This window comes from Cnephaeus nilssonii, assembly GCF_951640355.1.
Source record: "Cnephaeus nilssonii genome assembly, chromosome: 7".
Classification (NCBI taxonomy): domain Eukaryota; kingdom Metazoa; phylum Chordata; class Mammalia; order Chiroptera; family Vespertilionidae; genus Cnephaeus; species Cnephaeus nilssonii.
In genome coordinates this window covers 46,999,481-47,071,569 of record NC_137078.1, presented here as the reverse complement: position 1 = coordinate 47,071,569, position 72,089 = coordinate 46,999,481, and the positions used below count along the sequence as shown (strand labels likewise).

At 39.4% G+C, this 72,089-nt stretch overlaps 1 protein-coding gene across 1 annotated transcript; it reads left to right on the top strand.

Moving 5' to 3' along the window:
- Positions 1-42,498: 42,498 nt before the first annotated feature.
- Positions 42,499-68,934, top strand: PTGFR (prostaglandin F receptor; the record flags this gene model as incomplete). Its single annotated transcript, XM_079777792.1, is given in 4 exon segments — positions 42,499-43,296; positions 49,713-49,751; positions 49,754-49,786; positions 68,605-68,934. Coding segments are annotated over 4 exon segments (1,200 nt in total).
- Positions 68,935-72,089: the final 3,155 nt, after the last annotated feature.

Genomic DNA, 72,089 nt, shown 5'->3' with positions numbered 1-72,089 from the left:
AAATACATATCTATCAACAATTAAATCTACAAACAAAATGAACAAGCATAACAGAAACAGATTTATTGATTCAGGGAACTTTTTGTTGGTTTCCAGATGGGAGAGGAATTGTGGGGAAGAGGGGTGGCAAAAAAGGTGAAGCGATTAAGAAGTACAAATTGGTTGTTACAGAATAGTTAAGGGGATGTAAAGTACAGCATAGGGAACATAGTCAATAATATTCTAATAACTAGGCATGGTGCTGGATGGGTACAGGATTTATTGGGATGATCACATATTATGTAATGTCTTGTCACTGGGGTGTGCAAAAAATTAAAATCCTCTCTAATAAAATGGTAATATGCAAATTAACCATCACTCCGCTACATAAGCCACGCCCACCAGTCAAGTCACGCCCACCAGCCAATCAGGGCGAGTATGCAAATTAACCCCAATCCAAGATGGCTACAGCCACAGAGAGCAAGGTTTCCCAGGTAACAGAGCAAGCCAAGCTTTCCATAGCCGTTGCAGGCCTAAGCCTCCACTCAAGCTACAAAGTTTCAATTATAGAAGGTAAACAAATTCAAACAAATGGCGGCAGAATGGAGCTTGAGAGAGCAGGCCAGGGTTGCCGGCGGCAATAGGGGAAGCAAAGCTTTCCGCACACCCTGGCCAGGCCCACCCGCTTAAGGCAACAAAGTTTCAATTGTAGAAGGTGAATTAACTGCCACAGAAATGGCTGCCGCCCCAGGCTACAAAGTTTCAGTTGTAGAAGAAAAATAAATTCCAGATACCAGGGCCTCCCCTTGGGTTGCCAGGGGGCGTGGCCGGCCTGAAAACCACCACAGGCCCCTCGCTCAGGCCGCCCCACACCCCAAGGGAACCCCCACCCCTTATCTGTGACACCCTTCAGAGCAAACCAGCTGGCCCCCACCTGTGTACCAGGCCTCTATCCTATCTAATAAAAGAGTAATATACAGATTGATCATCACTGCAACACACAATATAGCTGCCCCCATGTGGTCAAAGATCCTGCCCCCATGTAGACACAAGATGGCCACTACAAGATGGCCACTACAAGATGGCCAGCAGGAGAGGGCAGTTGGGAGGCACCCGGCCTACAAGGGAGGGCAGTTGAGAGGGACCAGGCTTGCAAGGGAGGGCAGTTGGAGGTGATCAACCCTGCAGGAGAGGGCAGTTAGGGGTGACCAGGCCAGCGGAGGAGGGCAGTTGGAGGTGATAAACCCTGCAGGAGAGGGCAGTTAGGGGTGACCAGGCTGGCAGAGGAGGGAAGTTGGGGGCAAACAGGCTGGCAGAGGAGCAGTTAAGCATCAACCAGGCTGGCAGTGGAGTGGTTAGGGGGTGATCAGGCTGGCAGGCAGAAGCGGTTAGGGGCAATCAGGAAGGCAGGCAGGCAAGCAGTTGGGAGCCAGCAGTCCTGGATTGTGAGAGGGATGTCCGACTGCCCGTTTAGGCCCGATCCTGGGATCGGGCCTAAACGGGCAGTCGGACATCCCTCCAGGAGTCCCAGATTGGAGAGGGTACAGGCTGGGCTGAGGGACAACCCCCCACTGTGCACGAATTTCGTGCACTGGGCTTCTAGTAATATATAATAAAAAATAAATACCAGATTATCTGAGAAGTATTAACCTCCTGGAGCAGGAAAACAAAGGTTATAATTCAGTTTCACAGATAGCAAAGGTGACATTGAACTTCTTGCTAAAAAGGAAAAGGATTACTTGAATTTTTGTCCAGACTGCCTTCTGGATTGTGATTCATTTCATAGGCAGCTTGATCTTGGACTTCTCAAGCTCCAGAGAAATAAATGTCTGTTGTTTAAGCCACCCAGTCTCAGGTATTTGTTATAGTAGCCTGAGCAGACTAAGACCTGTTGGCTAGGGTCCTTCCTGCTTTTCTTTTGTTCCATGAGACTTGTGTGCTGTTTGTCTGCTCTTATTTTCTCATATTTACTATGTCTCTTCTTCATTATTAGAAACACTTCCCGTAACCAACCAAAGTCCTCTTTCCTTGGCATTGTGTTTATATTTTTCTACTGGTGAGTTGTTCTTTGTTCAAGCAGCAACTCTTGGACTGCTAAGCTCTATTTGTTTATAAATTATCTAATTTGTTTGCCAAGTCTATTGCACTTTGGGGAAAGCCATTTTAGGATGCAATAAGTCTTAATATCATTTGCAAGTCTTTCTCACAATGTGGTTGTATCCACACATGCAAATGAATTTGACCGAATTCTGCAAAAACAAACAAACATTGTTTTGTTATTCTATGTAATGATGAATAATTGGTTTAATGGCATTTTCAAATTTGGCTGTTGGATTTATTCCTATGTAGATATGACCTACAAGAATTGTTAGCTTATATAAAAATTTTATTGAAAGTTTTCAAAATCTTTTCTACAAAGTAAATAAAATTTGGCTCAACACCTTAATTTACCTAACATTGCTAATAAATTTTAGAATTTAATCTGTAATAAGCTTTCTGAAATAGTCAATTTTATTTTACACATACAGCAAGAAAGAGTAGTGTCTATTTTTTTTTCTTTGAATTCATTTGGACACATTGTAATGAAGAATTTTCAAAAGCATAGCAGACTTATATTGACTAAACATTAGCTTGATTTATGTGAAATTGCTATTAGGCCAAAAATGGCAACTAATATTACTCATATTTATTTTCAAACTCACTGATTTCCCCCCCTCCTAAATGTAATGTTTTCATCACAACTTGGAAATTAAAACATTGTGCTCATTTACTTCTAGAAAGAAGTCCATTGGGTCAATAATGGACTTGTGCTATTGTCTGGCTAACTGAGTTGTCACAATTTTGTACCTCATAGTGCATATACCAGTGGAAACACAGATTTAGGAGGGTAGTTATTTTACTTTCAGGAGTAGACCTACCTGTTTTGCAAATTCAGATCAAGATGAAATGTGTCAGCAATAATTTGGACACTTTTATTTTGATGAAGGTCAATAATAGCACCACATTCCTGTGTCCATTTGGGCAGGTCTTATGAATGCTTCTGTGTTCAGTCCGGTTCATAAGAATTTATTGGATTCCTATTATTTATTGGAGAGGGAGCCAGGTATTGGGAATATTAAAATTACTAGGATATAAATACGTGAGAATAGTGTCACATATTGTAGCATTAAGGGTTAAGTAAGGTTAAGGTACATCTGAAAATATTTTCCACAGCCATTCCAATATCAATGAATGAACTCAATAAGAATTTGTGAAGCCCTGACATAAACAAGATACTGTGTTAGGCACTGGGTCCCCAGTGAGATACAGCAGTGGACAAAACACACTCTCTTCCTGGCCTCCTGGAGCAAAGCACTTAAGTGACACATATTTGGCAATAAATGTAAAGCCCTTTGCAATGGTCTTCAATTTGTTTTGCTCACTGCTGCTGGGGCGAGCTCTCTGAAACAGGAATTTGTTTTTGTCACTTTCCTTGCTTAATAACCTTGAGTGATGTGCTTGTTGCCTAATGAAAACAGGTCACATTCCTTTGTATGGCTTTAAACTCTGATCCAAGATGAATTTTCCAGTCTCTACCTACTCCTTCTCATGTATCTTAGGCTGTGGCCAAACAAGAATACTTGCTGATCCCCAAACATCTTGTGTGTTTTCATGCCTCTATGCCTTTGCTCACATGGTCCCTTTTACCCCTCCTACTTGCACACAGACATCTTCCACATTCATTCTTTTGGCAAACTCCTACATCCTCATATGTCACCTCTTCAATTATCTCTCAAACGTAATTCAGTGTGTTTCTGTAGCATTTTGTTTATCATTTACTGCATAATTTATGATAGTTTTTTTTTATGTTAGTCCCTTGAACTAGAAAAAAAGGTCTCTGGGTGTTCTAAATTGGATGCATTTAAGCTTAAATATCTCTAGAGCTGAAGCTTCCTCGATACTATTTTCTCAGAGATTGCTTTTCTTTCCCCAAATAAGAACAAAACTGGGTCCCACCTTTCGGAGAATTTCTAAGTACACAATCTCTTTACACTTTAGAACTACCTTGTGGGACATTCAGGGAAAGTAGAATTGTATCCAATTCACAGTCAAGGAATCTGATTCTCAGATCTGTGAAGTGTTTGTTTCAAAATAAGAAAGTGTTGGGATTATGATTGCTTTATATTCTTGCCTCTGTTCATTCACATTTGGCTGTCTACACCAAAATTCCATATAATCACACCTCTTTCCATAAAACTCATAGTCATATCAGAAATGAAACCCGAGCCATGGCTTTTACCCTGGACTGAATAATTGGCTGAATAGAATAGATTCCTCTCTGTAGTCCTTGTTACCAAGTTAACCAAGAGCATAGGTCGTCATGGTGACAGTTTGTGCTCTGACTTCACCAGGTGGTATTACTGGTCTCTCTCTGGCTCTAGCTTTTGGGTCCTGAGGACTCCTAGCTGTGAGCTGTGGTTTCAACTATTGCTGCCTTGACCCCAGGGCTGCCTTCTGTTAGTGTCTAGACTTTTGCCACTGCTCTTTAAGCAGTGTTGGTAGACCAGTTCTTAGAAATGGGGAATATTCTTTCACAGGGAATGAAATTTTGTGTCCGCAAAAAGGAACCCAAGGACATTGGATAGGCCTCACCCTGAGAACTCAGTCTTCACTCTCCAGCAGTGAACAAGTTAGGGCTGCACCTGAGTCTTTTCACATCCTATGTTAGTGTGAGTTTCTTATAGTATTTTAGTGGGTATTTTATGCTCTGTTTGGGGCAACTCTTTGTTATGTTTAGTGTACCAATCTTGAACATTATTCCTTAGTACTCTTCATTGCTTTTTTACAAGGGACTTTATGAGCCCAATACAGGTAGATTTTTCATTCAATTTTCTTTCAACCAACACTTATTGAGTACCTAGTATATCTTAGGGAATATGCTAGAATGTGTGTAGCATGTTCCATTTAATAGTCTCAAAATTGCAACATTATCCCAAATTATCCCTCTGTTACAAATGAGAGAACCTTGGATCTGAGACTTCACAACAATTTGCCCAAGGTAACAAAACCAGTAAGTGGCAGTGCTAGGATTGAAATAGGCCTGTCTGTCGGACACTGGGACAGTGGGGGCTTGTTCTGGGGGGTGGGAGTGGCCGGGGAGGGGTTGATGGGGGAAAAAGGAGACATGCAATACTTTAAAAAAGAAAAAGAAAAAAGAAATAGGCCTATCTGAACCTAAAGTCTTTGTTCTTTCTGCTGCCTCATGCTGCTTCCTAATATGGACACTACCATGATCTATAGTCACTTAAGATTCAGAGGATTTAACAAGGAAGAATGAGATTGCCCTGAAGTTAGCATTTAAGAATTTACTGGGAGAATAATCCTGCTAAGGCTGCAAGTGCCAGTAGAACATATAAGATTTGTAAGACATCGTAAATGCCAATAAAAGGCAGCTCCCTGTACATATTTAATTTTTGCTCTCCCTCTTTAACTACAAATGTAGGGGAAAGAAAGACTACTTTTTTTTTTTTTTTTTACCACTTAACTGTCTAAGTGACTTAGACATCCTGGAGGGATTCTTATTTTCTCTAGTCTCATGAGCCCTCTAAGGACCAACAGGCTAAAAATTATGATTATTCTTTCCAGATGTTGGAGTTTTGATTGCAAGTAGAATTGGAGTAGCTAAGTGGTGGTGGAGCTGGCGTTGCTTAGTGGAAAATGCTCAGACAACACATGAAGACCTGCCAAGTCTCTTGCAATTTTATTTGTATTGATAAGTGTTTGGCTCAATCAGTTGTACTTGAGGTTGTGGGGCTGACCAGAATGCACAGGCAAAAGAACTCTTGGGGTATTTCTCACCATCCCACTAAAATTCCTGAGCATTAAGCAGATTAAAGATATCAATTCTGCATTTAGGTAAGACATTGAACAAAATATATACCATCAATGCATATGTTAAGTACCTTTTTAAAAATTGCTTAAGTCAGAAAGAAAATGATAAATCACACTGAAGGGAAATTCAGAGTATTTAAATGAATATTGCCCTCTAAAATTACCTCTATGTGATTTAAGAAAGTATTAATTCACTATTTAATTATATTAATTTGATTTCACCTTCTGCCTTAAAAACAAGTACCTTAAGTCTTTTCATTTTTGTACTTCGTGGAGATTCCTTGCCTGTGCTAAGAATATGCTTTTATTTATTTCCAGGGTAACCACTCAGCTTGCCTTTCCATCTCTCTTGGATTTCCTAACGGGAATCAACACTTGATCCATCAAAGTTTCCCATGCAGAATTATCTTGTCAGTCTAGAAGCTGACATGTATCAGTAAATCTGGTGGCAATTTTGACCATGACTATATCCCCATTTTGAAGTAAAAGACATTTCATACTCTCCACGTGCCATGGGAACATGTTTTTTTGCCCACTTTTGGCCTGATGTGTCAATTTGCCAGCGTCTTCTCAACCCTGAGAAAGGACAGCAGGTATCACACGGTCCTGTGGTTGTGTTCACCTCAGTGAGAAAACCTCCACCTGAGATTCCTGCATGTTGTCTGTTGGTTTCTGTTGTATAAGAGACAAGTGGGAGGTGGAAAGGAGCTGGGTATGACCAGGCCAAACCTTCAGCTGTCCAGGTGATGCTTTTGTCACTCTAAAATCACCTTTTGTTTTTCTGATATTGGGAAATTATTGTGTAACAAAATCAAACTGTAGAAACATTTTCTTTGTGTATAGTTTTGTTGAAATAGTGGTTAGCCAATTCCAGACATCTCTTTGGAGTTAGGAATTCTGGGCTCAAGAAGAAAGAAAAGTTTGGAAAACAATCTTATAAATTCAATTTTATTAACAAAAGTTTTCCAATAGAGGCAGCATGACAAATGGAAAGACTCTGGGGACAGACAAGTCTAGGTTTGAATCCTGGTTCTGCCACTTAATAACTATGTCAATTTGGCAAGATTATTGAACTCTGAAAACCTCAGTTTTTTCCTTTGTAAAATGGTGAATATATAGGAATTATTATGAAAAATTGATGTATGAAAATTTAGACTAGAAAAGTCCTCTTAATAATTGGAAAATATTTAAAACTAGAGGCCCAATGCATGATATTCATGCAAGAGTAGGCCTTCCTTCCCCTGGCTGCCAGCACCGGCTTCCCTTGGGCACCCAGGACCCGGGCTTCCCTCGCAGAGGGATGCCCCGCCCACCCACAGTAGCCTGCTGGTCGGTGGCTTGGGCCTCCCTCTTTGGGGTGATCATGGAGCCCCCTCCCCTCCCGATTGATCACCCCGCTGGCAGTGGCCTGGGCCTCCCTCTGCAAAGAGATCATGGGGCAATGGCCAGGCCCCTGACCAATCGCATCGCACCTGCCTTGGCTGGCCTGGCACCAGTGGGTGTCATAGCATGGTCCCGGATAGTCATCTGGATGGTTGTCTGGATGGTCATTCCGCTGGTTGGCCATTCGGTCGATTGGCATATTATGCTTTTATTATATAGGATTATAATGGGAAAGCTATTACATGGGTTAAATTTGCACTGGGAACCATATTAGCCACACAACACAAAAGATTAATGCTATGTAGCCTAAAATGTGGATATGAATCTTCCTATTGCCATGGCTCTAAATAATAATAACTAGTAGCTGTCATTTATTGTGTTTTTACACTGTACTAGGTGTTGTATAAATGTTGTCATTTAATTTTCAAAACTGCCCTATAAGGTAGTTTATGTGATTTTAAGCAGTGAGCTTACTGAAATTGAAAATTTAAAAATAATGTACTTGTCATCATGTAGACAGAAAAATTGGATTTTTATGAAAATAAGGTAGGCTAAATCAGTGGTCGGCAAACTCATTAGTCAACAGAGCCAAATATCCACATACAACGATTGAAATTTCTTTTGAGAGCCAAATTTTTTAAACTTAAACTTCTTCTAACGCCACTTCTTCAAAACAGACTCGCCCAGGCCGTGGTATTTTGTGGAAGAGCCACACTCAAGGGGCCAAAGAGCCGCATGTGGCTCGCGAGCCACAGTTTGCCAACCACGGGGCTAAACAACTCTCCTCACAGACCTTAGACATCGGGGTTCTAGTCATGTGGGGAAAGCTCCAAAATAAAGATGTGAATTTTTAAGTAGGTATAAAAAATCTCACATTTAAATATTATAAATAAGTATATAAATACTGTAATTTTAAAAGTTTTATATCTTGAATAGCCAAAGAAGAGAAATGATAAAATTTGAAACAGTCCAGTGAACTTAAATTTTGAAAACAGTCCAGTTCCTCTGCTTTCTGTGAATGTTTTCTGGATTACAGAGAGTACATTAAAAGGATAATAAACATAGCTAATATGTTACAGTGCATATAATGTTCTAAACCCTGCATCATGTGCATTATGTTTCCTAATCCTCACAACACCCCGTCAGGCAAGTATTACTTTTCTTTTCATTTTACATCTGAAAAGACTGAGGCATGAAGTTCAAATAACTTGTGAAGGTCACACAGCCAGCAAGTGGCCTAAAGAGTTTGGAGCACAGGTCTCTCTGACTCCACACTTCACAGTTCTGCTCGTCTGTTATGCCCAGAGCTCAGCAAGAGCTTGGTGGGTACAACTCCTTCAGGAACTAGTTCCCACAGTGTGCAGAGATGGGGTCATCGATCAAAATATTGAGCCCAACTAGCAAATAACTTGTTCTCCCTAACGTATCCAAAATTACTTGCTCTGGCAAAAGAAATATCCGCGTTCCTTCTAAAATAATCTGGTGAGGGAACTCCAGGTTAAAAAAAGAATGGATGTGCACAAGACTGAAAGGTCCATTTTGAAACTAAAATGATTTTTTTTTTGAGTTATTACAGAGTCAAGCTGAATAGTGAGGAGCCTTATAAACTGGAAAGTGTGTTTCCTGATTTAATATTATTGCTCAGGCTAGGAGTTCTGAAGAAATGCAACTGTTTGATTATTCCCGCTCCCCCCCACCCCCGGTGTTACTAGATCAAACTCATTTGCAGACCTAGTTTGGAATGTAGAATAGCAGCTGAAAACCATTCACGAGGCATCATTCTTCCAGGCCAGTGGTCGGCAAACTCATTAGTCAACAGAGCCAAATATCAACAGTACAATGATTGAAATTTCTTTTGAGAACCAAATTTTTTAAACTTAAACTTCTTCTAACACCACTTCTTCAAAATAGATTCGCCCAGGCCGTGGTATTTTGTGGAAGAGCCACACTGAAGGGGCCAAAGAGCCGCATGTGGCTCGCAAGCCGCAGTTTGCCGATCACGGCTCTAGGCTAATTAATGAAAAATTATGATTCTTTGTGCTTTATTCCAAGTGGATATTCTGTAGGAGTAAAGAAACTTAAATGCAAAAATGATTTTTATGCAACATTATGTTGATATTCTCATTATACTAAAATAAATATTAAAAGGACTGGATAGTAATCCTACCTAATAAAAAAGTAATATGCAAATTAACCATCACTCCACCACACCCACAAGCCACGCCAACCAGCCAATCAGAGCGAGTATGCAAATAAACCCAACCAATATGGCTACAGCCACAGAGAGCAGGAGGGAGGCTTGGGTTTCCCAGGCAACGGAGGAAGCCAAGCTTTCCGCCTACCCTTGCCAGCCTAGGCCTCCACTCAAGGCTACAAAGTTTCAATTATAGAAGGTAAACAAATCTGAACAGAAATGGCGGCAGCCATGGAGCTGGAAAGAGCGGGAGGCTAGGGTTGCCCTGGCAATGGAGGAAGCAAAGCTTTCCTCACACCCTGGCTGGCCCAGGCCTCTGCTTAAGGCTACAAAGTTTCAATTATAGAAGGTACATAAACCCCAACAGAAATGGCTGCCGGCCATGGAGTGAGCAGAAGGCTTGGCTCCGCTCCAGGATACAAAGTTTCAATTGTAGAAGGTAAATAAATTCCAGATACCAGGGCCTCCGCAACACACAAGATGGCTGCCCCCATGTGGTCAAAGATCCTGCCCCTATGTGGACCCAAGATGGCCACCACAAGATGGCCAGCAGGGGAGGGCAGTTGGGAGGCACCAGGCCTGCAAGGGAGGGCAGTTGAGAGGGACCAGGCCTGAAAGGGAGGGCAGTTGAAGGTGATCAACCTTGCATGGGAGGGCAGTTAGGGGTGACCAGGCTGGCAGAGGAGGGAAGTTGGGGGCAAGCAGGCTGGCAGGGGAGCAGTTAGACATCAATCAGGCTGGCATGGGAGTGGTTAGGGGGTGATCAGGCTGGCAGGCAGAAGCAGTTAGGGGCAATCAGGAAGGCAGGCAAGCGAGCAGTTGGGAGCCAGCAGTCCTGGATTGTGAGAGGGATGTCTGACTGCCTGTTTAGTGGGATCGGGCCTAAACGGGCAGTCGGACATCCCTCTCGTGGTCCCAGATTGGAGAGGGTGCAGGCTGGGCTGAGGGATAACCCCCCTGCCCCCGTGCATGAATTTCATGCACTGGGCCTCTAGTCCTATACAATAAAAGGATAATATGCAAATCGACCAAACAGAATGATGGGTCGCTATGACATGCACTGACCACCAGGGGCAGATGCTCAATGCAGGAGCTGTCCCCTGGTGGTCAGTGTGCTCCCACGGGGGAGCACTGCTCATCCAGAAGCTGGGCTCATGGCTGGCTAGCGCAGCAGTGGTGGTGGGAGTCTCTCCCACCTCCGCAGCAGCGATAAGGATGTCCGACTGTGAGAGGGTGAGTCCGGGCTGAGGGACCACCCCCCCCCCCCCCGCCCGAGTGCATGAATTTCATGCACCGGGCCTCTAATAGGAATATAAGAATTCCCCCCTCCCACCCCACTGAATTTACAATGTCTTTATACTACATTACCTTCTATACTATAATATATTTCAAATAAAAATAGTAATTGGATAGTAAAGAGAGGAATTTTTACTTTTTGGCAACATGAAAAAGATTAATTTTGAAAAGCCCAAATAAATGTTAGATATCAGCTCACATACATTTAAATACACTTTTCTCTAAATATATTTAATTAGCTAAACCCAATTGTCTTGTATCTTATGTGTTTCCTATAGTAGTGTTTCAGAAGGCCAAAACTAAGTAGAATAATCAGAAGAATGTACAGTATTTTAGTAACTATGCTGTCAATAGTGGCACCTATATTTATTTGGCTATCCACTCCTCAGAAAAAAATAAATGGATTTACAAATTTTCTAAAACAAGCTCAAACCAAAAAAAGAAAAAGAAAATGTAAAATAAAAAATCTCTACCTCCAGGCTTAGCAAAAAGCATGAGACTTCCAGCCTAATAGGTAATTGGTAATTGTTTTGGAAAGTTGTTTCTAAAAAGGGGAGGGGGAGCAGTAAATGCAAACACCATCTCAACCGTAGCTAATTAAAAACAGTTGGTGAATGAGCTGATTTTGGCAAAAAGAAGTGAGTTGTAATACTTGAGGTGACTGGTGTAGAACTCAGAAAGAAATCCAAGAAAAGTATTTCTTTGCCTTGTGGGCAGTTGACTTCAGTCAACCGTCTCTGGGAACTACAGTAGTGTCCAGGAGGTACTACTGAGAAAAGTAGATAACCAGCCTTTCAAGGCAAAAGTGTTCTAATAAACAAAAACTCCCTGGTGCTCAAAATATGTTGACTCCCTAAGCAATATATATTTTTTCAAGGAGTAGCCTACCTAATTAGGCATAATTATTTAATTATTTAATAATTCAATTCATTTCACTGAAATATGACAATATTCAGTGCTGGCAATGGGGAGGGGAAATGCTCATGGGAGAACAAACTGTTAAAACCTTTCTGGAGAGCAATGTGTTAATACTATCAGAAGTCATGATGTGTGTACACATTTTGCCTCGGTCTTCCAATTTTTAGGGAATTATTCAAAGGAAATAATCAGAGATTTAGATGAAAAGAGTCGACTGTCAATTAACAAGGAAATAGTTAAAGAAAATAGGTACATCTATTCAAGGGAATTCTATGCATCCAGGTTCTGAAAATGTTTCTTGACATAAGAAATAATTATCCTATATAATAAAAGCCTAATATGCTAAGTGTCCAGTTGTCTGGTCGGCCGTTCAACCAATCAAAGTGTAATATGCTAATGATATGCTAAGGCCGCTCAACTGCTCGCTATGAAATGCACTGACCACCAGGGGGCAGATGCTCTGACCAGTAGGTTAGCTTGCTGCTGGGGTCTGGCCGATCAGGACTGAGCGAGATGGCCCAGACATGCCCTGGAGCCCTCTCACGGTCCCTCCCCAGCTGGCCAACCTCCTGTGTCCCTCCCTGGCCCCAATCATGCACCAGTGGGGTCCCTTGGCCTGGCCTGTGTCCTTGCAATCTGGGACCCCTCGGGGGATGTCAGAGAGCCAGTTTCGGCCCAATGGCAGAACAACCGGTCGCTATGATGCACACCAACCATCAGGGGGCAGATGCTCAATGCAGGAACTGTCCCCTGGTGGTCAGTGCGCTCCCACAGGGGGAGCACTGCTCACCCAGAAGCTGGGCTCATGGCTGGCGAGTGCAGCAGTGGTGGCAGGAGCCTCTCCTGCCTCAGCGGCAGTTGGACATCCCCCGAGGGCTCCCAGACTGCGAGAGGGCGCAGGCCAGGCTGAGGGAACCCCCCAAGTGTACGAATTTTGTGCACCAGGCCTCTAGTATTTTAATATGTTGGTAAGGGAAGAAAAAGACAGATTAAAATAAATAGAATATATATACCATTTAACTAAAAATAAAATGAATATATTTCCTGGCTTGGGGGAACTTGATAAGATGCAAACCACAATAAGAAAAAAAAATTAATTTTGAAAATGACTGAGATTGCATGACCTATGATGTGTCAACTCCCTGCTGGAGGTGGGAGCTGTGCTGGAGCAGCAGAACCTTCTGAGATGCCTTAAAGATATGAACACATCTGTGTGGTTATTAGCTATAGTTTCATATCTGCAGTGGCCCAGACCTAGATAATGTTTGAGAAATACATTTTGTATAAGATCATGAATTGATTTAGAACACTTACATATTTGAAAATTCTCAAATGATTGTTAATCACCAGAGACATTAAGACCAAGGTTGTTGTTTATTTTCTTACATTGTCGGATTTTGCACTCTATAAATCATGTCACCAGTGCTGTCCATTACATACCTCCTTAGGCTGTGTATTTACTGCTGCTGGCCATTAACCTGGAAGCCACTTTGGTTTAGGGTACTTGCCACCTCTTTAAGGACACATTCTTATAACCACACATGTCACAAGCTGTCTGTCTGGTACTGAAATAGACCCATCAGGTGCCAATTTTGGTTTTAAAAAATTAGCTTGAATATGAAATCATGATGGTAAGAAAGGTTTCCTATGCCAGTAGGTAAACAAAGATGTGGGTTGCCCTGATGGATCTTGGGATTCAAAGTTGTCATGTTCTCCTTGAAAAGCATTGGTGGCGGCAACCAGACAACCAGAATGAAATGGCCATGCTACAAACAATAAAAGCCCATTTTATTCTACAAACCTTTACATAAAACTTGCCTGGTAGCTTGTAGCAACTACTGACTTGTTTCAAGAGTTCTGTTTCTATCTTTTCCTGATGTACTAAAAGTTCTTGTACTTCAGTGAATTTATATCAGTGTGTTTATTTATCAAAAGGTGTTTTATATGGAAGCAAACTCAAAAACTCAAATTTACAAAAATATTGAGAGTACGAACCGCCCCCCCCCCCCCCCCCCCCCCGCAAATATTTGAGAGAAGTTGCCATCACCCTTGGGTAACTTTAGTGCATTTTCTAATACTGCCAACAGTTTGCCCATTAAATGAACCACAATAAAACCATACAATTAGGAAATTAACACTGACACTTTATTGCCATCTGTTTCTCAAACACCATGCAGGTTTCATGAATTATCTTGGAAATGTCCTTTTTAGCAAAGGATCCAAGTTATAATCTCACATTACTTTCAGTTCTCATGTGTGCCTCTTTAGTCGACTTCAACCTTTCCTCACTTTTTTTTTTTTTTACTTTCATGACCTTGTACATCATAGAGCAGTTATTTTGTAGTGTTTCTTCAATATATACTTTCCTTGTTCTCTAGTGATTAGACTCAGTTATGTGTCTTTGGCAGGAATATCATGAAAGTGGTTCAGGGTTTTTCTCATTGTATCCCATCATAATTTCTATTTGTCCCATTATTGATATACTAGAGGCCTGATGCACGAATTTTGTGCAAGGGACTTGGCCCCCGCTGCCATGGTGACTGCCTCTGCCTCAGTTCCCACCACCGCAGCTTCGTGGGGAAGGTCATCCGGTCTAATTAGCATATTATGCTTTTATTATTATAGATTCACTTTGATCATTTGATTAAGGTGGTTTCTGTGAGCTTATCTTTGTAATTAGTTACTCTTTGCAATTAATAAATGTTCTGTAAAGATATATTTTGAGACTAGTAGATATCCCATTCCTTATCAAATTTACTATCTATCAATTTCTCTCTATCTCAGTATGGACTTATGAATTTTATGTTTAGAGCCATGAATCAATCAATCTGTATGTGGAAAATATTCATGTCCAACATGAAAGCTGTAGAAAGAAAGACCTAATAAATATATTTGTATTATTGCCTTGTTTTGTTTGATTCCAAAGGTCCTTCCTCCCTTTTAACTTCTTTTGAGCAGGAGCCAAATGAGATCATGACAATTTCAACAAATATTTATGTCTCAAGTTAGGTGACAGCTCCAGTGGCATTGAGAATCTCTCCTTTTGTCAGTATTCTTTCTATATCTGCATTGAACCAGAGTAGTATAAAATCATGCTAGTGACCGGCCAGTGTAGCTTAGTGGTTGAGCATCGACCTATGAACCAGGAAGTCACAGTTTGATTCCTGGTCAGGGCATATGCCCGGGTTGTGGGCTAGATCCCCAGTGGAGGGCATGCGGGAATCAGCTGATCAATGTTTCTCATCATTGATGTTTCTGTCTCTCTCTCCCTTCTTCTCTGAAATCAATAAAAATATTTTTTTATATTGCATAAGATTGCAGACTCCCTGCCAGTTGTTTAGACACCAGAATCACAATGGGAAAACATACTTCAATTTCCAGGATCTTTCTTTAGTCTGGTGTTGGCACCTGTTGTAAATATTCAATTGGTATGTTTCAATCCTTCTGTAATAAATAGAGTATAGTTTTGGTTTTATAGTTTCCTTCTGCTGAACAAAAGTAAAAACAAAAAGATGATATATGCAAAAAAGAAGTTTATAGCTCTCTTTCCTCCAATAATTAAGAATGAAGACTTAGCAGATTTGGCTCAGTGGGCTCAGTGGGTAGAACATCAGCCTATAGACTGCAGGGTCCTGGGTTTGATTCTGTTGCAGGCTCGATCCCTGGCCCTGGTCAGGGCTTGTGTGGGAGGCAACCAATCAATGTGTCTCTCTTACATTGGTGTTTCTCTCTCTCTGATTCTCTCCCTCCCTTCTACTCTCTCTAAAAAACAACAACAAAAAACCCAATTCAATGGAAAATATCCTCGGGTGAGGATTAACAAAAAATGAAGACTTTGTAATATGAGCCTGACCCAGAGTTACAAAATGAATTCCACCAGACAGCCTAGCCCGTAAAATTATGAAGCTTTGTAGGGTCTTACAAAATGCTTGGATCAAGAAGCATAGTAGGGGAGGGCCAGCATGAATTTGGCTCAAGGGGGAGGGAGTAAAATCTACTGGAAGGCTCTCAAGGTCTCTTTTCATTTGTTGTGTTCACTCAAGCAACCATTATTCTGATGATATAATGTTAGTTGGTATTTACATTATCTTTCTATATGAGTCACTCATTGCTTTTAACACCAACTCATAAATTTTCACTCTATGCTTGGGTAGGTGAGCAACAAATAGCACATATTGTGCAGATGGAGAATTGGTCCTTGTCTCTATGAAATGATGTGGAAAATTGAACAATTAAAAGGTCTTTCAAGTTAGAAAGTTAAAATACTCATCTCATAAAACAAGCTAGGGCTATGTATTTGGAGAACTATTTTAAGTTTTCTATAAATCATAAAGTTTTAATATGGTTATTGCTTTTGCCAGAGAGCTAGACCCTGCTATGAAGATAATTTAAATTTTATGATTAAACTTCATATTGGTAATAAACTGTTAGACCATTTAATGTTAAACATAAAAACAAGTTACTCTTGAAGAAAATAGGATGACTGAACGTTGAAAGCAGATACTTATTAGGTAATTACAATATATTCTACAGAAGTGGGAGGTAGGGCCACAACTTTAAAAGAAATAAGGTTATATTCACATTTTGCTGTTTAGTTTAGCAAACTAATTTGTATCCTAGATACAGGGATAGAATTTTAAAGAGTTAAACTAAAATATTGCAGGGGTAGAGAGGATTTTAGAATATTAAGGTTTTAAAAAGTATTAATGTAAGAGAGAAATAATTAATATATTACTAGTGGCCTGGTGCATGAAATTTGTGCATGGGGGCAGGGGGTGTCCCTCAGCCCGGTCTGCACCCTCTCCAATCTGGGACCCCTCAGTGGATGTCAGACATCCCTCTCACAATCGAGGACCGCTGGCTCCTAACCACTCACCTGCCTGCCTGCCTGATCGCCCCCTAACCACCCCCCTGCCAGCTTGATTGATGCCTAACTGCTCCCCTGCCGGCCTGATTGCCCCCAACTGCCCTCCCCTGCTGGCCTGATCACCCCCAAGGCTTTTATTAGTATAGACTAGTAGCCCTGCACACGAATCCGTGTGCCAGTAGCTCTCTGCGGGGCCTGGCCGCTCCGTGCCCGCTGCCCAGAAGCTCTCTGTGGTCCAGAGGCCCTCCACGGCCAGGGAAGGACACGTGCCTTGTCTCTGGTGATGACGCAAGCATCCTGCTCCAGCTGCTCCATGCGTGTGCGCGCTACCCTCGCACACGCATGGGTAGCGGGGCCTGGCCGCTCCATGCCCGCTGCCCAGAGGCTCTCTGTGGTCCAGAGGCCCTCCTCGGCTGGGGTGGAATGCTTGCCTCATTGCCACGGCAATGAGGCAAGCATTCCGCCAGGCCGCTCAGACTGCCCGCTCTCAGTGGCCACCCCCCCCAGGACTGAGGAACTCTGGCAGGGCTGAGGGGACAGGATGCCACCATCTTGTGGCTATGGGCACCGCCATCTTTGTGATGGAGTGACAGTTAATTTGCATATTACCCTTTTATTAGATAGGATAGGCAATTATATTCTTAAGTGATCATAGAGAGTCTATCTTTGCTGCTATTTATAATACATGGTCATTGCTGCAATTACTTTCGTTTAAATCTCAAACATATTATTATATTTTAGAACCTAACATAGTGCTGTGTACAGATAGAAGTTTAACGTTTCTTAAGTTTTAATAAATATATATCAGCAATTCAGCAACTCTTTACACAACTTAAGGCTAAAATTTGAAAACATATGCCAACAGCTTGCTCACTGTCAGTCAGTAGTTCACTTTTAAATTATTATTAACAAGTTTGAAATCTCAAGTATGAAGTAAGTATAAAGGTAGAGGACACACCTTATGTTAATGAATTAGAAGTTCATATGGATCTTAAGAAATAAAAATATTTATAAATATGAAGACAACTCTTTACAGAAAAGGCGAGTTTTCCAGACAAATAAGTTGCCAAACGAAGAGTTTGAACTTAGAATACAAGTATGATAGTATAACCAGTGAAACCATCTAACCTAAAATAAGAGTATTGTAATTATGGCAGGAAAGACCTGCAGAAAAGGGAAACCATTAGGTGGTCCTCAAGCATCAGGAAGCTCAGAGTGAAAACAGTACCCGAGACTTAACTTCAGAGCACCAATGAGCTAGGTGCAGAGAGTTGTTGCCTGGCTGTTTGTCTTAACATTCTGATTCTTCAGGGATGCTCAGTGGGCACACTTGTTTATGTTGTGAGTCAATGACTAAGAATTCAGTGTTGTATGGAGATGAAAACAATAAGAAGAGCAACAATTAAATAACACAGACATTTTCATTAGTGTCCTCCCAGGTCCTTTCAGGAAAGCTCTAGTCTGCTGGCCAGGGGAGGATTCTTTTGTTTCCTCTCTGGGTATTTTTCTTCCATCCTAACCACCTAAAAACTATTGCGTACATTTCCTCTCTCCAAAAAAAAAAAAAAAAAAGTAGACAGTCACTCATCCTTTTTAAAGCTTTTACCACAACGAACAATAAAAATTATTGAAAGGGGAGAAGGAAAGGGGAATGTGGGGGAAAACAAGCCCACCCACCTTTCTTTATGAAAGATGGTCCTTCACCTCCGCCCCTCCTGGAGACAGTAAAAGGAATCTACTGGAATGTGAGATGACTAAGCTGATGAGTCTTTAATCTTTACAATAAGCCTTGTTGTTTTTGACTTGTGAAAGGACAGAAGAAGCTACTTTGAAGTAGGAGAAGATTAGGGACTTCACAACCATCTTTTTGTGATGCAAACTGATTGAAAAAGGATAAACAGTGTTTATTAAGCCCATGACAAGTATTAAGTAACTGGACAGCTGCATATACATTTACTCTCCTTATGCATACAAGGCACTCACACATTCAAATAACTTATGAATGTGTATTATGTGCCAGGTAGTACTATGGTGGACATTTTATTTAAATCATTTTTTCAACTCTAAAATACCTATTAAATTATTGCAGGATGTTACTCATTGAATTATTACAGAATTGGTATGAGGATTAAATGAGATAAAATAGGTAGTATCTGGTACACTAAATTCTCACAACAACCCTATAAATCTTAATAAGGTTAAGGTGACCCAGCCAATATCAAACAGCTAGAAAGTGGTCAAGATGGTGTTCTAATCTGGACTGACCCCACAGCCCTCACTCCTGCTGCTGCACTGAATGACTACAAAACAGATAAATGCCTACAACATGTGTGATAAGAGGGATGTCAGGCCAGAAATTCCAAGCAAAAAACATACTATTGTTCAATTCTACTTCGAGTAATAATTTGTAGTTACTGGGAGGAGTGTACTTTTATGCCTCTTCTTCTTTTGAAGTACAATGTTTTGCAAATTTCTCAATTTCCTTCTTATAAACAGAGTACTACAGGCAAGCTATGTTTTTTAATGGCAAAGTATTTCTAAACCCATATATGAAGAATAAATTTGAGGAAATTTGATATCCCAAACTTTGTATAATAAAATAAATGTGATATGTAGTTGAGAATTTTGTGTGCTTGTGATGATAATTTATTTTCTCTAAGCCTCCATAGGTGGCATCCTTTAAATAGTTTCTTGATCTGATATAATGGTATGAAATACAGGAAGATATTTAATACTCATAGAGATGTCAGTGATATGTTTTTTTGTCCTAATAATTACTCATGATATTCTTTGGATGCAAACATTAAGAAGGTGCACAAATATCATGTGAAATTATAAAGAGCTTAAGCATGAAATACGTTTGAGTATAAAAGTGATAGTTAATCCACTTAAATATATCCTTAAATATAACATTTAGTTTTAAGTGATTTACTATTACTTATCCTTTCTGTCTAGTTAATTTTATAATAACATTTTGGAACATAAGCTCCAAAAAGACAGAAAAAAATTTGTGGCCAATTTTGGTTACTTCTGTATCCTTAGAACCACTAAATTTATTTTTAAAAAAGAATGAAACAACTTAAGCAAAGGAATAGAAGGTTAAGGAATTAAACTCTAGTAATGTAGGAATAGAAAGAATTCTCACCTGAGGAATAGAATATTGAAGGATAAATTAAAGTAGACATATAAATAATTGTACAGAATTAAATTTTTAAATAAATTATATACTTTTTATTATTGTTGATATTTTTATTACAGAGAGACAAAGAGCCTATTGAAGAGAGTTTGTATAATTCTTCCAGGTTTTTCAGAAGAGAAGATTAAAAGGATCATACTATGATGTCAAATGTTAAATTCTGAGGTCTCACATGGACAACAGTGAGGTGATTATGGGGGTAGAGGCGGTGGGTGAAGGTGGAAAAAAGCATAGAGGGGATAAAAAGTGATGGAAAAAAAGAAAATAAAAATTAAAACAAATTCTGAGATTTCATTTTTAAATTGTGTGTGTGTGTGTGTGTGTGTGTGTGTGTGTGTGTGTGTGAGAGAGAGAGAGGTGAAAGAGAAAATGAAGTGGTAAAGTTTGCATAAAAATATTTTAATTAAGTCTTGATTACATCTTATTTTAGAGAACCAGCAAACAACAATGGCTTTTCATCAATTTTGCCTGTTGTCTTTTTGGTTTTAGCATTAGCAGTGATAATATGGTGCTGTAGTGTTACTTCTTTATTTAATTATTAGAGGCCTGATGCACAGATTCATGCACCAGTGGGGTCCTTCGGCCTGGCCTGCGCCCTCTCACAATCCAGGACCCCTCGGGGGATGTTGGATAGCCAGTTTTGGCCTGATCTCCACAGGCCCGATCCAGACAGGAGGGAGCCTGATCCTGTGCGTTGAGCATCTGTCCCCTGGTGATCAGTGCACATCATAGTGACCTGTGACCGGTTGTTCAGTAGTTCGGTTGTTCAGTTGCTTAGGCTTTTATATATATAGATTGTTTATCTTTGCCTTTGCTACACAGACTTTACCAAAGTTGCCATTTCTTTTTCTAGGAGATTAAATCCCTTGCATTAATTTTTTCTATTAAACACACATAATATTTATTTTCACTATTGATATGTAGAAAAAAGGAAATAAAAAAATAGCAGAAAAGAAGTAAGAAAATTTCAGTTTTCTTTATTCATATTACTAGAAAAAAACAATGTTTTTCATTTGTAATTAAAAATATGCTAGCTTTTATATTATAGTTACTTTGGGGGTCTAAATTGGGAGGGAAAGGAAAAGCTTTAACTGAATTCAAGAAAAAAAAGCTGTCTATTTCTAGGGAAAAACAGCTTTAAAAGATTATTAATGTATTTTCACAGTCTATAATATGTGTCTGTTGACATCAAATAGTTCTTAGAAAACAAAGTTTTGATTATTTGTTTATAAGTAAATCAGAAACATATGAATTAAATTTCACATAAAATACACATAACTTAAAAAATTAAATGTAAAAAAGTACTTGTCAAAATCTTATTTGAGATTTAGTAAAGCACAAAACGTGTTTTGGGTTTGGAAAAGCCACAGACATTTGTAAAATATCTTGAAATAATCCCTAAACCCAAAGTGTTCCGAAGTTAGCCCATTCCTTAGAAACTTTTTATTGTGATGGTGTCTGATGATTAATCATTTATTTCTTTTACTAAAGAAAAAAATCCAATTATGGAAAATTCAAGGAAAAGAACATTTCTTTTTTCATCAAATTGTTAGAGTTTGAAAACCCAATAATTTAACAGGCATGTTGTTTTTAAAAATCTGCAGTAACACTCTTTTTTTTTTATTTTTCTCTTTTTACAGTTGAGCTATCATATATCATATGAATATAGAGAGAACTGGCCTCTCTATATTCACAGCTCATGTTTCCTCTTGCAGTTTGAAGAGAACTTGGGAGTGTATCTCATTTATCTCTTGATCATTCTTCTCCTGTTCCTCCTCCTCCTGTTCCTCCTCCTTCTCAATTTTTTCCTCCTCTTCTTGCTTCTCCTTTTGTGTTTCATTGTTTTTCTTGAGTATATCTCAATAATAGTATCCTTGGTTTGATGTTGGTAATTGCAAAGTAGACAAGTACAGAATTAACTTTAGTCCCCTTCCATTCCTCCATTATAATTCTTAGCATCTCTTGAGGTGCCTGGTGTCCCTACTCTTTTTAGTCTCAGCCACACACTGACCTATTTACACCCAACACTGTGGAATCCCCAAACTATCATCTCATCAAAGTTAATCTCATGGCTAGCCAGCACCACAATGGGGAGAAAAGTGTTGGAAATGGGTTGTATTATTTAATTACTAGAGGCCTGGTGCATGAATTCGTGCATGGGTGGGGTCTGGCCGGCCCACTCTGATGGGAGGGCCCATCGGGCCAGGCCAGTGGGGAGGAGGGGCTGAGGGTGGTTGGCCGGCTAGCCCTGCCCCCGATCAGGGTGTTGGGGGCTGATCGGGGGTAAGGCTGGCTGGGGGGATGGGCCAATCGGGGTCCGAATCAGGCCAGTTGGCTGCCGCAGTGCGCATCATAGCCACCAGTCGTTCTGGTCATTCTGGCTGTTCCGCCATTCCAGTAGCTGGGCTTTTATATAATGGCATTAAGATTTAGTTGGAGAGTTTCAAATAAAACTCTCTTGTGTCTTTTTTGGTACAAGCAGCAGAATTTCATTTGAGCTAGATTAAAGCATACAGAGGATGCATGGACATCGCATGACACTCGAGGATTGAGCAGCAGTTATATCCAGAACCAGGTGTTACAATATCACCAGACTCTTTCTGGTTCTCTTATTAACTACTCTGGATGAGTTTGTATCATTTTTCTCTCCTGTAGACAGATTTCTTCTACTTCTTTGGTTTACATGGAAGAACACTACTCATCTAGTTTCCAAGTTTACTTGGAACAAATTCAACCACCAGAAGAGATACTAAATTTTGCTTTTGCTCCAAATTCTAATTTTTAGAGACAAACTTGATTAAGGTACTCACTTTCACACTAGTCAGTTGTGGACAAAAAATAGGAATCATATGTACAACCATAAATCCTGGGAGCCATTCTTTTCACCTTGTGAATGGGACTCGGAGGATGTGAGGAAGGATGCTGCTCAGAAAGAGGGGCTGAAGGGCAACCCAATGGATAATGTTAGAAAAGTTGCTTGCATTTAAGTGTTAATTTTTTTCTTAAAGAAAATTAGGATATTCCTTATTTATATTTTATGTACTTGAAAGAATGGATTTCTAATGTAGATTTTATTAGGCATTGCAACAGGCTGAGAGAGATGAATTAAAAGAAAGGAAATGTACAATGCTGCTTTTCATATCATGCTTATAGATAATTACACAATTCATGTAAAAATATTGTTAAAATTTTGTGCAGGTTTTAATTTTCCTTATTAGAAAAAATATTCAAAAAATGTTTTGATACTCTCATTAAAGGTAGGACATTTTCCATTCAGTTCCCTGTCTAAACAGTTATTGACTATCTAGACAGAATATAAAAATGCTTACGCTAGTCTTTGGCAGGAAGGAATACTAGCTCATTAGAAAGACTAACATAAAAAAATACCACATGGTGTTAAATACAGTAATAGAAGTACTGTATTTTCCGGCGTATAAAACGACTGGGCATATAGAAGATTTTCCTGGGTTAAAAAGTCGTCTTATACTCCGGAAAATACGGTATGTGCTAAGGATAATGGTGTCAACAAAAGATGGAAAAATGCAATGATTTTCTGTGCATCAGGGGAAGCCACAGAGAATGAAAAAGAATTCTGACTCCAAAAAGAGAGAAGAAAATATACTTTAGGCAAAAGAAATATTATAGGTATGGATCTATGAGACAACAATGTCTGTGAAGAGACCTCAAACAAGATCCTGAGTCTAAAGAGATGAAAGTAGTTTGTAGTTTATAAATAGTAATTCTTCTCTCCCTCCTTCCCTCACTTCCTTTCTCCCTCTCTTCCCCTTCCTTTCCTTCCCTTTACCTTAGCTAGATTAGTGTTATTTCCTCTATATCTTGCAGGCTGACATTATTTGGAACCTTCAATGCTGCTCAGCTGTAACACCATATTTCTCTAGTCTACTCTCTTCTGCTCTCTTAGACAATTATTTTATTAATTTTCCTTTTTCTTTAAACTTTATACATTTTTCCTTAATCTTGACCCTTCGGTAATGACCTTACTTTGTCTGTTACTAAGAAAATAGAAGCATTCTGCAGTGAACATCTCGAGTTTCTATTTTATCCGCCTCTTTAGGCACATCTGTACATATAGGCTCTGTGTCCTCTGTTACTATGGATAAACTGTCCACGCTCCTTTCTAAGGCTAATCTCTTCTCTTTCCCTTCAGTTTGTATCTCTTTCCATTTACTTACTGCATCACTTGAGACATTTTTTCTTCTTCCTTTACCAGATGAATCTAAATAGCACAGAGATGGGATTTATTTTTTTCTTTTTCTCTTACCTTAAAAAACAAACAAAAAAGACCTCTCTTTATCCCACATCTCTTTTGGCCATTGTCTTATTTTCCCATTTCCCTTTAGAATAACACTGCTCTAGATAGTTGTCTATAGTTGTAGTTTCTGATACTTGTCCTTTTCTTTCTTGAATCCACTCCAATTTTGCTTTTACTCTCATCAGTTCACCCAAACTGCTCTGGTCAAGGTTACCGGTGACCACTGCGTTGCTAAATCCCATAGTAATTTCTCAATGCTCATTTTTCTTGACTTATTAGGACCATTGACATAGTTGATCACTTTCTTGTCCTTGAGACCACTTTTGTCTCATTTGTCTCAGACTTTCTTTTCAGCTGTGTCTCATGTGCCGTTAAACTCATCTTAATTGCAACTGCTGTCTTTTAAAAATTTTCTAGAGTGTCTCTACTTTCTTTTTATTCTTTTGAATTTCTGACCATACTAATAACAACTATTTCAAAATATGTTTCTAATTTCAATATTTGTATTTCCATGGGTCTTTTCTGTGTTGGATTCCCCCCCACCCCCCGCCCCCTTTAGTTTGTGGTTAGTTTCTCTCTTTTTTTCTTCCTTATTAAAAATTAACTGCTGGCACTTGTACTAGATTGTTAGGGTTGTCAGAACAAACTACCCCAGACTGGGTAGCTTAAACCCAATAGAATGTATGTTCTTACAGTTCTGGAAGCTCGAAGTCTAAGGTCAAGGTGGAATCAGGTTTGGTTTCTCCTGAGACCTCTCTCCTTGGCACTGAGACAGCTTTCTCACTGTGTCCTCACATGGTCTTCTTGCTCTCTGCTTCCCTGGTGTCTCCCTGCCCTGCAAGGTGGCCTTATTTTAACTTGATTACCTTTTTAAAGGCCCTATCTCCAAATACAGTCACATTCTGAGACACTGGGAGTTAGGCTTTAAGCATATGAATGGGGGGGGGGGGTACAATTTCACCATAACAGCACTGTTTATGAAGAATTGTAGAGATAAATCGAGGTTGTGGATAATGTTGTCTTTATTCAGAGAGAATTTAATTTTTCTTCTGAGAAACAGAGTAGGGGCAGATCTCTTTCATTCAGTCAAGAATTGAGCTTTACCTTTACTTCTAAGATATATTCTTTCAGAGCTTACTTGAAAAGTTTAACTGTTTTCCAGGACCCCCTCCTCCTTGGTAGGCCCTGAATTTCAATTATTGTCACTCTGGACCCTTAGCTGCAGGTTTTTTAAAATAAAAATATATGTTTTTATTGATTTTAGAGAGAGGAAGGAGAGATAGAAACATAGATGAGAGAGAAACATTGACCGGCTGCCTCATTGAGTTTGCCTCTGCCCCACCTGTGTGCTCCTGCAGCTGAAATGAGCCAGGGTAGAGATAGGGACACTCTACTGAAGAAAGAAGAGTCAGTCAATCACAATCTCAGCTGTTATTGTGATTGGGGAGACTAGGGATCAGACAGCCAGGAAGGGGCTAGGGGCAGGGGAGAGGTTGGAGGTCTGAGGAGCTTAGAATCCTGGCTTCCCACAGTCTCTTATTGGAGGACCATAAGTTTATGACAGCTCTATAAAAATGTAAAAGAAAAATATCTTGATTAATAGATACATTTGGCAAATTTGAAAAAATTGGAATTTTAAAAATTGATCATTAGACAAAGTAGCTTTTGGCAATTGTTGCTATTAAGGTTCAGAATACTATAATATAGACTCCAAGATATGAGGACTTAAACAAAACTGAAATGGAATCTCTTTTCTTTACCACTCTGAGCCCAATGTTAATAGAGCAGCTCCTTGATATTGGACTTAGGCTCTGCCATCCCAAGGTATTGGCCTTGTCCAAATGGTCAAAGAACACCCAAACCTCAGTCACTACATCCACATCACAACCAGTGGGCGGGCAGAGCACGACAAAGGAGGGCACATTTATCCATTACCAGGACATGATGCAAAAATTGCACACATCATTTTTGCGTACATCCCACTGACCAGTAAAACAGAGTGTCTTAGGTTAAGATCCCAGGGAAATGCATTCTGAAAGGGAGTTTATTGGGGAGTACACTGATGTGTCGCTGTAGGAAAGTGACGGGAAGGGAACTGGGCAGTGGAAGGAGTTGAACTGTTACCATACACTCTTCCCAGGAGATCTGGATCAGGGGTGGCACTTCACAGTTGTCTCACTTTGAAACAAGGGGGCTTTTGTAGTCCACTTTTTTAATTGACTAATCATGACATTTTAGCTGCCCTAGGAAAAAAGGTTCATTTTAGCCAAGGACAATTTCCCAGCGTTCAGCTGGGATTCAGTGCCTCAGTTTTGAGGTGGGGATCTGAATAGCCCACAGTACAGTGTGGTACACGGTATTATGACTCAGTGGTGGAATGGTGTTGCAATACTATGGAGAATGATAAAGGCATTGTGTGTGTGTGTGTGTGTGTGTGTGTGTGTGTGTGTGTGTTTCTGTCTGTTGATGTCAATGAAAGCTTTTATAGAAGAGATGATGCTTGGAATGCCCTGCAAGTTGGAGCTTTATCAGGTAGAACAGAAGGAATGGTATTCCAGGCAGAGAGAGTTCCATAAGCAAAGCCAGGTTCTTTCCAGGAAATGCATGTCTCTTAGTGTGGCTGGGAATGTAGGATCCAGGAAGAGGGGAGGAAGAGGAGGATGGTGAGGTGATGAGAAAGGAGGAAGCTGCAGAAGCAGCAGGGCCTAGATTTGGTGGGTTTGTGGCATGCTCACCAGTTTTCATTTTATTCCAATAGCAATGCAGGCTTTTAAGCAAAGGAGGGTCTTGATTAGATCTGCCTTTTTAGAAAGATCATCCAGGCTCCTGGGTGGATTGAAAGGCAGCAAAACTAGAGGCAAAGAATTGTTAGACACAATTGCAGTAGCCTGTGTTTTATTCTTCTCTAGACTTGGAGCATCTTGAAGGCAGGGCCCATGAATAAATAAGTAAATAAATAAATGATTTTATATACATAAATATGTGTAATTCTATATTATAGACTTTATGATTTTATTATGTATAAATATGCATGATTATATGGAAATATATGATTATATATGAAATATGTATGATTATGTATTTATATATGAGTATATGTATACATAATCATACATACTTTAAAAACAAATATCCTTTCTTAAGATACATATCCTCCTTGGTGCTTGTGAAATAGATTCATTATTTTGTACGCTTGCAAGTAGCAAAGCTGTAATTCAGAGAATGCTCCTGGTGATTGAATGGAGGGTTAGAGAGTGACAAGGCAGAACCAGGGGGATAACTGCAGGAAAAAAATTTGGGGACAATTCCTGTGTTCTTAATCTCCCAGTTATAAAATTATCGCAGGGAACTGATGGCAACTCAGAACATTGCTCTGTGGAGTCATCTTCCTATGCACAAAAGTGTCTCAGTAACTGAGAGTCAAGGGCTTGAGGGTGAGAGGCTGCTCTGCCTTTTCCTCCTTCCTCTTCCACTGGCTATCACCCAAGCCTTGGTTCACAGATGTGCTTGTGGTGTAGTATTTTTTCAGCCTTTATCATACTTGAATGCGACCACATTTTCCTCAATCCTGTATTTTAATTTTATAGTTTTTTCCCTTCGGTCTACCTATTTTAATACCGTAAGTCTTCTTGTATGACTAACTAGGTTTTACAGGCCTGTAGGGATGATATATATACTTTTGTTTGCTTTTGTTGGAACTTTTTTGTAAAAATATTCTGTTACTAGGAATCTTTTTTTTTTAATTTAAAAATATATTTTATTGATTTTTTACAGAGAGGAAGGAAGAGGGATAGAGAGCTAGAAACATCGACGAGAGAGAAACATCGACCAGCTGCCTCCTGCACACCCCCCACCGGGGATGTGCCCGCAACCAATGTACATGCCCTTGACCGGAATCGAACCTGGGACCTTCCAGTCTGCAGACTGATGCTCTATCCACTGAGCCAAACCGGTTTTGGCTGTTACTAGGAATCTTTATAAATCTTTGGGGCTAAGGGATTTCTTATTAACAGTGGGCCTCATTCTTAGTCTCTCATCTCCCATATAGAAATTGGTAGAACAATTCTTTTTGTTGACTCCTTACCCAGTAGATGGAATTATTATGAGATTTCTTGAACAACAGGAAAAAATTGGCGATGAAGAATGCAGTATTTTTCTACTTGAAAAACTTTCAGGCTGTGACTTACCCTAACCCCAACATAGACATTTGATAGGCAGGCATCAAATATTTAAAAAACAGATCAATAATTTGAACAATTTATTTAAGAAACATTGCTATTTTAAATTAGCAAAGGCTGTTATTTCTGACTACACATAAGTCTGTCTGGACAAATTATGAACTCATTGACAGTAGAAACCAGTTTACACACATACTTATTTTATATCTAGCAATTTATCTGTTATTGTCTTTTTAAGGTTTTAATTGACTATCTTGATATTGAATTTTTTATGTAGGCAATAATATAATTTACAAATAGCATTTTTTTCTTTTCAATATTTACCTCTTATTCTCTTTCTCTTATTGCATTGGTTAGGTCATCTAAGAGCAGCAATTTTCAACTGGTGTGCTGAGGCACACTAGCGCATCACAAGAATTTTCAAAACATGCAATACCTGACTATTAGTCAGGGACACTGACATCTTTTCCCTTGGATTGTCAAATAAAAAAATGACAACAGCTAACACAATAGCTATCAATGAATCAAAATTATACCTATTTTTTGTCAGATCGGCAAAAAATATGCTGCAGAATTTTAGTAATTAGTTTATGTGTGCCATGAGATGAAAAAGTTTGAAAATCACTTGTCTAAAGTCATGGTGAGTAGTAGCTGTCAGAGTAGGAATCCTTATTTGTTAATATTTTAAAGATTATTTTTATTGATTTTTATAGACAGAAGAAGGGGGAGGGAGAGAAACATTGGATCCTGCTGCCTTCTGCATGCTCCCACCAGGGATCAAGCCCACAACCCAGGCATGTGCCCAGACCAGGAATTAAACCAATGACCTTTCAGTGTATGGGATGACGCCCAACCAATTAAACCACACCAGCCTTATTTGTTAGTAATTTAGTGCAGATGCCTTCGGTGTGTGTGGAAATGCTCTCCGAAGGGAGAACCAAGGTTGGGTAGTCAAAGAAGCTTGGGAAACAGCACATTACATGCCCTTCCAGAGGAGTTACAGAACAAACACACTGGCACAGTAAAGCCCCTGAGAAATCCCCCAGGATAAAAGAAACCCGATTAACTTGCTTACCAGCTAAACAAACAAACTAATTTGTTCTGGGAAAAGCTATTTTTTTAAAACACACTTGTGGACATCTCTTCCCTTAATGCCAGGACTACTGCTCAACAACATTCTGTTCACATAGAGACACTATGCTCTCTGGCATTTATTTGGAGATAACAAATATTTTTGGGAAATAACCCAAAATATAGAATTGGTAAAAGTCTAAAATCTAAATCAAGATAGAACAATACAATACAATTGCTATATTCTATTAGCGGTATATGATACAATATAACAATTAATTTAATTAACAATAAATATTATTATATAAAGGTATAAATATATACAAGTATATATTTATATTATGTAATTATATATACTATTTGTATATATATAATATATTGTTATATATTATGTAATATACATATATGAGAGGGCCCGATGCACGAAATTTGTGCAAGAGTAGGCCTTTGCAGCCCTGGCTGCCTCAGCTGCCCTCGGAGCCCCAGCTTCGTCTGGAAGGTCATCCAGAAGGTCATCCAGATGGCATGTTTGGTCAATTTGCATAGTATGCTTTTATTATTATAGATAATGCAATATTTTATGTATTATGCATTACATATCATACAATGTATATAATATATCATACAATGTATTACATATAATAAAATATGTAATATATAAGTTTATTAAAATATATAATTATATATTATAATTATTTAAATATATTGATAAAGTACATATAATTATACATAATATAAATATATATTGTTAGTGGAATATAACAATTGTATTATTCTAACTTGATTTAGAATCTTAGCAATTCTATATTTTGGATTATTTTCCAAAAATATTTGTTATCTCCAAATAAGTGAAAGAGAACATGGCACTGTTATTATTAGTAATAATATGTTATCAATTGTTGGTGGAGTTGAATGCACACTGTATATTACATAGAATATTTATATGTACATATTAATTTCTAGAGGATTTTCTAGTTTGTTAGTCTAGTAGGAAATCACTCACAGAGCATTTGGGAAGCAATGCAGTATAAAAACCAAGCACAACTTTAGGAATTTGGCTGAAGGTAACTCATGGAAAAGTCCTGTGATAGAATTAAAAGGTCTGGAAAAACATTACAGCAATGCCAGAAAGAATGTAAAAATTTACGAATTTATTTAATAAAGAAATTTTATGTTATGATTACTGGAACAACCTATTCCTGAAAGAAATTCTTCTCAAGAACATAGGAATGGAATAAAATAGTCAATGATCACCTCTTGCAATCCAAATTGTAATGTCAAGACATAAGAATCATTGTTCCCTTAACAACAAGTGCTACATAGTATTTTATATCCACATTTCTTGTAAGGTGCAGGTTGATAGCCCAAGATATATGATTTTGAAATAATCAGATGGTAAAAGAGAAAAATGGGTAAAGAGTGTTATAAGATTAACCTTTCATAGTTTTAAAATCACCTGGAAAATAAATGATATTTGAGCATTTTAAAATCGATATGTAATAGCCTTGCAAAGATCTCTTTCCATTGTACCACATAGGAATATCTAAGACTAACCATATCTGCAACTGAATTCCTACCTTCCTCACCAAATCTTCTCTACCCCTCACCTTACCCTTCTTAGCTAAGATAAACTTTGACTCTTCTCTTTCTTTCCTCCCCTTATTGTCTTTACCTTCAAAATATGTTCAACCACTTTTCATATTTCCACAACCTGGTCCAAGCATCCATCATATCCTTTCTGGACTAATATAGTGTCTGACAATGATTACTTTTCATCACTTGCATCACTTACTTTGTACAGGAATTCTTTAAGGTAGATATTGTATCCATTTTCAATTGCTTTGCATGTATCACATAACTTACTATTTACAATAAGACAATAAAGTAGATTTTTAAATATCTATTAACAGGTGAGAAAACTGAGGGGCTGGTTTTTAAACCCAGATGTTTATGACTGTAGTTTTCTTAGTCATCATTGCATATTATATGTCGTATCGTGTTTTGCACATTTCATCATCATATCTTTGACTCATGTGCTAAGAACAGCTTTTGCTCCCTAAAAGAACTGACATTTCCCCTTTTCTTCTCTCTTTGTAACAACCACATGACTATTTCTTCCTTTACATAATGTCTGTTCAGAAGCTTAGATCCAAATATGTGGCTCAGATACAGTAATTCCATTATGCTGATAAAATATGTGTTTAAGCTTCCCTGGTATTGATATCCTGATCTCTTATTTTGCCCAGTCTTGATTTTTAATTCTAAACTTGTATTTTTCTTTAACCATCTGTTTATTAAAACAGCCCCTTTTAAGCCACAGTCAGATTTTTTGTGGAATAAGACAAATGAATAAATAAATAAAGCCTATATTCATAACTTGATACATTGCTCAACATGGTGGATTAAAGACCTAATAGCTGACCATTGCTTTAGGTTGTTACTTGATTGTTTATGACTCCCAAACAATCAAGTGACAAAATATACATTTTTGAAAGTTAATATTGTAGATTATTATCTGGAATTGTAATTCTTTTCTGGGAGCATGCCGAGTCCAATAGGTCATTCAACAACTCTTGACTAGCTAGCTAAACATTCTGAATTAATAACTCCAAATGTATGTATCCCAAGAATTAGTCCTTCATATGTATTTTATAGTATATAGACAAAACAGAAAGTTAAAATAAAAATAAAAAGAGAAAACTGAAGGGAAGATCATATTTCAATCTCATCATTTAGGCAATATTCAATTCAGGAGAGAACTCATTTCTTACAGAGAAAGAAATATTCTAAGATGGCAGAGGTAAAGGGATTATGTAACACTAGCCTGGATGGCTTGTTTGGATGCATCTAGCAGATCGTGGAATTCTCTGTGAATGATTCTTAAAATTGCATATGATACATTCAAGTTGTAACCTAAATATTTAAACTACTTCTATGATTCTACCTTATACAATAGTTTAACTTTACTAACCCAATAGATACTTATTGAGTCCCTACTGTGTTCCAGGTTTTGGTTTGAGGTACCTGAGGGAACCAAATAGACAAATTCCTGTTCTCATGGTAGGCTGAATAACGCCCACCAAAGATGTCGGTCATGATCCCTGAACCTGTGACTATGTTATTTTACATGGCAGAAATGACTTTGCAGACATGATTAAGTTAAAGATCTAGAGAAGATGGAAGATTATCCGGGACTATCCAGGTGAACCCTAAATCTAGTTACAAGTGTATTTACAAGAAGGAGGCAGAGCAAGATTTTCCTTCAGAAGAGGAAAGGGCAATGTGATGATGTAACAAAGATCGGAGTTATGTGCTCTGAAGTCATGAAAAGGGCCCAGGACCCAAGAAATGTGGGTGGCTCTGAGAAGATGAAAAAGAGAAAAACAGACCGTCCCCTGAGCCTCCCTTGCCCACACGTTGACTTTAATCCAGTGAAACCGATTTTGCCCCCAAGAACTGTAAGAGGACAAATTTATGTTGTTTTAAGCTCCCAAGTCTGTGGTAATTTGTTATAAAGGCCATGGAAAACAAAAGCATTCGTAGAGATTTCATTCTAGAGGAGGAGACAGACAGTAAACAATTACAATAAGAAATAAATCAGATAATAAGTGCTGTGGGAATTGAAAAAAAGAAGCTCAGGGTAAGAGGGACAGAGAGGGCCTGGTTCATGTAGGGGGGCTGGTGAGGCATGGGGGGCAGTTTACGGTATAACAAGGATTTGGCGGAATAGACCTCACTGACCGTGAGATTTGAACAAAGACAGGAAGTTGGTGAGGAGAAAGACAAGTGGATATCTGTGGAAAACTATTTCAGGCTGAGGGAACAATAGTACAAATCCCCTAAGGTAGGAGTCTGCCCGGTTGTCTAATGAAAAAAGGCCGGGGTGATTAAACGGAAGGGACAGTAGAAGGAGGAATAGATAGGTGGCTGTAGACTGATCACGTAGGCAGTGCAAAAGCCTACCATCAGGAAGAGAAACCATTTCACAGATTTGCTAGCAGTTATTTTCTACAAGATAATACATATCTGGTCAATTCAGTTAAATCGTTTTGAATGGAAATAAACCTTTGATAAGGTAAACATAAACTCAGAGACATCTTCTAAATTAGGAATAGAGCACCAAACAGTTTGGAAGAATAATGCCAGTTTATTGATTATGTATGTAAGACAAAAGTTTGCCATCGATTTTTTTCCAATTTATTCATTCCTTTTTCTTTAAATAATTTTTTTTTTACTTTTCAGTTGACATACAATATTCTATTAGTTTCAGGTATACTACACAGTGATTAGACAGTATATAATCCATTGCGAGGACTCAAGGCCAACTGAATTTCACCTGGTATCACTGCCTTCTTTTATTTTATAAATTTTTGATTGATTATCTTAAGGTCAAACTCACTAAAAATGATAAGCAGCCAAGACTCTTGTGCACACTGTGGTTGGATACACGAGGTTGGCCAGGGACTGGTGGCTGTCTTAGAATATCCTTTTGTGGTTTCCAGGGGTCATCTTGAGTCCTTGACTGTATTAGTACTTGTCCATGATTTTCACTTAAACTTTGCTTTAGTGAAGCTTCAAACCATCAGCATCCAAAGCCAAAGCGAATCTGAAACCACCATGAAGAATAATGAGATCACCCTTGGAAAAGTAAAGAAAATCAACCATTAAAAAAACACATTGACAATTAGTCTTGAATGACAAGTCAAGTAGAGATTGGCGAGGGAAATACTGGTAGGCTCACTGTTCCTCTAACTCAGCACAAAAAGAAAACTGCTTTCCCTAAAAGATGAGCCTTCACAGCTGTGGAAACAGTACAAAAAGATGAACTTCTTGGGCATGCAGCCAGTGCAATCTTGAAATTCTGAATAATTTTATCTTTGAATTTGGGACAATGGAGCATACTCCAGGGCTTAAAACCTCTGATTCCTTCCTGCACAATCCCACCTCGCTGGGATGGGCCTCCCGGGGATGGGTTCTCAGCCACCCACTCCCCAAGTCCTGGGTCCCAGCCAGTCTCCCCTCCCCCATTCCACCCCCAAATTGCTGCTACTCTTCCTCTAGGAAGGGGCCTGGCCACGAGCTTGGGTAGGATTGGGGTCAGGCACACACCCTGTGGCATCTCAGCACCAGGCATAGCTGCTGCCGTTCCCACTCCAGGTGAGACTTGTCTGGGCCAGGGCAGGCCAAGCCTCTCACCCATCCTCATCCAGGTGTTGAAAACATCCTGGCTTAAGATCTTTAGGGGTCACCCGTCTACAGTGGAGTTGATCAGACCTGGGACTGAATTCCTCCTCTACTGTTTTGTAAGTTAACCCCTTAATCTTTCTGTGCCTCAGTTACCTCATGTGCAAAATGAGGATCATGGTTTTGCCCTTCCTTTTTTATAGCATTCTTGTGAAAGTTTAATTAAAAAATACACATGTGAAGTGTTTAGCTTGGTCCTAGAGACGTAGTTCTCAATAGATGTAAATTCCATATATTTGCATATGCAAGCAGGAACAAAAACGTGAAAGAGGCAAAGTGTCTTTGCCTAACACTGTCCTCCTTTTTGTCCCCCTCTGCTGGGAGCTTGGTGCCTTCAGGCATTTCTGTGATGCTGCATCTGGTCCATTCCCTTCCATGCAACAAACTGTTGCTTGTTACTTTCACTCTTGTCAAACACTATGTCTTGTGTCCCATCTGCTCAAGGCCATGTAAAGCAATAGTTTACTGGGTAGATTAATTTTTTTTTAAATTGAATCCTAGATAGCTGTATCAAATATTGAAATCAGGTAAGTCAGAAAGAAAAGTTCCAAAAGAGCAAAAGGATGAAGGCAAATCGGGAATAAATTGGGGGTTGTTAATAAGAATGAGCACGCCATTCCAGATTTTAAGTTCTCTGAGGGCGGAAACTGGGGCTACATGATATCTGCACTTAAGTGTCCTTAGCACCATGCTTGCTCACTTTAAGAGTCCAACAAGTTCGTAGAATAAATAACCAACAGTGATAGGCACCCAGGCTCTGGAAGGAGTGGCCAGGAGCAGGGTCCCGCTGAAGGGTAGGTGTGGAGATAGACAGGAGGTTTAAGAGGGCCTTGTCTCCCGAATGAAACGCAGAGCAGAGTATTTCAGGTTTGTGTTGTATCTCGCTTTCAGCATAGCTTTGTGATCTTGGGCAAATAATTTATGCATTTTGGGCTCGGTTTTCTCACCTCTCCTCTGTACAATGAGGATGAAAATAACCACCTGGGGTGTTAATGTGTGCATGAAAAGATCCTGTCACAGTGCTGGGCACCGGGCAGGAAATCAATGAATGTTATCATTCCAACCTTTCCCTCCTTTCCACCTCACAGACTTTCTATTCTGCTCCTGTCATGAAGAGTTAACAAGAGCATTAGCGCTAAGCAGTGCCACTGTTGGCCTTGAATGTTGTGAAAGAGCGTAGATGGATTGTTGCAAAACTTATTGCACTAAAAGAAAAACAACACAGGCATCTGTTTTTCTGGTGGTAGGATTAGTAGCAACAAACCCTCTGTGTAAAGGACAGGACTTGGTGATTTATTAAACCCAGAGGCAATTCGAAAAGTTGGTAAGTGTACGGGTTTGTGGTGAAACAAGACTTGGTTTTGTCCCACGTGTTTGCCATTCTAATCAGGCAAGTTACTTAACGTTTTGCGCTTAGGTTTCCACATCTGTGGCATGCCTACTTGCATTTGTTCATTTGTTCGTTCATTCATTCATTCATTCATTCATTCATTCCTGAGTACCTCCGCAGTATGTGCAGGGTGCAGGAAACACAGTGGTGATGCAGACATACAGTTAGCATGGTGTATAGAAAGCACACTAATGTGTGGGGAGCTGGCCATGAAGCCTGAATAGGAGCCAGGCATTGCGTGAAGGGCTGAAGAAAGATTGTTCAAAATAGGGGGTGAATGAAGGCCAACAGGCAGGTTTCAGGAGCTGAGAATGTAGTGCTGCTGAGGCATAGAGTTGTAGGGGTGAGGAGTGAGGGTTAAGCCCCAGGGGAGGGAAAGCTGGGGTGACTAGGAAGGGCCTTGAAAACCACATGAAGGCATTCAGAGTTTATCATTAGGGTGACAATAGCACTTCCCAAACAATGCTTCCCAGTGGGACCGAGTCCAGAGGGGCCTACTGAGCATTTTCTCCCTTCCAGAAGATTCACAGGGCACATGAGTATCTGTTCTTTGGTGAAGAATTCTGTTTAATATTTGTTTAACAGTTTTCCCAAACCTAATTTATATTAAAAAAGTTAACCTCTTCTGAACTGAGGCCTCTGAGAATCTCCTTGGGGAAAATGATGAGTAAAGGAAAGCCACTTTATGGTTGTAAGTTGGGGCCCAACATACCCCTATTTGCATTTTATAAAGAAATGATCATTTCTACCGCAAATGATACACCAGGTACTCTTCAAAGCACTGAATTAACTTAATTTCATAACAAGCCCACGAGGAGGGTATTAGTATTCTTTTATGCACTGTTGTAGTGAGAAAAACCAAAGCATAAAAGAATTCAGTAATTTCCTAAGGTTATGAAACTAGCTATAAGTGGAGGATCTTGAATATGAACTTGGCCAGTCTGGTCTTGGAGCTTATACTTAGATCAATCCGACTGCAAGATAGAACGGATTTTCCCTCATAGCCCTCAGAAGGAACCAACCCTGCCAACACCTTGTTTATGAACTTCTAGTCTCCAGACTGTAAAAAAAAATTTGTTGTTTAATCCACCTAGTTTGTGGTACTTTGCTTCAGCAGTCCGTACACTAGGTAGTAGATACATGGGTGTTTATTTTATATTATAGTTTACGACTTCTAAATGTGTTACATGTTACTTTTTATGTACCACATATTTACATAATAAAAATAAAAAGACAAAAGGAGTTATTATCCTTTTCATTACTATCAAACTGGGGCATGTTTCCGCTATTAATCTTTATGGCAAATTCAGGAAAAGCTTTTCTTGACATTTTTATTAAAACTATAAAAATCAACTTCCAACAGTCCCTTGATTTTTATATGGTTCTTATTTCAACCTCAGTGTCACATCTTCTGAGCAAAGCATCCTATATCTCCTGAATGAGAGTGATTGCCACACACACACCTGTCATGGTATGCTATCTTCTTGTGGACAGGCTGACATTTAACACAAGGAATCCTGGACATATAAAATCACATGAGGATTTTGAGCATGCATGCACACTCCAAAGTTAAATGCCTTCCTCCAGCCTAGAAGCCATGCAGAGCTGGGGCTGCTATGCTTTGTTCGCACAGCTGTACCCCTGCCTCCTAGAAACAGTGCCTGACACAAAGTAGGTGCTCAAGAAATTTGAAGGTATAAATGAATAGTTCGATGTGAGTGTGCACTTCTCAGAAGTAACAATACCAACTACTGTTTTTCAGAGGACTTTATCAGCCTTCCCCCAACAGCTACTAACTTCTGATCTGTTTATTTCCCTCATCTGCTGATTAACTAGCTCTTCTCCTTAACCTGAGCACTTGAGTGTGTGTGTGTGTGTGTGTGTTTCTTTTAAGGATATTTAGTTGTTTAATTTCCCATATTACTACTAACTAGAGGCCCGGTGCACAAAATTCGTGCACAGAGGGGGGGTTGTCCCTCAGCCCAGCCTGCACCCTCTCCAATCTGGGACCCCTCGATCCGGGATCGGGCCTAAATGGGCAGTCGGACATCCCTCTCACAATCCAGGACTGCTGGCTCCCAACTGCTCACCTGCCTGCCGTCCTGATTGCCCCTAACCGCTTCTGCTTGCCAGCCTGATCACCCCCTAACCACTCCGCTGCCAACCTGATTGATGCCTAACTGCTCCCCTGCCAGCCTGTTTGCCCCCAACTTCCCTCCTCTGCCAGCCTGGTCACCCCTAACTGCCCTCCCTTGCAGGCCTGGTCCCTCTCAAGTGCCCTCCCCTGCAGGCCTGGTGCCTCCCAACTGCCCTCCCCTGCTGGCCATCTTGTGGTAGCCATCTTGTGTCCACATGGGGGCAGGATCTTTGACCATATGGGGGCAGCCATATTGTGTGTTGGAGTGATGGTCAATCTGCATATTACTCTTTTATTAGATAGGATAGAGGCCTGGTGCAGAGGTGGGGGCCAGCTGGTTTGCCCTGATGGGTGTCCCAGATCATGGTGGGGGTTCCCTTGGGGCGTGGGGCAGCCTGAGCGAGGGGCCTGTGGTGGTTTGCAGGCCAGCCACGCCCCCTGGCGACCCAAGCGGAGGCCCTGGTATCTGGAATTTATTTACCTTCTACAATTGAAACTTTGTAGCCTGGAGCGGAGCCAAGCCTCCTGCTCGCTCCGTGGTGGCAGCCATTTCTGTTGGGGTTAATTCACCTTCTATAATTGAAACTTTGTAGCCTGAAGTGGAGGCCTAGGCCGGCCAGGGCAGGTGGAAAGCTTGGTTTCCTCCGTCGACGGGGTCAACCCTGGCCTGCTCTCTCCAGCTCTGTGGCTGCCGCCATTTCTGTTTGAATTTGTTTACCTTCTATAATTGAAACTTTGTAGCCCTGAGTGGAGGCTTAGGCCAGCAAGGGCAGGCATAAAGCTTGGCTTCCTCCATTGCCGGGGAAACCCAAGCCTCCCTCCTGCTCTCTGTGGCTGTAGCCATCTTGGTTGGGTTTATTTGCATACTCGCTCTGATTGGCTGGTGGGAGTGGCTTGTGGGTGGAGTGAAGGTACGGTCAATTTGCATATTACTCTTTTATTAGTTAGGATGGTAACATATTCTTTCTATCTTGAGGAGAAGAGGTGTGAGTGCTTTAGAATCTTTTACTGATATTCAGATTAAATGTATCTTGATAAAGGGATGGATTCTAAAAATGGGACTCCAAGAATACATGCAAAATAAATATCCATTTAAAAAAAATGGCATTTATCTAGTACTTTGAAAACCAAATCAATATTTTTAATATATTACATAATGAATGTTATAATTTGACATTGCACGAATAAATTATTTTTCTTTTTTTGCCCAGTAGATAGAGCCTCTGATGTTAGTGAAGTGTCTCTGCGAGAGATATTGAACTATAATACTGGAATGCTGATTGTAACATTGATAAATTCAAACAACATTTGATAAGTGACCAGGCATAGTCCTAGGTGAGGATAGAGAGATGAACAAGATCTCTGCTGAAATTTGGTTCAGTGGGGAGACAAAAGTAAACAGATAATTGCAATGTAAAATGATTAAGTGCTATTAATCATTAAAAGAAAGAATAGTGCTCTATGCCATTCACATTTTTTTTTTACTGTGGTTTATTACATAGTCTTTTCTTTTTTGGATACTAGCCATTTAGATATAATATTTCTCTACTAACTAAAATATTTGATTACTCAAATTGTCTAATTCCATGACCATACATGAGTAATGATTTATTTTACAAGTTACAATCATATCACTAAAAAAAACACACACACCTGAATATCACAGGGGAAAACTGTGCAATTGTTCTTTTCTACAGTTAATGGCTAATTTATGTTATCTTGCTCAAGCATTTTATGATCCTTTTCAATTTACAGGAATTTAGAGGGCCCTTCTGGTTTTAGAATGGAGAAAAGAGAGTTTATTTCCATGTGGCACTGGTTTTTGCCATAGGTGGTGGCAATACTGTACTAAAATAAAAAGAACAAATGTCAGTGATAGATGCCCACAGTGTTTAGCTGGAAAATGAGGCCTAGTTAATAGGTATGGGTCAAAACGATATTAGCAAAAAGCAGTTGTAGAATTAAAATGGCTCAAATTGTAATTTCTAATGAAGTAGTGGATATTTCTTTACTTGATCATAAAATGATCCCCACAATATTTGCTAGGTTCACATCTCTTTGGGTAAACATATCACTAGGAATTCTTTTTAAATAATTAAAATGTTACTAATCCCTTATCTGCAGGTGCCCTTTAAGAATACCTCACATCCCTTCCTCTTCTCACATTACTTAGCAGCTTGAAATGCAGTCCAGCCCTCTAAGTGACAGTGAACCTAAGCAGTGACTGTTTCCATTCACAACATGTGGCTTGAATCCCTGTTTTTAACTCCCTGAGGCTATCAGCCGCAAAGCCCTTCCTCAAATACACCAGCACCTTCTCCATCTTTCTAACCTGGTTTCTCTACCCCTATTCGAGCTGGATGTGGGATGAGTTCAGTCTGCAAACAAACTACAAGCTGACAGCCCAACACGCTGTTACGACAGCTGTTTGTAAGCTTCCTCACCTCTCCCGATTCCTATTTTGCAGCCTTAGAGATGGCGCCTTGAGCTTGAAAATGAGTTTGTAACAAAACTTTTCGCCAAGTGGTCAGGCTACGAGAGAGCAGCTCTGATGCTGGGGCAGTGGTGGCGGTGGGGGGGCATAGCATCCGAGCGCGATGCCCTCCTCTCCATCTCTCTTAGTCCATCTCTGGGCTCACGGAAAAGGGGGCGGAGAGGAGAGAGAAGAGAAAGGGGCGGAGGTCACCCTTGTCCTCCATCCCTCCCAGGCTGCGAGCGCCGCTAGGTGCTGAGGGATCCGAGGAAACAAGCACGACCGGCAGGTTCCGCGCAGGGGGGAGCTTACCGCGGGGCCAGCAGCGAGACTTACCCCGAGACCAAGCCGGGAGCCGAGCGGGAGCGCAGTGCTGCGCCCGGGCACCCGTGGCGAGGGGCGGCGGGCGCGCGATGGCGCACGGAGCGGCGCGCTCTCCTGCTCCGCCGTGAGCCCCGCCGGAGACCGGGATGCCAGGTAACCACCCCTCCAGCCACTGGATTCCCAAGCGTTGGCCTCCGGATGCTCAACGCGACTGAGGTTTAGCCACCCCACCCCCCGGACGCCCAGGAGGGCACCTAAGCCTGCGTGTGGCAGCAAGTTTGGACCAGATGCCCGAGGTGGGGAGACCCATAGAGAGAAGGGTACTCGGGCGGGTCCGTCCCCATTCTCAGCTGCTGCTTGAGGAACAGGTAGACAAGATCTCAGAAGAGGGAAATGGGCAAGAAAGCGATCCCCTGTGCGCCTGTGGTTCCCTGCCCCCGACAGACACTGAGTCCCGCACCCTGGCCAGCGCCGGCCTTTGGTGCCCCTAGCCCCTCGGGGTGGGAGGAAAACCGGCCTTTGGCGCCCTCCGAGGGTGGGAGGAAAACTGGCTCTTGGCGCCCCCCGGGGTGGGAGGAAAGCCGGCCCGCTGGTATTTGAGCAATTGCAGAAAGTTTCAGCAAGGAAGGCGGTTTGGGAAGGATGTTGCAAACAGACACACGGGGGCGGAGGGGTAGTAATGTGAGAAAGGCGGGCGGTGAGTAAGGTCTGAAGGAGGCGGCGGTCTTCGGGCAGCCTGGGCAGACCCACTCGGGCGGGTCCCCGGGAAGGCTGGTTCCGGCATTCCCAGCCTCCGGGAAAGCTGCTCGGGAAAGGCCAATCCGGACTGCCTCGGGGCGGGGTGGGTCTGGTCGTGGGTATGGAGGGTCTGTGACTCAGGCCTCAAGTCCTTAGGCAAAGAGCGACAATAAATACTTCGCATTGGACGTTGCTACTCTTAAGCTGTAGCTTAACCAACATCATCTGGGCAGATGTGCTCCTAGCACACAACTCGCCTCCCTTCCTAGGATTTCTGCACAGGTGGCCGCTGCACCAGAAAGCCTTCCTAGAGACTCACCGCTCTGCCTTCCTTGGGTCGCTGATGCGTGTGGTGAGCTGTTATTTGATCTCAATCAAATAGTTTCAGAACTTAATTTGAGGAAAGCCCCATGTAACACCAGTGACCTTGCTGCCTCCTCCCAAGGTTTGGAGAAGCTTGTTTTGTCTACCTGACAAACAGGTAGTTTAAGCAATAATCTGCAGTTTGGGGACAAAGCCTATTTGGGCAAAAAAAAAAAAAAAAAAAAAAAAAAAAAAGAACACAACAAAAAACAGAAACTTTAAAAGGTCATCTAGTTATTTACATAGACTATTAGGCTTTTTAACACTTTGTTGGGTTTAAATCTCATCTTGTTAGTGACTTTGCAAACCCATCGAGAGGTTAATCAAGGGAGCTCGGTTTCTGCAGCTTCTTTTCCTTGAAAATGAGACATGGGACCACAGGCAGAGGTGTGCTGCCTTCAGGATGATGCAACCCCGCTTATGATAGGTCAGATGCATCTGATGCCTACCACCAGGTACTGGGGCCCTTCGGACTTCAATGTCGGAGGAGCAGTTGTGCAGTGCTGTCATTCCTCTGTCTTTATGCTACAGATGCCGGGACTACAAGCCTGCACTCTTCTCAGAGGGAGATGACTTGAGCAGCCCGCGTTGATCTCCACAACAATGTCCATGAACAATTCCAAACAGCCAGTGTCTCCTGCAGCTGGGCTCCTTTCAAATACAACTTGCCAGACCGGAAACCGGCTTTCTGTCTTTTTCTCAATAATCTTCATGACGGTGGGGATCTTATCAAACAGCCTTGCCATTGCTATACTCATGAAGGCCTATCAGAGATTTAGACAGAAGTCCAAGGCATCGTTTCTGCTCTTGGCTAGTGGCCTGGTAATCACAGACTTCTTTGGCCACCTCGTCAACGGAACGATAGCCGTATTTGTATATGCTTCTGACAAAGACTGGATCCGCTTTGACCAATCAAACACCCTGTGCAGTATTTTTGGTATCTCCATGGTATTTTCTGGTCTGTGCCCACTTTTTCTGGGCAGTGTGATGGCCATTGAGCGATGTATCGGAGTCACCAAACCAATATTTCATTCTACAAAAATTACATCCAAGCATGTGAAAGTGATGCTGAGTGGGGTGTGCTTGTTTGCTGTTTTCATAGCTTTGCTGCCGATCCTTGGGCATCGAGACTATCAGATTCAAGCATCAAGGACCTGGTGTTTCTACAAAACAGAACATATCCAAGACTGGGAAGATAGGTTTTACCTTCTCCTTTTTTCTTTTCTGGGGCTCTTAGCCCTTGGGGTTTCATTCTTGTGCAATGCCGTCACAGGAATTACACTTTTAAGAGTGAAGTTTAAAAGTCAGCAGCACAGACAAGGCAGGTCTCATCATTTCGAAATGATCATCCAGCTCCTGGCTATCATGTGTGTCTCCTGCATTTGCTGGAGCCCGTTTCTGGTAAGAGCCTACGCCGAACCTTTTGACAAGTGTTGCTTTCTTCTGTTTTTTCCATGTCCAAAACAAGATTTGCTGTCTTTTGCAAAATTATTAGTCTTGATGGGTAACGCTGTTCAGTCTTTTAAATGCTGGGGTTTGAGCCTCCTTAAAACTTATGTCAGCACTCGGCGCTGGCTGTGAATGGAGATATTGATGAAACCACATGGTCCGTTCCCCACAAGCCCTGAGTTGAAAGCAATGTCTTTGCTAAGTAATTCTAACTGATACTTGCAGTGCAGTTTAAAGTCATTTTAACAGAAGAAACATCGTTTTAATGTATGGAATATGATTAGCTTCTAAAATGTGGGAAAGAAATGACCAACTATAAAATACAATATTGGAGTGGACTCCAGTAAGTCTTGGTAGAAAATCACGCAGACTTTTAATTTATAGAAAAAGCATATTAGCTACTGGGTTCTTCTAAACACACAATGACCGGCTCTCAGCTTGCCAAGGGTGGTGATGAGTTGAGAGAGTTGGATAGTTCAGGTGAACTATACACCTAGATCATGTGAAGAAATCACTAGTTCACAAAGCCAGCAGTGCAGGGAGGGATATGATTGGCAGGAGAGCGAGGGATTCCTCCCTTGTCATTCATTCTTTTTAAAAAAATTTAGCCAAAAGCTGTGTTTAACAGCTTGATGTTTTTAGAAGTGAAGGCTAAGGTGAAGGAATGGGCAACACATATAAGTCATTTATGTTATTTTGCAAGTAGAAGAAAAAAATATTGATGTTTGATAAGTGCAACCTTAATGCCCTTCAACGTTTTCTTTTAGGATAGAAAGAGTGACCACATGCCATGAAAAAAAAAATCCACCTGTACACAGCTACTGATGGCAGCAAAGATTGCTTTCATTCATTTTTCTGTACCAATGGGGAAAGAGGCTGGTATCCAGAGACAGTGATACAGGTGATATACAGGTAGAGGTGAGGCAAAGGGTAAGACCAAGGTAGACATAACACAAAGGGCATGGCCATACCTTGCACGGTAGTATGAAGGGGGTTGTTACTCATGCAGTTTTCCTAAGGCTCCAACAGGTCCATTGTCCAAGAACTGTTGCCAGTGGAGTTTAATAAACAATCCCTGATGCACAGAAAAGTATGCGAGAGCTGCTGACACAGACAGATCCTGTGACACCTCATTTTATTTTACAGAAGGATTTCAACTTTTTGAATATTTTTTATTTCTACTCATATTATTTTTCTCATAATTTGAATTTAGCCTGTTGAATAGTATTTTTTTTTAATGATGTTCCTGAATCTGTCCTAGGAACCCCGCCAAGGTGAGGCTAAAATGGGTCTGTCAGTGGTAAGTCAAAATTTTGAGGCCTGCTTGTTGTCAATTTCGGAGGCCTTAAGTGAACCCAAGCCAGGATCTGATCTGTGCTCATGGTCATGGTATAGTTATTTGAATCTTAGCAGCTGAGAACAGTTCTGTCAACCCTTGGAATCACTCCAGTGTTCATTCCTGGAGAGCTTAATTTATGCCACTTGACCCAGGAAATTTCCTTAGAATAATGCTTCTTTTTCCTTTTTTTTCTACTTAACTTTGAAATGCAGTAGGTTTTCAAAATAAAAAGTGAGTTTGAGTAGAACTGAAATTTATTTGGGGGTTGGAAAGGGAATACCAAGAAGGTGAGAAAAGAGGTAGTTGAAAATATTTAAAGACTTTTTTTTTTTTTTAAAGTAAGGTCCTAGTTCTGGAGAAAAACCTTAAAAAGTGAAATAGTGAACTCAGAGAGAGACAGATAATATGGACACCTGAGGTAATCATTGATATTTTAGTTTTTATTTTGTTCTGAGTCACCTTTAAAATTCTGCTTAGTTCTGGCTCTGATTTTGATAAAGCAGAGTGATAGGTTAACTATTGTAAGACTATGGAAGGTAGCAAATTTCATTTTTGCCATGGATAGTTTGGTTTTAAGTTTTTCTCTAATGTCTTTTCCTGAATTCTTGGTTTCCTTCACTATTAAAATGGATATTACCATTTAACTCATATTTTGAATATATTTCCTAGTGGAAACAATCTTATTTTCATGAAACATTTTCTGAGGTCAACATTGTATTTAGCTATGAATTATTGAGACATCTATGACACCAAGGTATCAATACTTCTAAAATGCTTTGTATTATGAAAATTATTTCTGTGTTAGATGCCTAGTAGGTATACCACAGGTACTCCTTGGTGGATTGATATTTTATTTCAAGCGTTCTTTGCATTCCTGGTTTCTCTTGTGCAGACTTGGGTCTTCCTGGCAAGTTCAGGCTAAAGGGCTTATACATCTAGTGGTCTGGACATAAGTGCCTTGGGCATTAGGTTAAGGCCATTCAGACAGCTCTAAGAACCCTAATAAAAACTCGGGCTTGGGAATGCCAAAATAACACCCAACATGAATATCTCTCAGTTGAAACATTTCTCCTTTTTTTCCTTAAATATCCAGGAGGAGTTGCATAGTTGTTAATGACTGAGCCATCATTCTCCACCCCGTATTTTAAAAGCTTCTTAAGTTTTACAAATACCTCTGAAACCAGATTCCCATACATGTACCATAATGATAGCTTCTAGGCCAATGCTCTAATTTACACCACTGCCTTCTGTCTTAACGGATAAGTAGGAATTGTTGGATTTGTAATTTGAATGAATTACACACTCTTCCACCTGTGTGCACTGTCACTTTCAAGCTGGAAACTGGACTGAAGGTACAGGTACACACACACTATGAAGAGCAAATTTAGATGATAGAATCTGTGTTTAATAGGACTTATTGCATCAAAACATCAATAGTGACATCATTTTAAAAATGATTTAAATTTGTAGCTGATGACAAAGGGGATACTTTATTAATTTGATGACTGAGTTTAACCAATACAAAGGCAAGATGGTCATGATGTCTGTTTGACCTCTCTCTCTCTCTCTCTCTCTCTCTCTCTCTCTCTCTCTGTGTTTTTAATAGGCTTTATTTTTCTTGATTAGTTTTAGGTTTACTGTAAAATAAGTGGAAAGCACAGAGTTCACATTTACCCCCTCATATCTCCCTCTAACCCCCAGTCATCCTTATTAACATCTTGCATTGGTGACATACATTTGTTACAATTGATGAGTCAGTACTGAATACATTATTATTGATTATAGTCTCTAGTTTACATTAGGGTTTTCTGTTAGTATTTTACAGTGTGTGGCTGTTGAAAAATATATATTGACATATTTCCACCATTATGTGCCCTAAAAATCACCTGTGGTGTTTTTCTTTTTAATTTATTGTGTCACTTTTCCTAAGGGAAAAATATATGTGTGTGTGTTGTCAGGATTGAGATCAGTAGTACAATCATAATATTAGTTTAAAAAATATATTGTTAATGACTTTTTAATTTTTATAATATCTGGGTTTTATAATTTTAAACATGGTTAACACATATCAATTTTCTAAATTATAATCCCAACTGAAAAATACAGGAAAGCACAATAGGCACTTATTAGCTGATAATTCCATTTAGTAATAAGTTAATACAAAAATCTTTCAGAGTCAAATGGTAACGATAAAATTGTGTTGTGTGCATACGAGGTGAATCATTTTCCCTAATAAATAACTCTTGAAGACATTTTTTCAATGTTTCTCAAGTGAGGGGAAAAAGACATTTACTTGTGCTATCAAGTAATATTTCCTTAATATTATTTGTTTCTGTTTTTATACAGGTAATGATTCTTTTATAAGTTTTATTTCTAGGATAATTCTAAATTTCTGTTTTTATACAGGTAATGATTCTTTTAAAAGTTTTATTTCTAGGATAATTCTAAAAGGAATTTATTATTATTGCTATGCTTATTTCACCAGTTTGGTAGACCAATAAATACTTGTTGACTGGCTGACTGTAACCTAAGTAGTACGAATGTCAAGAGATTGCAAATGATTGACCAGAATGTGGATTCTGAGTTTTGTAGGTAGCAGTTAATAAAACAAATACTGAAACCAAATGCTAGTTTTTCATCTGTTCCCTAAGTTAGCAACTATAGACTTCTGACACTATTAAACTTCTTTTACCTTCTCTTCTGGGATAGAGGATCATTTTGAATTGGGAAAAGAAGTATAAAGTATACGAAGAACCAAATGGTTTCTTATGTAGGTGAGTTTACCTAAGAAATACGTTCTCCTACAGCTGTAGAGTTTGAATATGATTTTTCTAAGAGTTTATGTTAGTATTTCTAGTCAATGTAGTTAAACATTTGGTCACTAAGATGTTTGTCAATATACATCAAAGACTTGGGTGGTTACTTGAACTACTAAAGGTATTGGCAGCATAATGACCAGGTCTGAGAGGGATAATGGCAAATGATGGAGCCAAGCAACGTCATAGCACATCCTGACTCAGAGCGAAGATTGTTTTCTTTAAAAGGCGGGCCCTCATTTTCGTATTTAAGAGCTGTGTCACGGAAACCTGTGTAGTGTCTGTGCATTTGCCACTACACCAAAAGAGATGGTGAGTGGATGTACACATGTAAGTATAAAGGAAATGTGAAAATGTATACACATGCACATACATAACATGTACCTGTGCAAATGATTTACCCAGTTAAGAAAATTAGTTGACCAATCAATCCACCATTAGATCTAAATGTCCCAAAAGAAAGGGCTGCTAAAGGATTTCATTCTAAAGTTAAAAACAAAGTGGGATTCTTTTGTAGTTTTGTGTCAGAACTTGGAAGGCATGTCTTTTTGATTTATTCCTGGACTGCTGCTGATTGTAGAGGCAGTACGGTCATACCTTGTTTCAGTGGGTTTCCTTTGGAAGTGGCACGTGCTCCCATGTTTGGAATTTGGAAGCAGCCATGATGTTGTCTGGATAAAGGACTGATGATGACATTTGGGATCTATTCTAGAAAATTCTTAAAACAACCCAGACCCTTAGAACTCAAAATTCATATCAAGTAGAACAAGTATATTTTAGAACTATACTAACATAGTTTACATGATGGGAATTCAGGCTGCTTTTGTGTTGGGGTGGGGCGTGGAGTAAGTGGCATGAGGTCGATGACAGTCACTGGCAGAGGACTAGCTCTAGGCTATTTGGGAGCACATTCCCGTCCCTGAGCTTTGGTGTCCTCTTCCTTACTCCTCTCTTAAATGCCATCTGCTCTATCTAGGCTATCTTAAAGTGCACCCTCTCTCTCCTCTCTTCCCTTCCTCTGCTTTATATCTCTCATAGCACTTATTAGCAGTTTCTGATAACATAGGTTACCTTTCTTGGTTTCTGCCTGGAGGGTTGGAAGCCCCTTGAGGGGAGGGACCTTGTGTATTGCTATCCTCAGTTCCTGGACCAATGCTCGGCACATCGTTGGGGTCAGTGAGAATTGGTTAAATGAATTTTGTGTAAAGGAGGGCTCCCTCAGTCCGTGACAGTACTCATCTCCACTTGGGAGCCACTCGCCGATGGGGTCAGGACTTGGTCAGCTTCAGGGACACTTCTCCTACTTCCAGTTGGAATTTGCACTGGAAAGGTCAGAGACGGGAAAATGTGTTCTGAAGTTCCCAGGAGAATTAGCGGAAGTGGAGTTCTGGAGAATCCTGAACATTCAACTGTTTGAATTTGGTGCTAGAATCTAGGAATTTTGTCAGCACCCAGAGGAATTTCATGGATTAACTATGATCATATTATTCTGTTATGATAATACTAGAGGCCCGGAGCATGGATTTGTGCACACTGAAAGGAAATCAATTAGGAGAACTATTTTAGAGACTGGGGAGGGACTGCGGAAGGTTGGCCAGCCTGGGAGGAACTACAGGAGGGCTCCAGGGTGTGTCCAGCCTGTCTCACCCAGTCCCAATTGGCTGGATTAAAGCAGCAAGCTAACCTACCAGTTGGAGCATCTGCGCCCTGATGGTCAGTGCACTTCATAGCGACCAGTTGAATGGTCGAATGGTTGGACACTTAGCACATTAGGCTTTTATATATATAGATTACAAGTATTTGTTTACATGTGAATTCCCTCTGTTAGTCTCGTTGTACTGTTGATATTTGGCTCTGTTGACTAATGAGTTTCCCGACCACTGGACTAGGTTATATGACTTATTCTAAGTTATTTTTGTCCCATCATCTTTAGCACTGCTTCTCTCTGTACATGCACACATTTCTCCTCCCAAATGTATTTATTTTTTTATTGGTGTTTTATCTTTGAGGGGATCCTGTCAGAAGACAAAAGGAGAAAGTTTCTTTGAGTAAAGAGCTACAAATATTGCTCTTTCATTGTCATAAATACAATTTCTATAGAAAGTGTTGAATGTTTTCTATAAAACAGGTTTGCTTACCTCAAGTCTCTACCAGCTGGCTCAGTGAACCTATGGCTCATTTTGTATTGCTAATGGTAGGTTTTATATTCACAGAGGAGTAATTCTCAGAAAACCCCAACAGACCTATTTAGGGGACACTGCGGTGCCCCACCCAGATACCCTTTTGGGTGAGTCTTGCTCTTGGAGAAATTACCCTCCGCCAAGGGGAGCTGCCTTCCCCATGGTTGTGCTCCCTTCTCTTTGGTCACTCTGTGTGCAGTGACAGGTGGATATGGTGATACAGAGAACGTACCCCCTCGCCTCCTTTGGGACATTTCAGAAGGGCCCTCCATGCTTCAGAGCCTGCTGGGGCCTTTCTTGCACCTGCATTGCAATTTTGCTTCTCTCTCTGCCAAATCCTGCCCCCCCTCACTGCCTCACACTCCCCAGAAAACCTTCTACATGAGATCTCTGTTTCAGAGTCTATTTCCTGCAGAGTTTTGCTCAGGACAATCTTCCAGAAGTCCATTGTTCATACAGTACCTAAATATGAAGTATAGACTTAATTGCACATAGGTTTACAGTATGATTTGATAAATATATTGAGGTATGGATGGGCCTTTGGAATTAAACTCATTTGAGTATATTATCCCCCTTCATGGATGTGTATGGTGTAAGAGTGGCTCAGCAAAGGTCAATCTATTAAAACAAGACAGTCCTAGGTTGAGTATTTACCCCAAAATCTGTTGCTCCTGATATGCACGGTGGTCTAGAATATTTTGGTATTTAAATTCATTTATTCTTGGCAAAGCATGACTTCCTGTTTTGATGGAGAATGACTTATAAAAATGCCCAAAGAGATTGTAGACATTGAGACAGCACTTACAAACCATTACTTGAATGATTCAAGTGTAAATAAAATGGAAACATGTGGATTAAATTTATACCCTCCTTGGTATAAAAATCTTGTCGCTAAATATATTTTGGGTTTTTATTAGGCTTTCAAACATTTGAAGAACAATTCAAGATATTGATATGCCTAAAATTTCTTTGCATTACCAGTTTTAACTTTCTTTGCTTAGTCTTATCCTTATAGGAGGTATATAAAATGCATTCCATTTATGTCTGCTTTGCAAGGCATTTATAATCACACCCAATTTTACCTGGTATATCAGTGCCATTTATCTATATTTAGAGGGGACTTTTATCTAATAGGAGAAATGTGTCTTTTCTGTGTGCAAATATTACCTTTCAAAACTTGTGCAAATTTGTCATTCGGTCTGTCCTCTGTCCTGGGAATAAGGGTGCTGCCACAGAAGAGTGGATACAATTGTGGCTTTATGCGGAGAGGGAGGTGGCTCTTCTCACTTCTCCTGCTATTGAATCCCCCAATACAATTCAGACTGTGGAATGCCAAATACAATTCAGACTGTAGTGTGGCTGTGGTGTGATGGTGAAGGAGGCAGAGACAGTCAGGTTATGTAAGAGGATTTATTTTAGGTTTTTGTGCATGGTCCCCAATAAGCTTTCCCTTTAGAATACTACAGGTACCCAAGTGCAGGCAAAGGACAGGGTTCCAGCCCCACCACCTCTTCGCTGTGACCTGGAGTCACGTTAAGCCAGTTTTGTATGTCTGTGAACTTATTATAAGGATAGTACTTTAAAAAGTACTAACAAAAAAAAAATGTGACCTTCCTATAATCTCATAACACAGCCATTGGCACATAGTAAATGCTCAACAAAATCCTCAAAAAGCCTATTGCTATTGTTGCCACCCTCCATCTCAATTAGAAACAGTTATCTGTGTTAATTTGGGTGTTTTCTATTTGCTCCTCTATTAGGAAGGTTTGGTTGCAGTGGAAAGGAACAGAGGGAGCCTGTAGCTTCAGAAAACTTTCTTGGACATTTCCACTCAAAGTTACTTCACTATCTCACCAGAAGTGAAAATGTCATCCACTCATCTTTCACATGTTATTCAACATGTGAATAAACTTAAATAAACTAATAATTTATGATTATAATAACTTATAAGGTATTAACTTATACATTATTGGAATCCAGTTAAAATGAGCAAAAAATATTGAGATCATTATTTATAAGGCACTATTGGAGTCATATTTGCAGGGATTTAAATATAAAGTTTTTTCCTCAAAGAACTTATAATTTAGTTGGAGTAAAAAACATACCCATTCTAAGAGTTAAGATATTAGCTCATGGAGAGGCAATATAATGTAGTAGTTAAGAGTCCGCGTTCGTCCAGCCAGTGTGGTTCAGTTGATTGAGCATCATCCCATGCCCCAGGAGGTCTGATTCCCAGTCAGGGCACATGTCTGGGTTGTAGGCTCAATCCCCAGTAGGGGGCATGCAGGAGGCAACCAATCAATGTTTCTGTCTCTCACTTTCGCTTCCTCTCTCTGAATCAGTAAAAACATATTTTTTTTTAAAAAAGAGTTTGGGTTCAAGTCCTGTTTCTTCCACTTCCTGGCTATGTGACTGTAACCACTCTGTGCCTCAATCTCCTCCTTTGTAAAATAGGTATAGTAATAGTACCTGCCTCACTGGGTTGTTGTGAGGACTAAATGAGTTAATATATGTAATTTGAATAGTGCCTGACCTAGAAAGTACCATATACTTCAGTTATTATACTATTACTAGAGGTCCAGTGCACAGATTCGTGCACCGGTGGGGTCCCTCAGCTTGGCCTGCAGGGATCAGGCTGAAACCGGCTCTCCAACATCCCCCGAGGGGTCTCGGATTGTGAGAGGATGGTTCTCAGGTGACACACCCTGAAATCTGGCTCCCTCCTCTCTGGTTCTGGGTGCGTCACCTGAGAACCACAGCTGCCAAGTCACCACAGCTCAGCAGCTCCTGGGTTGGGCGTCTGCCCCCTGGTGGTCATTGTGCGTCATAGCTACCATTCAGATGGTCAAACGGTTGGACAGTCGTTTAGGCTTTTATATATATAGATAATTATTGTTGCTGTGACTATTAAATGTTGATGCTGCCAGCCAATAATTTTATTAACAAGATAATCAAAAGCACTTTTAAATTAGGTATTAAATGAATAATGGGTGCTCTGATAGGGAGCTTTCACTTCCAATTTTGTGCTCCACAAGTAATTATATGTTTATTTATTTGACAAATATTTATTGAAGACCTACCATGTGCCAGGCAGTGTTCTAGATACTAAATACTGTGGTGTGATGCAATCTCTGTGTTTTAACTGTTTACAATATCTAGGGCTTCAAACAGCAGTACTCCTAGAAAATGAAAAGAGAGGACATGTGTAGGAAATTGTAATATGAAGGTGTTCAATTATATTTTCTGTTAGAATAGCAGGTATTCTGTTGTGAATGTATATGGATGAGGTTATTTTTGATTACTTACAAAAGGGAAAACATTCTATAGTACATCATTTAGAAGGAAAAATTACTGGAAATAAATGTGATCCTAAGTTAAATAATGTAAATTGTAAAAACCAAAAAGAAAAGAGATAGTGTATATCTTTCCTAGAGATATAAAAATCAATGAATAAGAAACTCTTTAGTATTTGAGACAGGCTTGAACAAGATTATAATACAGTAGAGTGTAATAAGTTAATATTAAAGACTAGAACAATTTTCTAATGAAATGAAACATGAGCTTTATTAAATCAGATCATGAAAAATTAATAATTCAAATTAGTATTTTATATAGCCCTTTGATAACAAAAGTGACTCCAGATTAGAAGAGAAATAAATGGTGAAATAGAACATTACAAAAATCACCAACTCTTTCTAAGAATTTAGGTTAAGAAAGTGTTAGAGGGGGCTGAATATAAGGAAGAAAATTGCTGTGAATATTAATAATACTGTATCAATGAATAAAATTTAAAAATTCATGTATGCTTTAATTTACTTGTTAATTTGATTTATTCTTTCAGCAGGCCTTTGCTGACAAAAAGCTGGGTGTCTCTCCAGGTGAGACTAAATCAGAGAGACAGAAACCTGACCTGGGAAAATAATTCAGAGGCAAATTCTAAAAATAGTACTTTCTAGCTCCTTTATTTTACCCACGATCTTTGAACTCTTTTTCTCCAACCACCAACTCTTACACATATCCTTCTTTTTCTTTCTTTCCACTTTTAATATAGAATAAAAGTAACTATTGTATTTTTCTGGCCTTGCCTGGGAGCAAGTCAGAGGGTTAATTGCTTTAGTAATAGTGGAGGAATCTTTGGGCCCCAAAGTACATCGATAAATCTTAAATAATAGTGCTTCTGTAGCAGCAGCAGCAGCAGTAGTTATTATTGTCATTACCTTGATTAGATACTCCCTTATTTTGCTTCTTGCATTTATTTTCATGGCAGCAGAAGACCAGAAAGCCAGGAAAATAAAAAGCACACGAATGATGAGAGACAATGCAGGAGAGGGGAGAGGAGCAGGGAGCAGGCTATGCAGGAGTAGAAAGCTGGCCGCATGCAGGTGGAAGGGGGGAAGAGAGGCACTTGCATGTTTTAGGAAACCCATTGGAAAGATTAGCCCTCCCTTTCTTTCCATAGACCTATTCTCTGTATTGAGGAATATTAAATTTTGTGTATTATATTTCCTCAAACTACTTTTAACAACGCAATGTTTTCTTTATAACATCTTATAGTAAAAATAAAATATGGTAAACTATAAATTAAAATTTAAAAAATCTTTCAAAGCACACTAGCAACAGGTAACCACTATTAGCATTCTGGGTGCATCCTTTTCCTCATCCAAGAAGGAAAAATTATTAGTTTAATTTCTTTGATTAATAGAGTAGTTAAACTTTCTATTCTTATATTACTGGGTATTATCTTCTTCTGTGAATGTGTGGGAATTTGTAAATGATTTTCAAGTACTGTCTGGATAACAAAAAACAGATAATATCCTATATAATAAAACCCTAATATGCAAATTGACCGAACAGTGGAATGACTGGTCACTATGATGTGCACTGACCACCAGGGGGCAGATGCTCAATGCAGGAGCTGCTCCTTGGTGGTCAGTGTGCTCCCAGGCGGGGGAGTGCCATTTACCAGAACCTGGGCTGATGGCTGGAGAGTACAACAGCAGTGGCAGGAGCCTCTCCCGCCTCTGCAGGCAGGCAGTGAGGAGTGAGGGGTCCCGGACTGCGAGAGCCCGGCTTCTGGCTGAGTGGTGGTCCCCCTGTGGGAGTGCACTGACCACCAAGGGGCAGCTCCTGCGTTGGTCGTTCCACTGTTCAGGTCTAAGCTGGCAGGTGGACATCCCCCAAGGGGTCCCAGACTGTGAGAGAGTGCAGGCTGGGCTGAGGGATCCCCTCCGAGTGCACGAATTTCATGCATTTGGGCCTCTAGTTCAAATATAAAAGCAATTATTTCCCCAGGCTCATGGTTAGCCTTTTCATTTAGTATTTTAATTTATAAAAGTAGTGAATTAATCAATAATTTCTTTTGTGGTTACTGCTTTCTGTTTCATGTTAAGAGATACTTTTCTCAGGCTAAGGTGATATCAGTATTCATCTTTTTTATCTTATAGCACTTTGGCCCTTTCATTTTTTGTGCGCCTGGTTTCAAAACATTTATAGTTTATTTTGGTTTAGTTTGCAAGTTAAGAATATGAATTTTCTTTTGAATGGTTAACTAGTTGTCTCAAAATTACTTATTGAATGATTTGTCTGCAACTGTTTTAAATGTCTACCTTTATTATATCTGAAATTCTTAAATGTGTCTGGATCTTTCTGGACCCTGTATTACATCTTATTGAGCTATCTTTAACTTTATGTACAACTGCCATCTTCTTCAGGTTTTATTGAGACTTGTGTTCAGTGTATCAATTACAATGTAGAGTGCTCCTATTTGTTATCATTATCTACCTGCCCTATTATCAAAGTCATGTTTTGAATACTAATTCAGCAGTTTCTTCATAACAGTATATAAGAAAGCACTGACTTGACACCTTTATTTTTATTGTGACAAAATTCACATAAAAATTTTACTATTTTAACCACTTTAAAGGGTATGATTCAGTTTCAATTAGCACATTCACAGTGTTGTGCAACCATCACCACTATCTTGTCCAGAATATTTTTGTCTCTCTAGAAGGAAATCCCATACATGTACAGAGCATTGTATAGTTTAATAATTTAACAATTTCTTATACTAACTTTTAAATCTTACTGTTTTCAAATTAGTTAACTTCTTATCAGATTTTGTAAATATTTTTATGGGCTTATGAAAAGAATCCACATTTTCTCTCTTTTTTTAAGTTACAAAGTTCAATTCATAGCTATTAAATCAAGAATATTTTATAGGGTTCCATTTCCTTATTTTTAACTATCACGTCAAATAATGAGAACTTAGAATTTTTTAACATTTGTGTTTTCTCAGTTTATATATTTATTTCTAATAGGTTTCAATGATTTTGGATTTCAATGTAATGTCACCAGAGGTCAAACATTCATGTCTGTTCTATCTTTGTTGTGAATTTACTCCTTTTATAAATATCAGGTAACCTTCTCTCTACACTTTAAAACATTTTGCCTTGAATTCTTCTTTATCTTATACTGAAGGTAAGTATTATTATTGAAATTATAGCATAGACTTTTTGAGTATGTTGCATTTTTTTGTGCATTTACTGTTATTGGTATCATCTAAGAAAATTCTAATGCCATTTTTTTGTTGTTGTTGTTAATCCTTACCTGAGGATATTTTTCCATTGATTTTTAGGGAGAGTGGGAGAGGGAAAGACAGAGAGAAACATTGATGTGAGAGAAACACATCGATTGGTTGTCTCCTGTACAAGCCCTGACCAGGGCCCAGGCCGGGGAGGAGCCTGCAACCAGCAGGAGGCGCAGGGGGCGGGACTCAGGGTGGCTGGGGTAGCTGATTGGGCCAGCAGGACACTGAGCTCGCGTCTGTGCCATGGCTGCGCCGGAGGCTTTCGGAAGGCCTGGTGCACCGGCGGACAGCCAGCCAGCTCCCCCGCTTTGGCTTTTGATCAAAAGCCAAAGCGGGGGAGCTGGCCGGCTGTCTGCTCCGGCACAAGGCCTTTCGGAAGCCTCCGCCGCGCCGGAGGCTTTCGGAAGGCCTGGTGCACCGGCGGACAGCCGGCCAGCTCCCCCGCGATCAAAAGCCAAAGCGGGGGAGCTGGCCGGCTGTCTGCTCCGGCACAAGGCCTTTCGGAAGCCTCCGCCGCGCCGGAGGCTTTCGGAAGGCCTGGTGCACCGGCGGCCAGCCGGCCAGCTCTCCCGCGATCAAAAGCCAAAGCAGGGGAGCTGGCCGGCTGTCTGCTCCGGCACAGGGCCTTTCGAAAGCCTCCGCCGCGCCGGAGGCTTTCGGAAGGCCTGGTGCACTGGCGGACAGCCAGCCCGCTGGTGCACCAGGTACATGATTAAATCATGCACTGGGCCTCTAGTAGTAATATAAAAGCCAGTCTGCTTACTTAGACAGTTTTAGATTGATGTGGATTTCTACATTGTCTATTTAGCAAGCCATTTTATATTTGGTCATAAAGATGAATGGATAACCTATTTTGCCTATATTGCTGCCCTTGTCTCTAATACCTCCCTTAAGTATGAATTGGCAGTAATATGTGACCGCAGCACTGATGCCATCTTTCTCTTGGACTTCTTGGTTTGTATTACATGGTTGCCTAACTCACGTTGAAATCCATTCAACTCACTCAGAGATTATTAATCTAGTAAGCAGTAAAAAGAGACAAGGAAGCTATGAATTAAGAATCATGCTTCAGAGTGATTTCTGAATGATGCACTGTGTAATCAGGTACCAAAAAAGCATAGAAACCTATGAGTCCTGAGATACTTGTCTGTTACCATCTCTCCCTGCCACCGTCTCCACACGAACCCCACAATAAGGCCAAGACACTAAAAAACTATTTCAGCTTTTAGGATAAAGGTCAATATACTGTATATATGTTTTTAATCCTCACCTGAGGATATGTTTTTATTGATTTTTAGAGAGAGAGAGAGGAAGGGAGCGGGAGAGAAACATCGATGTGAGAAACATTGATCAGTTGCCTCCTGTACATGCCTAACTGGGGATCGAATCACAACCCTTCTGTGTCTGGGAACGGCGCTCCAACCAACTGAGCCATACTGGCCAGGGATGGTCAGTATTTTGGGAGACCACCTGGATTGGTGGGAAACAGTCAGGGTCCTTCCCTGTGGTGGGTATAGGGAAACTCAGTCGTAGGCCTCCCTACTCAGTGACAGACCTAGCCACCAGAAGTGGGGAGGGAAGGGTGAATGTGCTGTCATGACTCTAAGAACAGGTAAAAGTAGTTCCTTAAATAATGCTTTTATAATTAAAATTAGTAAAACAGAACACTCATATATGAATGCTTGTTAAGTAAGATACCAGGTATTTTTTTCTTCTAAAATTGCTAGGAGAAAGCCCATTGTTTCATAAGTATAATGCCACTATCGCATGGTTTAGCATGCAGTGTAGTCAAATGTATATGTGACAGGTGGCTAAAAATCATGTATCTAAGAAGAATATGTTATTTCAGCACATCACACTGATCCAAATCTGACTTTATTAGCTCAGAAAATCTTGATTTGTTTTTATTTAATTTATAATGATTTTCCTTAGGAAACCTGTTTTGCTTATTTTAGTGCACATTTTTATCTCTCTTGCTATGGATAAAATACATCTAATTCTATATAATCATGACAGAATAAAAGTCACATTTTCCTACTCTATTTCCTGCAGTGCCCGGAAGGTTCTAGGAATATGCAGCTCATTTGTTAGAATCCTTTAATCATAAATGAAATTAGTAATTTAAACAACATTCTTATAGCTCTGGTATATAATTGCATATGATATCACATAAGGATTTTATTTGTAAAATATTATTTTTGAAAGAAAAGAGTAAAGTTTTTGAAATATTACTAAACACTATAATTGTGATGATCATTTAAAATGTAAAGTTCTTGCTTAAAATGTGATTTTAGAGTGTAAGAATTAATTAATTAGTTAAAATTCCCCATCGTCTCCCCCTTCCACTCTCTCTAAAAATCAATGGAAAGAATATCCTCAGGTGAGGATTAACAACAAAAAAATTTACTTTGCTTTTTCCTTCCAGAGCATTGACAATGCACTTAGCCACCTACCTTTCTCTGTCCCCTACCTAAATGGGTCTCAATTAATCTGGGCAAATTAAAAAAATCAAATTAAAAATAACATGGCAGCTTTGTTAGTTGGTTTTGAGTATTAAAAATAACCTAGATTTTGTGCAGATTTTTTTTATCCTCTGAGACACGTTTTTTCTCTCCTCTTTTGTCATCGAAAGGTTAAAGCCCCATCTAGGGGAGAAAAGTCCTTGCTGGATGTTGTGCGGGACCAGTGAGGCTTTGATTAAAACCAGAGAGTGCCACGAGGAGCCAGTTTCAGAATTTTGATTACAACAAAACAGTTTTATCTTGAAAATGTGTTCATGTCTCACTGAACAGCTTGTTTATTTTAAACGTCTTGCAAAATCTGACAGTTTTGCCATCGAGACACTACTGTTTGCAGTCAGACCCAGGCATGTTGGCAGCTGGAGGATGCCATTGCCCTTGACTTTTAAAGAGAGCTGAAGATGTGACCTTAGTGAGAAGTCACTACAAAAAAGCAATTAAATCCATAAATATAATATGTTTAGAAATGCTCATTCCTTTATTCATTAAATATCTTTCTCAGTGCCCTCTGTGTATCAGATACTGTTCCAGGTGCTAAAGCTATGGTGCTGGATGAGACAGGCAGCATACCCTCTTCAGAAGAGGTTACATTCTTCCAGGGGTGGGGTGGGGAGGGGGAACGCCAGGGGTTGGAGCTCTTTGGAGAGAGAGATAAGTAAACAAATAACAGGATGTTTTCAAATAGTGGAAAGTTCTGTTACTGAGGGTGGAGATAGGGCTCTTTTAGGTTGGATGGTCAAGGAAGACCTTCTCATGAGGACAGCCCTCGATGACAAAAGGAGGCAGCTATGGGAAGATATGTGGACAGGGTGGGCAGGCAGAGGGGAAAACTAGCACAAAAACCAGTGCTGGGGCCCTGGCCAGGTAGCTCAGTGGGTTAGAGCATCTTCCTGATATGCCAGTGTTTTGGGTTTGATCTCCAGTCAGGGCACATACAAGAATCAAAAATGAATGCATAAATAAGTGAACAACAAATTGATCTGTCTCTCTCTCTCTCTGTATCTCTCTCTCTCTCTCTAATAAATTTTTAAAAAATCTTGTAGTGAGGGACAAAAGAAAGGCTATTAACTAGAACAAAGGGATGTTAGGTGAAGGTGGAAGGACTTGAGGATAGAGAGGAAGGGAGGGACGGTCAGATTGTCCAGAACTTTGTAGGCCTTGGCGAGTTTGGGTTAAAATTTGGTTGGAAACCATTCGAGGGTTTCTTAACAAGGGAAATGTATGATCTGATGCATGGTTTAAGAAGAGCTCGTTGGCTGCTGGACAGAAAATGGGTTACAATGGAGCAGAAATATAGCAGAAAGTTGTTTGCTTGAAATTTCATTTGACACATGAGCAGTGAATTAATTACTTTGCTAGAACTTATATTGGGAAGCAAAGCAAATAATAAATCATTGTTAAGTTAGGATTAGATTGTGGGTAACAAGGAAAATACTTTCAAAATGATTCTCCTTCAGTCATGAAATAAAATTCTATTTTGTGGCAAAATTTTTAAAGAGAACATATTCAGTTATACTTTATTCTACTTGCTTGATAATCTCAATATATCTTTCTGCTGGTTTAGCAAAGGGCATTTTGATTATCTTTCATTTAGTTAAGAATATGAAATTACCATTTGCATTTTGCTTTTGAGATGAAGTTATTTGGCTCTCTTTTAATCACCCACACGTGTGAACACATACAAATTAGATAATTCCATGTTTTAGTTATAAAATGATTTTGTTTCTTGACCCTAGAGAAATGCCCTAATAATTATTTACTACAAAAGAGAAATTTTCAGCCTTTGCTGCATTTGTGATTATAGTATGAGGATGTACATGCACATACTCTTATAGGAGAGTGTATCTTACATGTCAGATGGGCTATGGCACGGAGTTTCCATTTCTCTTGGTTGGAGTTTATTTAGGCTTTGACTCTGGAATTAAAAAAAAAATACCATTGGCTTTAATGTCATAGTTCTCACTGTTTAAACTGCGTAAAACATGAACGTAGAATATCAATTTATTTTGCAGAACTTTTCTCTAGGACCTTGAAATATTCTAAAATTTCCCCACAGAAGTGAATCTTCCTGGGCATAGAAAGAGAAATGGCCCCACCTAATGAGCCTCAGCAAATTCTGACTCAAGAAGAGGCTGTGCTTCTGAGTCAAGGTGCTTAACTATTCTCCAGCTTCTGTGATTGGAAAGAAAGGGCCAGTGGTCATTTCATTGTTAGGACCTTCATCGGTCCGACTTGGAAAAGTAATTGAATTTCCCACTTCAGTTCTGCATTCACTTACCAAATACTTAATAGGCACTGGCTATATGCAAAGATATATCAATTTATGTTGCCTGTATTAGTGGGCATCTTCATATCTTCATTAGTGTTGACTCTACATCATATGACGATACTGAATCGCCTGAGCTTATACTTGAATGTCTGCTTCTAATTAGCTTCTAGAGCCTATTGTAGGTGCAGAAACTTTTCAGCACCTGAGTTTGGACATACTGGCCACATATCCTTGGGGAAATTATTAAGGATCTTTGAGAGCGTCAATTTTAAGTTTTTAAAGCCATGGATAATAATAACGACTATATCACTGATTTAATCACATAACTTGAGTTTTCACATGATGCCTACTTGGTAAGCGTCCAGTGAGAGGTGCTGTGTGATGGTTGTTATTACTGTTCTAACCATTATTCCATTTGGTACTGAGTTTCACTAAACGCAGTGGTAATTTGAAAAACATTCATTCAGTGACTACCATGGACATTTGCACATGTGTTACATGGGCATATAAACATACTAAAATGGGATAGTAACTTCAAAGGAATTTGTAGTTTATTTGGAGAGACATGAGCAGAACTACTCTATTACAAAAGAACCCTGTGGGCAAGTGCCCACAGCCTTCGAAGGAACAGCTTTGCTGAGAAACTTCGTCTGTGTTTAGTCTATGCCAAACGACTAAGGGTAGAGAGTTCCCGACCAAAGTTTCCTTGAGTTCAGGTTCATTGTTTTCTCTGGTGGTCTTTGGGCTCAGTGAAATACTGAGTACTCTTCTAGAAATGCAATTCTTGTCTTTTGATTTATGCATTGATTTATAAACTTTCTTTTCTTCACTGGGTGAAATTACCTCATCTTTTCTTCACACCGATTTCTTTTCCATAAACTTGTAGCAAATGTCATTTTAGGTGAGTACCACCTTTTTTCTTTTCATGATGTGCTTCTTGATATAAATGTTTTTAATAAGATCAATTCTTCTCTAAGAAGCCAACCATGAACCATTTTAACCTTTGGGATTTGGGACCTCTGCAATTTGAGATTAGGGTAGTTTTGATTCTTGTATCTTTTTCTATTTAACCCCTCTGGGAAAATTTGAAGGCTAGTTCAGCCCACCTTCTTTAGCAAATCTTTTACCTGAATGCAAAGCCTAATTTCTTGTGAATTACATATGTTTATCTCCTCTTGTTTATTCTGGGAAAAGTCATGTTTTCTTAAGGCCATTTTTGTGGTATTATTTGCAAAACCTCTTGAGAATACAATGTCTTCTATATAACCACAAGAGAAGGGCTTGGTTTTCTGGTATTGCAAATAATACCACAAAACTTGATAGCTTGATGGAAAAAATTACAGAGAATTTACATAATGGAAAGAAGGGATTTGGAATTGGAGCCCCAGTTTTACAGTAGTATAAGGATGAAATTTTGCTGATAGTTCTCTAAGGGGAAGGAGAACCATAAAGATGCCTTTGGTGGTCATTTTCAGACCTACTTGTTAGATTATTTAGACCTTTCTTAGTCATATGAGTGAATCATTAGTGTGGTTTGGTGATGATTTGTCTTCAGTTTAGGATCAATCATAATTACAGTATACAGAAGGTGTCTCAGTAGCCTAGTTATAAATGTGTTTATAAAGTGAAAGCAAGTTGACCTTTTAAGCTGCTCTTTAAGTTAAATGTACTTACTAATCTGGTGGACTTTGTAAAAGTGCTTATTAAGTATGTTGATGTGCTTTAATTACTATCTTTTGATGACTCCCCGGGTCTGAGAATCAAGCTCTATGAGGAATTTTTAACTTTATCATTTCATAATTTGAAAACAGGTAATGGCAAGGTCTGCAGCATTCACATTCTTGGAGCAACTGAGCTCATGCAGGGAGATGCAGTCTGAGCTACACTTTTTAACTCTGTCCCCTCAGTCTGGATAGGATGGGTAGCCTACTGGTCAGGTGCAGGCCACGTGATAGTTCATTCCCCTTGCTTATTTTCCTGTTCTCCAGCTCCATAGACACATTCTTCTCCCTCTATGCCAGCTCTAGATTTTGCTCCCTGAAATCTTTTAAATAAGCCACCTTGCCTTGTTGCTCTAAATGTATTTGTTCTATTCCCTTTGTCCTGACTACAGGAAAAATCTTGAGAGAAATTCTTCAGAGAAAATGGAAGGCTAAAGTTTGTCCTTCCCAGTCAGTTCTGGGAGAGATATATAATAATCACTTAACTTACTCAAATAACCAATTAATTAATAAGGTGCAAGGCTTTTTTTCATCGGGCACAGGCCTGTGTAGCTGAACTACCTATTAATGCCTGTGCTGTTCTGATTGGTGCCAATGTTGTAAATATGTCGAACATCACAATTGATATGGTATATTTTCATTAGCAAAATAATATATGTTCATAATATAAAGTTTGAAAAATAGAGAACAGAAGTTAAAATTGCAAGCGTCTTTAAAGGTGTTGTTTATTTCTTAACTAAATTCTAAGTACTTTATAATTTCTATGCTCTTTTATTGGTATTTTTATTACAGTTTATAGTTAATAATGTTAGTGTAGAGAAGCGTTTTTGGTTTTCTAAGTTGGTCATGTACTAGTATTCAGCATCTGCTGAACTATCTTATTGGTTTTATTTATATATTTATTCTAATCACTTCCGGATAACAAAAGTTTATCTCTTTTCTTTAAATTTTTATATGCCTCATTTTTTCCTTGTAGCATTACCAGGAATTTTGATACTATGTCAAGCAGTGGTAGCAATAATGGGTACCCTTCTTTTTCAGATCTTAAAATGCATCTATGTTTTCTCCATTGAGTGTAATGATTGTTGTAGATTTTTGTATATAAATTTTACGGTTTCCTAATTTAAGTCCCTCATAAGTACTGTATTAGTTTTCTATGGCTATGTAACAAATGCCCACAGACTTAGCAGTGTGAGGCAGTGACCACTTTATTATCTCCCAGTTCTGTGGGTCAGAAGTCTGGTGGTTCCAACTGTGTTCTCTGCTCAGGGAAGCAAATCAAGGTAAGACATGTATCTGAAATGGTGAAAATTACATGGGAGAGGGTAAATTTGATCAGAGTTAGGCCAGTAGGCTGTTATCAAGTGAATGGTAGCATATATATTGAATAACTAGAGGCCTGGTGCACGAAATTCATGCACGGGGGTGGGGGAGGTGGAGGGAGAGGGTGTCCCTCAACCCGGCCTGCACTCTCTCCAATCTGGGATCCCTTGGGGGATGTCTGACTGCCGGTTTAATCCTCATCCCAGGGATCGGGCCTAAACCGGCAGTCAGACATCCCTCTCACAATCCGGGACTGCTGGCTCCTAACTGCTCACCTGCCTGCCTGCCTGCCAGTTGCCCCTAACTGCTTCTGCCTGCCAGCCTGATCACCCCAACTGCCCTCCCCTGCCAGCCTGATCACCCCTAATTGCCCTCCACTGCAGGCCAAGTCACCCTAACTGCCCTCCCATGCTGGCCTGGTCACCCCTAACTGCTCTCCCCTGCAGGTCCGGTTACCCCCAACTTCCCTCTCCTGCAGGCCCATTGCCCCCAACTGCCCTCCCCTGCTGGCCTGGTCGCCCCCAACTGCCCTCCCCTGCTAGCCTGATCACCCACAACTGCCCTCCCCTGTTGGCCATCTTGTGGTGGCCATCTTTGACCATATGGGGGCAGCCATCTTGTGTGAGGGTGTGAGGGTCAATTTGCATATTACCTCTTTATTATATAGGATTTTTCCCCTTAAATCACCACATGCCACATAACATATAAATTTTACTTATTTTTAATGTTTATTATTTTAGTATTCTGGGATAAAGACTGTATTTTATTCCCTTCAAAAGTGTCATAGAAAGGAATTGCAATAGTATTTTGTAAGGATTAGCAGTAGAGAACCATGGACAGCTATTCCAAGGAGTTCTGGCATAAAGTTTCCCAATAAACAGACTCAAAAATAGTGCAGGTCTGGGAGAAGGGACTGGAATAACAAATGAAAATACATGGATCCTATGCATGAACCTTCTCTAGAAAGATGAACTTTTTTCCCCCCCCAGGTATTATACATCTTTTCCCCCTATGTATTGTTCAGTTTAAATTTTTTTATTTTATTTTACACATTATTTTCTCAGTTATCATGAAGGGGTGAAAAGGCATATAAAGTGTTAGATTTGGGAATGTCCCATTTTGAAGGGAGCAGTTTATACACTGCATGTCCTCTTTTCTCATTTCTTTGCAACTTTCAAAGTCTTTGGGCAGAGTCAGGAGTGTGTTGTCATTTTGGTCATTGGTTAAGCCTCTACCAACAAATCCAGCTGGAAAAAGTTCATTTGCACAACTGTTTATATTTTGGAACACTGAGGTGTAGTTTGGGGTGGGCAACATTTCCCAGCTGTTGAAAAGTTGTAAAATAAGAATTACCATACCCCTTTGTGCTTTTATTTCTCCCTATTGTAATATTTCTGTCTTAACTCTGAATCATTCGTCATGTGCAAAATACTTAGTTTTAATGAGTATCCAATAAGTGGGAAATGACTGAAATATTATTACCTTCTATATTCAACAATGTAGCCATGTATATATTTTAAATCTGAATAAAACTCATAATTGAAAAGATATATTCTATGAGAGCATATGCATTTCAATTTGTTAACTTTTCTTTTCTGGAGTTGCACAAGAATATGTTTTTGTGTTTTTTTTCCTGAAGATTCTTGTAGTCACTGTGGCAGAGATGAAATAATCTTTTGCAAAAATAGACACGATTAAGTTAAAGTACCACAAATATGTTTAAGTCTAAGAGTCATGCGTTGAACACAGGTGGATTTGGTGATTTGTATGAGGTGCCTTTTCCAAAATTGCCATTGGAGTTAAAATAAAATGACATTTCTCATTTGCTAATACTCAGAGGTGCTGTGACAGTAGTTATCCAAATTAACACATAGATTAAACTTCTCACATGGAGATGTAATAGAATGGTCTTTGGGCAAAGCTTCCAAATGGACCTTTTTGATGATCCAGGAAGGCTGGAATGTAATCACATAATCACAATTAGTCCCCATTTCTGTGATTATTCAAGTGCCAAACCTAAAGAGCAGTCTCTGGATGATAACGTTATAAGGGGCTATCACTTGTAAGTCAGTGAATTATACTTCAGTGTGCTCTTTCAGTCCCCAAATAATGGTCCCTGAGTTAGTCTTATATGATGACAGAAAGGAGGAAAGGAATGGTCTGGCTCTTGGAATAAGATAACTACGTGTGAAAATACCTGCTTCACTGACTAGGTGAGACCATGTATAATTGTCATAGAAATTATTTGTGTGAAAATGGATGTTGATAACCTAAATCAGGGGTCCTCAAACTTTTTAAACAGGGGCCAGTTCACTGTCCCTCAGACAGTTGGAGGGCCGGACTATAGTTTTTAAAAAACTATGAACAAATTCCTATGCACACTGCACATATCTTATTTTGAAGTAAAAAAACAAAACGGCAAAAACACCCGCATGTGGCCCACGGGCCGTAGTTTGAGGACACCTTACCTAAATAATGGTTTTGTACCTAAACAAGTTGGATATTCCACCAGATATGGTTTTGATTATATATTCATTTAAATTTCCATAAAAATAATGCTAAGGAGAAATTCAGACAACCTGCAGTGGAATGGCCAGAAATTCAAAATTAGTCAAATCTGAATAACTGAAGTTTTTATGTACTATAAAAATTGAAAAAAAAAGTACACCTTTTAATAACCACATAGGGATCATGTGCCAGTAAATAGCCCTGCCTGTGATATATTTTACATGCCTTTATTATTTACACCATCATATTTTTGCTTTCGCCTCATAGAGCCTTTGTTCATTCAACAAATATCAACTTCCCTACTGTCTGCCCATTGCTGGGGCTGCAGAGAAATAGACAAAAATATGCTTTCAAGAGTATATTTTAGTGTGAGAGATCGAAATGAGAACTAGATAAATAAGCAAAATATATGATATGTTAGCTAGGATTTCTCTAAATATTAATCCCGGCATCACTAGCATCTAGCATGGTATCTGGACACAGTAGACACTCAAAAAGGACCCCCTGCTGTATTGGTTTACTTTTATGACTATGCAAAGGGACAGAAGCATAATTCTTGATTTACCATTGCTTTTCATTGTGAGAAGGCACTGGAGTCCTGATACTGACTAAAAGATAGACAGATGTAAAGGGAAGGGATGATGGAATAACTTCCAGAATGAATCTTTAGTGCACATGAGCTCTGTTATCTGTGAGTAAAGTAGCCTGGCAGATTCACAGATTCATTCATATTGCAACCTTAATCATTGACATACTGTATTATATGGCCTAAAAGAATGTCGATTTTATTGCAAGTGTTATCTATTTCATTCTTTGCAGTTGGCAATGAACATAAACTTTTCTTTCCATACATTTATTTGACCTTAGCGTATTTGCAGGGAGATTGGATTGTAGAGGTGCACTTCAGATGCATAATCAGGGAGCCAGTTAAAGAGTAGCTTGTACTTTGTTGTGTAAATAATGAAGGTGTTGACAAGGGACATTTATTCTTCAACCATTAGTATCATCAGGCCCAATTAAGACATTTCCTTCTGATAGATGTCCATTAAGAAGACCAAGAAAACTTGATTTTCTTCTCATCCTCTCTTTATCCTGGAGGCATAATCGTCTAAGCCTCCCTTAATTTTTCAGTTTCACCTTTTGTTCATTTATTTGTTTTTATAGCCAAATTATTTTCAACAATTGTTCTGCAGATGTTTAGTTAGAAGCCAAAGCTGGGCTCAGTGATTAGACCAGATCTAACATATAGTGGGGACTGTTCATGGAATTTATTCCACAAAATGGTCTCTTTTTCATTATGGGCAGTCAGAAAATGGACACATGAGACCAAAATCTACATCAAATCTGAGTGGTAGTACAGAGGGGAACTCATTTCCTCAAAGCCCTTAGGAAATTCCATAGTATATTTTGGAATGTTTTAGCCAAATTAAGGTTATGAGAGATGTAGAAAAGGGAAAATGAAATAGAAGACATTGGTATCATTGTAGTTACAGAAAATTCTAAAAGTAACATTTCAGAAAAATATGATAGACCAGGTACAAATTAATTTTAGATACTTTAAATTTATTTTTTAAAACTCCTATGTATAGTTTATCCATACTTTAGCTTAATTACACTTTATTTACACAAATACATATTAATTTTTTTCTTTGAAATATACAAATGTGTGTTGGCTTTGAACTTACTATTCTCAGAACTGCCAGTTACTAGTATCAGTGTTTGCCCTCTAGGGTCTTTCTATTTGTGTACATTTGACTTACCATATAAACTATCATTTTTGTAGTTCTGATGTCAATTTCAATTCAAAGGGTTCATATGTATACATCAAGGTTTCTGCTATTGTTCATTTCTTTTTGTCAGTATTTTGTAAAATAACATCCCATTGTGGAAGGTGAAATGAATAGCATGTAACATAGCTAGTTAAGTTAAAAAATAAACACAAGAAAACTGTAGGACTGAGAAAATGTCTATCAACTGATTTCCCTTGTTTGTTTTGCAGCTGACAATGGCCAACATTGGAATAAATGGAAATCATTCGATGGAGACCTGTGAAACAACACTCTTTGCTCTTCGAATGGCAACATGGAATCAAATTTTAGATCCATGGGTGTATATTCTTCTACGGAAGGCAGTCCTTAAGAATCTCTACAAGCTTGCCCGACGTTGCTGTGGAGTGCATGTCATCAGCTTACATATGTGGGAACTTAGCTCCATTAAAAATTCCTTAAAGGTTGCTGCGATTTCTGAGTCACCAGTTGCAGAAAAAGTAAATCAGCAATCACCTAGTTTAATAGGACAGCAAGTCAGTGTAGGTATGGGACAAAATTAAGAAAAGTTTTGGCAATATTTTAATTAATTGGATAACTATTTAAAGCCTAACTGGAATATTCAGGCTTCAGCAAATAGTTTGGGGGGCACTTTGGTCAGATTCAGCGTTTGAAATTTGTAAAATTAACTGTTTAATTGCACATTTTCACTTGTTTTGTCAACTGCAGATAAACATGATGAAATAATGCCATGGAAGTCAAATTGAAAACAATTTTGGGCTTACCTGTGTTATTTTCTGCTTTTGGAATGAGTGACTCTGTTGAGTCCTAAAGCATTCACTTGGCCTATTTGCCAAAGAGAATCTTAAAACTACCACCACCATAAAATGGCTATTTGGGGTCCCTGCTCCGTAGCTGTTCCTTATAGACTAGGCTTTATGAAATGAAGCACTCTCAAATTTTGATCTGGCCTCATCCTGTAACCTCAGCCAATATAGGTATCAGTCATGTCACATGGGAATCACTGTGGCTTATTATAATGACCTCTATAGATACCAGGTGTGGCTGTCAGTTTGCCTGGTCTTGTGAGCCTGTCTAGAATGACCCTATCTTTGTCATATTTGACAAATGTGACTGCTTGCATTGGTTATTATGAAGGTGAGTGGTTTTCTTGGTAAGCTGTAGATTTGCCTAGTTTTCAAATAATCCCCCTTTCCTCTGAAAATTCTAGTGCAAAGAAATAATTTTTAGAGAAACAAAGGTTCTATCTTAGCACATATGGAGGCGATTTGCATTATCACAGTTCCTGAGAAGCTCTGCCAGGGTTTATGCAAACAGAACTTCAACCCAGTGATAGGTGCAAAGAAGCTTGGCACAGGCACAAAGAAGCTTGGCACAGGCACTTTACTTTGAGTCGTCATTTCTGTGTGAGAGAACAAGAGAAACACAATCTATATGTAAATATACAAAGACTATCTACAGGTAGTGTGTTTTTGCTTTCCATGTGTACACTCACACACACACACACACACACACACACACACACGCACACACACACACACACACACACACACACCAAAGGACATCAAAAATTTCTGTTGAAAGCAGCTTCACTAAATCTGTAAGACAGAATCTTCTAAAGCCAGAGCTACCAGTGTTAAAGGGATGATTGGCAACTAGCCAGGCATTTGGAGATTATTATAATGGTTAACCAAGAGATCAAGGAGTAATAATCTTTCCCCAAATTTCTCATGAATACTTTAGACTTTTTCTTCACTTGTTTGTATAATTCAACCCATGGAGTTTTAGTAATCATTCAAAATGTCCTGGGTCCATCAGAGCATAGGCAGGTAGTTCTGCTTTATAACAGAACTGTAAAAGAATTCATTGTCTTCATTAACTGGGGTATGTTTTAAAATAAATCTTTCCTGTGAGACTGATTTCAGATTCCCCATGAAATTTGTGCAGTTCAACTAGACTTAAATTATATTCACATGTTTTTGCTTTTGATTGGTAATGCACATTGGAAGTTATTGTCTACTTTTGTGAATTTTGGAAAATTCTCATGAATAAATTAAAATAAATTAAGCAAATAGTTTCACTGAAGACTTAAAGGCAAGCATTTTTTTTCAGTGAATTTAAAGGGAAACTCATATATATACACTGACACATATATTCTCAATTTAAGACCAGTAAATAATTAATCATACAAATGTAATTTTTTCTCATTTATAGAGCACATAGTAGATGCTCGATAAATACTTGCCTAATTAAATCACAAGAATTCTTGGTATGAAATAAGCATGGAATTGCAAAGATTTTGTACATTTTTAATTTAAATTGATAATTACATGTTTATTGTGAGATATATGCATATATTTGTGTATGTATATATATATATCCAGTGTATATGCTTTTAAAAAGCCATTGCAATTTATGATTGCTGTTATATTATATAAATGTTCTCTTGTGTTTCAAGAGGACTTAAAGCCCAGAAGAACTTTGAGATGGTTCAGAGACGATATCTATTTTTTACAGCTGCTTAAGAGCGTGGGTGTCCTGTGAACTGAGGCACAGGGAACCAAAGCTCCATCCTTCTTCCTTATGCTGGGTAGGAGGCTGCAGCGAACACTTCCATGTATCATGACCTGGGAGAGGTGTGAGGGAGAAACTCATCCAGAGTTCCAGGCCTCTTTTCCTTGAGGCTTCTTCTAATCGAATGGCATAATCGTTCTATTGCTGTGATTCTACCCAGGCCACTGTGTATCTCTATGGAGAAGATACTAGGACATGACCATGTGTGGAAATGCATGAGCATGCAAGGTTTGGGAAGTGACGGGGAACTCACTCTGTGCATATCCTGGCATGATTATCTATATTATTTGAGCACAGGTTCAGGACAACTAAAGTGTTTTATGATGATGCTAAATCCAAGAAATAGACACCAAAAATTGGAAATAAGTTTGGTAAAAGAATATGCGTTTACATTGTTTTAGGCTTTCACCCAAGGAAATGAATGCAACCATATGCATATCCGACTTCAGAATTTTATTCCTGTTATTATGTGTATTTCCATGTAGTTAGTACATTTTATTGTATCATGAATAATAGAGTGGAGCGTTCACTAATAACTTTCATATAAATGTTCAAAGTAGAAGCATATTTGTTCATATTACTAGACATAAATAGTACAAATAATGTTCAACCAGTTTACCAATTTTGACGTTTCAAGCCCTGTTTTAAAATTCATAATTAGACCAGAGTAACTGAATTTCCCTTGTCATTGAGTAAAGTAGTATCTAAGCAACTTATACTATTTGTCATCTTATTTCTGGGGAATTACATTATTATGGGCAAATGACTTGAAAATGCCACGCTTTTCCTGAGGTTAATGAAGTCTTAAAAAAATAAGACCAAAGAAAGAAAAAGAAAAAAATCCAATAGAAAATGGGTTTTTATAATTATGAATTCAGAGCCAGATAATGCTGACTCATAATTAGCCATGGATGTGTCCCCAACACCAGACGTTTTACTGGTGGATTTAACTAGGTGATAGAAATATGCTTTTAAAATTTTTTTTTCTAAAGGCAGAAACTTGCTTCTACTTATCTTTATCGCAGAAGTGGAAGATACTTAGAACTTCACATACACATACACACAACACACACACATTTATGTAACAAATGGTCTTGTTTGCCCATTTTCAGACTTTAAAAGA